This window comes from Miscanthus floridulus, chromosome 8, assembly GCF_019320115.1.
Source record: "Miscanthus floridulus cultivar M001 chromosome 8, ASM1932011v1, whole genome shotgun sequence".
Lineage (NCBI taxonomy): Eukaryota > Viridiplantae > Streptophyta > Magnoliopsida > Poales > Poaceae > Miscanthus > Miscanthus floridulus.
The window spans coordinates 65731272-65803360 of NC_089587.1; the positions used below are offsets into that span (position 1 = coordinate 65731272).

General features: G+C 43.7%; 1 protein-coding gene and 2 pseudogenes across 2 annotated transcripts; 1 reads left to right on the forward strand and 2 right to left on the reverse strand.

Annotated features, from left to right (window-relative positions):
* Nucleotides 1-29193: 29193 nt before the first annotated feature.
* Nucleotides 29194-33601, forward strand: LOC136469254 (wall-associated receptor kinase 3-like; annotated as a pseudogene).
* Nucleotides 33602-39693: 6092 nt separating this feature from the next.
* Nucleotides 39694-44283, reverse strand: LOC136472371 (PI-PLC X domain-containing protein At5g67130-like). 2 transcript variants are annotated; one of them, XM_066470081.1, is made up of 6 exons: nt 43771-44283; nt 41290-41388; nt 40880-41180; nt 40560-40783; nt 40364-40450; nt 39772-40266 (listed from the first exon to the last, which is right to left on the reverse strand). In XM_066470081.1, exons 1-6 carry the CDS (start codon nt 44125-44127, stop codon nt 40072-40074), a joined length of 1263 nt encoding a protein of 420 aa, XP_066326178.1. In that variant the 5' UTR covers nt 44128-44283; the 3' UTR covers nt 39772-40071. The 2 variants fall into 2 exon arrangements, with proteins under 2 accessions (XP_066326177.1, XP_066326178.1); XM_066470080.1 differs by having other exon boundaries at nt 39694-40266; nt 40560-41180.
* Nucleotides 44284-45570: 1287 nt separating this feature from the next.
* Nucleotides 45571-51825, reverse strand: LOC136469255 (BTB/POZ domain-containing protein At1g21780-like; annotated as a pseudogene).
* Nucleotides 51826-72089: the final 20264 nt, after the last annotated feature.

Genomic DNA, 72089 nt, shown 5'->3' on the forward strand with positions numbered 1-72089 from the left:
GCTATGGAAAAGGCTGTAGAAGAATACAGGCAGCTTTGTCTAAAATCGTTTAGCCTAAACAAGAGTGGACAAGTCATCCAGAAGCAAGATTTGCCGTTGCCTCGACAGGTTACCTTTGACTCCAATCCTAGTAAACTTCAAGAGATGGTTAATTCTGCAGTAAATCATGCTTTGATTAATCATTCCAATGTGCTGTCCAATACTGTTCATAATGTTGTGGTTCAAACTCTCAAAGAAGGACAAGCGTCATCGCATTACGTTGGGCCTACCTATCACCAACCAGAGCCGGCATCTATCAAAACTCCATCGGCTCCCTCGGCCGTTGTGGGTACAGAAGTTACTTCTCCTCTAGTATCGGTAGGCTTACCTAATATTCAATCTACACCGATACGATCAGATTCGGTACTACCAGGAGGACGAGTTTAGCTTAATATAGATCTATCGGCATCAGCTATGTTAGGCCCTGTGTCTCAGAATAGCCAGATTCCTGCTAATTGGTGGGGATATGGTATGCCTCCGGAGTCATCTGCTTTCAATCTTGGGTTACCTCAAGTGTTTGATGCAGTAGGAAAAGCTCCTATACCATCAGCTGTTTCGCCGATGGCTCAAGTGCCTCAATATGCCATAGCAACTACTGTGCAACCAACTCTAGGAGGTTTCCAGATGCCTTTGGTTCAAACACCCAATTCAAGTCCATCGGCAAGCTTACTGTCGATGCAGCAGAAAGCCCCTGCTATGAGTCAAACTAGGGTTCAGTTCATGCCTCAAGCTGGTTATAATTATCCAACAATGTTAGCAAATTACCAGCCATCAGTAAGTTTTGTACCGATAAGTTCTAATAATGGTTGGTCAGGACAGTTACCAGTTCAATATACAGTTCAGCAAAATCAGCAGGTTGTAGGGATTCAACAAGGTCATATGCAAGCTGGTTTCCAGAATCAAGCATCGGCAGCCCAGCCGATGAATCCTTTCCAACAGGTTAATGGACCACAAGTAACGACAAATATGCCGATTGCTGGAGATCATGGGCCACAAAGATATGTTGAGGGATATCAGCAGGCACCTCCCGTAGAAATTTAGCCAGTTCGTCAACAGGAGGCTGATGCTTTTTGGGCCGATAAGATAGCAGAAATTATGAAGGATCAGTTTGGGATAAAACCCAAGGTCAATACTTATTCTTATCGGACTCCATACCCTCCTGCATATGATTTAATTCCTCTTCCAAATCGGTACAAGGTACCAGATTTCACTAAATTCTCTGGGCAAGATGATACATCAACAATGGAACACGTCAATCGCTTCATTATTCAATGTGGAGAGGCAGCTAGCAGAGATGAATTAAGAGTTCGATTATTTTCATCATCTTTGTCTAGATCGGCATTTACATGGTTCATTTCATTACCACCAAATTCTATTATTACTTGGGTTGATCTAGAAAAACAATTTCATAAGTATTTCTTTGCTGGAATCCATGAAAAGAAGCTTACCGATTTAGTAAAATTGAGATAGCGTAATGATGAATCGGTAGAAAGCTTTGTGCAAAGGCTACGAGATGTAAAAAATAAGTGCTACAGTCTGGTGCGGGATGATCGACAGCTTGCCGATCTAGCTTTCCAAGGGTTATTGCCACATCTTAAAGACAGATATGCTTCTTAGGAGTTTGAAAGCCTTAGTCATCTTGTGCAAAGGATCTCTGATCAAGATACTAGGGTTTTTGAACCTAAAAAGAATTGGAGTAAAAAAGTATCATTTGTTGAAGAAGTAGGAGATTCTGATTCTGATGAAGAACCAGTTATCGGCTTAGCTGAGTGGGTTAAGAATAAAAAGCCAATATCTTGTCCCTTTGGTCAGAAAGAACCAGAAAAGCTTACCTTTGATATCACCAAGGCTGACAAGATATTCGATCTTCTGCTTCAAGAGGGCCAAATTAAGCTGTCACCTAATCATGTGATCCCATCGGCAGAAGAGTTGAAGAAGATCTTGTACTGCAAATGGCACAATGCAACTTCACATAGTACAAATGAGTGCAAGGTGTTCAGGCAACAGTTACAATCGGCTATTGAATCTGGGAGAATTAAGTTTGGTACTTCCAAGGCCCAGAAGCCAATGAAAATTGATCAACACCCTTTTCCAGCAAATATGTTGGAGGCCAAAGGGAAGACCAAGGTATTGACATCAGAGGCTGCTGAGAAAAACGCATTAGTGGATCCCCAACATCGGATAACTACCGATGATGCAAAAAGTAAGGGTTTGCTGGGAGAAAGCAGTAGTTCCAAAAACCCTCCTCGACCTAGCATTGTGATTACCCATCGAAGGCAGCAGGAGGGTTGGCATCAGCGTAAGGACCGATATCGACAACAGCAAGAAGAGAGACGTCGGGAAGAATGGTATCAGCATAAAAATCATTGGAGGTGCCCGTTTTTCATTCATTGCTGGGAAGAAGGTATTAAATTGCCAACTGTTGAAAATTGCCCTGAGTGCAATGGTTATTATGGGGTCAATAGGTCAGAAAGGAGGTTTCAACCTGGCAATCAGGGTTTGTTTATCAATGAGCCGATCAGAGGCAGAGCATCAGTGCATGATCGACTGGGGGGCAGACTTAGTGTACATGAAAGGCTTGGTAAACGCGATGGATATTTTCCAAGGAATCAAGAGGAGCTTGAGGAGATGGCAAACGCAAGAGTTCCCAATGAAGAAATATTCTACAGGGACCCTAATATATGCCGTGTAGAATCAACTGGGACCTGTTATCAGCCGGTTTGGAAGACCAAGTTTCCTCGATGGTGCCCGGAGGGTCTGACAAAGACATAGAAAAGAAGGATGCAACGTGAGCATCAGGAGGATTTATACCGAGAGAAAAATTCCTCCAATGAGAGGTCCGGTCAACAGCAGTGACAGGTAAAACACAAAAATAAGGGTCCATCGGCAGATGTTAATATGGTATTCATGTTGCCGATGGAGTTTTTGGCACTATCTGATAATGAGGAAGAAGTTGTTCTCTCTGATCAAGTAGCTCAGTTGACACTAGATCCAATGATGGCTGTTTTTGAGAAACCTACTGATGACGAGAGACAGCATCTTAAGGCTTTGTTTGTGAAAGGCAGAGTTGATGGGCAGCCTGTATCTAAGATACTTATCGATGGAGGGGCTGCGATTAATATTATGCCTTATGTGATGTATCGAAAACTTGGTAAGGGAGATCAAGACTTGGCCAAAACCGATATGATGCTGAAGGATTTTGAAGGCAATGTGTCACCGGCTAAAGGGGCAGTATGCGTTGAATTGACTATCGGCAGCAAAACCTTGCCGATGACCTTCTTTGTTATTAATGGCAAGGGTGCATATAATCTACTTCTAGGGAGGGATTGGATTCATGCTAATTGTTGTGTTCCTTCTACAATGCATCAATGCCTCATACAGTGGATTGGGGATAAGATTGAGTTTGTCCCTGGTGATTCTTCTTATATCATCACATCGGCAGAATCAGATACTTATGAGCGAACTAAATGCATATCAGGAGAAGTTTGGGGAAAAGAATTCCTTAGAGTGGCTGATTATGAAATTCAACCGATCCAAGCAGTTGGTTCTAAAGAAGAGTTTTAATGGATAGGTTTGCCGATGATGGAAAATTAGGTCAAGGGTTCACATCGGCAGATAATTTAGTAGAAGTAGATATTGGTGATGGCGATAGGCCAAGACCTACTTTTATTAGTGCTAAGTTAGATTCCAAGTGTAAGCAGCAAATAACTGATTTGTTAAAAGAGTATAAAGATTGTTTTGCTTGGGATTATACTGAGATGCCTGGATTAGACCTGATCGATAGTTGAACATCGGTTACCTATCAAATCTGGATTTTGGCCACATCAGCAGCCAGCGCACCGATGCAACCCTAATATACTTCCCGACATTAAGGCCGAAATAACTAAATTAATTGAGGCGAAGTTTATTCGGCAGTGTCGATATGCAGAGTAGATCTCTAATGTGGTTCCTATTTATAAGAAAAATGGAAAACTTCGTGTTTGTATTGATTTCAGGAATCTTAACAAAGCCACACCGATGGATGGCTATCCAATGTCGATTGCTAATTTGTTGATTGATGCTGCAGCCAGACATAAAATTATTAGCTTCATGGATGGTAATGTAGGTTACAATCAATATTCATGGCTGAAGAAGATATTCCCAAGACTGCTTTCAGATGTCTAGGTCATGTAGGGTTATTTGAGTGGATAGTCATGACGTTTGGTTTGAAAAATGCCGGTGCTACTTATCAAAGAGCTATGAACTTTATTTTTCATGAATACATCAGCACATTAGTGGAGATCTACATTGATGATGTAGTGATTAAGTCTGGAGATATCACAAAACATCTAGCCGATCTACGAAAGATATTGGAGTGCACAAGGAAGCATGGATTGAAGATGAATCCTAATAAATGTCCATTTGGTGTATGAGCAGGTCAATTCTTGGGTTTTATGGTGCATCAGCGGGGCATCGAAATCAGTAGGAAGTCTATTGATGCAATTAACAAGGTGGTTGCTCCTGCCAATAAAACCGAATTGCAATCTTTGATCGGTAAGATTAATTTCATTAGAAGATTCATATCTAATCTGTCGGGTAAGATCAAGGCTTTTAGTCCATTACTTAAATTGAAAGCCAATCAGGAATTTGTATGGGGAGCTGAGCAGCAGTTAGCCCTAGATGAAATTAAGAAATATTTAACAAATCCTCCAGTGCTAGTTCCACCTCAACACGGGAAACCTTTCAGGTTGTATTTGTCAACTGATGATACTATTATCGGTTCAGCTCTTATTCAAGAATTTGAAGGGAAAGAACGTGTTATTTATTATTTGAGCAGAAGATTAGTGGATGCTGAGACAAGGTATTCGGCCATCAAAAATTATGTCTGTGTTTATACTTTTCTTGTATCAAATTAAGACATTATTTGTTATTTGCCGAATGTACGGTCATATGCAAAGACGACGTAGTCAAGTATATGCTGTCGATGCCGATATTAAGTGGTAGAATCGGCAAGTGGATTTTATCATTATCAGAATTTGAACTATGTTACGAATCGACTAAGGCAGTTAAGGGGTAGGTTATGGCTGATTTTGTCACTCAGCATTGTAATACAGTGGACTCTCTGGAGGTTGCTCCTTGGACACTTTTCTTCGATGGGTCCACATGTGGTGAAGGAGCAGGTATCGGCATTGTGTTGATTTCACCTCAAGGAAGGAAGTATGAGTTTTCATTGCCGATTGTTGCTACATTGACAAACAATCAGGCTGAATACCAAGCCTTGATAAAAGAGTTAGAATTGCTGAAGGAGATACGTGCTAATGCTGTTGAAATCTTTGGTGATTCTATGCTAGTTATAAATCAATTAGCTGGGATTTATGAATGCCGAAGTGAAGTTTTAATTTCATATTATGAAAGATGTTTGCAATTGTTGAAAGGGTTTAGAGATTTTCATCTTGAACATATTTCTTGACTGCATAATGAAGAGGCTAATCGACTAGCTCAGCATGCTTCAGGGTATCAGCCTATTCAGGAAGTGCTAACATCGGCGGTCGATACCGATGACTGGAGAAAGGAGATTGTCGATTATTTAAAGGATCCATATAAAAAGGTTGAAAGACGTATAAGGTTCCAAGCTACCAAGTATGTGCTCCTCGATGATGAATTATATTATCGAACTATAGATGGAGTTTTACTCAGATGTGTTAGCAGTGATGAATCAAAAAGCTTGATGGGTGAAATTCATGAAGGAGTGTGTGGAGCGCATCAATCGGCTTTCAAGATGAAGTGGATGATCAGAAGGAATGGATACTATTGGCCGACCATTCTTGAAGATTGTTTTAAGTATTTTAAAGTATGTCAGGGGTGTCAAAAGTTTGGTAATGTTCAAAGAGCACCTGCATCGGCTATGAACCCTATAATTAAACCTTGGCCATTCCGGGGATGGGCTATCGATCTCATCAGTCAGATCTATTCGCCATCGAGTAAAGGACATAAATTTATTCTGGTTGCTACCGATTATTTCACAAAATGGGTTGAGGCAATTCCTTTAAAAAAGGTGACATCGGCTAATATGATCGATTTTGTGAAAGAGCATATTGTTTACCGATTTGGTATTCCTCAAACTATCACTACCGATCAGGGTACTATGTTTACATTGGGAGAATTTGATGAGTTTGCTGTAGGTATGGGAATTAAAGTTTTAAATTCTTCTCCATATTATGCTCAAGCTAATGGTCAGGCTGAGGCTTCTAACAAAGGGATCATCAAACTCATTAAGCACAAAATTAAAGAAAATCCTAAGAGGTGGCATACAGTATTAAATGAAGCCTTGTGGTCATATCGGATGTCATGTCATGGTGCAACCAAAGTAACGCCTTATCAGTTAGTATATGGACATGACGCAGTATTACCTTGGGAAATTAAAATTGGCTCTAGGCGAATACGTTCTCAAAATCAGCTGACAGCCGATGATTATGATACTCTTATGAAGGATGAGTTGGAAGATGTGGCGGGTCATCGGTTAAGGGCTTTAGTTAGCATCAAAGAAAATAAGAAAAGAGTAGCCAGATGGTATGACAAGAAGGTGAAGGTAAAGGAGTTTGCCGATGGAGATCTGGTCTGGAAATTGATTTTACCGATTGGAACTAAAAGTTCAAAGTTTGGAAAGTGGTCTCCTAATTAGGAAGGTCCATATCGGATAAATCAATCTGTTCCTAGTAACGCATATATTCTAGAAACCCTCAAAGGGGTTGTGTTTCCCAGAGCATTAAATGGAAAATATTTAAAGAAATATTACCCTAGTATCTGGATGGATGTATAAAAGTATAAGTGCCGATAACAGTCCTATCGGCTAGAATTATACAAGGATGTCGATGTCTCATAAAGTGCCGATGCAATAGACAAGATTTGCAAGTTTAACAAGGATTGGATAGCCAATATCACACGTAGGCGAATCTGGTCAGCTTCATTCATTTCTTTGATGTCTTCATCGGCAGCGCCCTCCACAGGCTTGAGTTTTTTCTTCATGGCTAAGGCTTTACGAGCCTGAATGTCTCTTTCTTGCTGAAGGGCCTTGATGGCATTAGGTAGCCGGCTTTCTTCTTGTTGGGCATGAGTTAAGGCTGCCTCGACTTCTTTCAATTCAGCCAATAGAGCCATCTTCTTTGCTGATAAGTCTAAGATTTTCTGCTTAAGTTCAGCGCCCGAAGTTTGCAAGTTGCCGATGCCCTTGTGCTTCTCATCGGCAATCTATTTCAATTGTAGCATCTCTTCTTTGAGTTGAGCCTGAGCTGCTCTATCAGCAATGCATTGAGCAGCCCGTTGATATTGCAGTTGACGGCTTTCTAAATGGGCTGCTGGGAAGAGTACTTCTTCAACATCGGCAGGGACCTGGCCACAGATTGTTTTGAAAATTGCCTTTGGGGGTCCGAGTCATCTACCAGCTGGGTGGTATCCTGCTGTAACAAGTTTAGGAGAGCTTCCAACTTGGACTTAATTTCTGCCGATATTGTTCCCAGTGCAAGGGAAGAACTTGTTTCCTCTCCATCATCGTCAGAAACATCAATGGCAAAGGAAAATAGGCTGTTTGGGGAGTCTTGTTCCTGAGAAAAAGAAAAAAAGAGGTCAGTTAAGGATAAGTATGAATATTATAAATCGACTAGGTCAATCGGCTTACCTGTTTCAAGGCAATTTCCTTTACTTGGCTGGAGGAAGCAGCCTGGAGTATGCCGTGTGGAGGATCGGCTGAGCTTGCCGATGGGATATCCTCTGTGGCCTCATCGGTGGTTGGCTCTTGGGGTATGATGACCGATGACATTGGGGCAGATGTGGGGATCGGCATGGACTTCTGTCGTTTTGGCTGTGCCTCGGCATCTATTAAGGCTTTGTGCTTTGCTCAGGCCTCAGCAATGGTTGGCTGGGGGGCATCGGCACTTGTTGGTTGTGGAGCTTAGACATCTAGTACGCTTGCTGATGTACCCATTTGTTGCTGCAAAACAAGTGTAAGGTATGATATTTAACAGATAAAATGTAAAATCAAAGGAATACCTCTGAAGGTTTGTCAGAAGTAGTGGTGCTTGATGTCGGAGGAATTGCCGATGACGATCCAGCTACGGCTCTTACACCCTGATGATTAATGTTAATACAGTTTGTGATCGGCATGAGTAGAAATAAACAGGGTTGTTACCTTGAATGCCTTGATCAGGGTTGTAGCAGTAGCCAATGGAGTGGCCCTAGCTGTAGCCAATTTGGACTTGGAGGTGATGGTCTTGGCACGGGTCTTCTGGTGAGTCAAAGTAGCTAAGGTGGGGGCATTGTAGCCGATCGGTGATATCGGGGAAACAGGCTGAAGATCGAAGGGTTTTCCACTTTTGCTCATAGATGGTGCTGGGTTGTTAACCTATCACGAGAAAGTTAGTTACCGATATATGAAAGGAAAAAGCAGAAGGGAGTTAAAAAGAAACTTACTGCGTCATCGGGAATGGCGTATTTAGGGTCGATCATGTGCCGATATGTGTGAGCAGATATTGCAAACAGTTGTTCCCTCCACTCTCGCCACCATTGCTTATATGACTCGGTGATGAAAGATACTGGCGTCTAGACGGATATATCGACATCTATAGTATTGGCATCGGGGGAGAGTCGCACTACCCTGCTCCAATCTGTTCCACAGGTGATTGTTTCTCTGGGTTTGATCACATCGGCAAAACAAAGTTTGATTGGCAGCTGCCCAAAAGCCAATTGATGGGATACTGCTAATGGGTTGTAAAATTCATATGTGATATTGGTGTTTTTCCCGCTACCGAATGTGTTTACTGGGATTGCCCTGGGAGTAATGATGGCCATCATGAGTTCATTATCCTGATTCAGAGTGTCATCGGCAAAGTTGAAAAGAAGGGGGAATCTGTTTTCTTCGTCAATATAAGGTACACAGGCCCTATGATAATGAGAAAGACCATTGTAGAAGCTTTGGAAGAATCTGCGGATCTGGTCTTCATTGGCCTCTGTTCCAGGGAGGACAATTATGTCTTCACCAAAATTGAGGGGTGAGCGTGTTGCCAATTCCTCGTCCCCAAGCACGTGGTCTTCAGCAATTTCTCATAGGAATTGTTGGGCAAAGAAGTCCCATTGCAAACGTTTGTGCATATGGGCATTCAACCACATGTTGATAAACCACCACGGGCCTCCTAAGTTGCCGATGGGTTCGCCAAGCAAAAGTTTCTGAGACACTTGATGAAGAAGATGATAAGTGGAGCTCAGAAGGTATCGGCCAAGAGGGAACCTTACACCACTAGCCAAGAGTTCAGCCACGGGGAGGAAGGCATTGGTTGGTCCTACTGATCGACCACAAAAGATAAATTTTTCTAGCCACATATTCAAGAATGTGGCATGTTCCCTCTAGTTAACTGTCCCGGTTCTCTAGCATTCTTGAATGTATCCCGTCCAACCGCCGATGTTGTGGGTATTCACTCTATATTCAGATTTTCTGCCATAGATGGAGCCTTCATCGGTAGTTGAAATATCCAAGCCAGTGAGCATGTAGACATCAGCAAGTGTGGGAGTAGCTAGGCCATGTCCAAACATAAAAGTGTTTGTTGTGTCTGACCAGAAGTAAGCAGCTGCAATCATCATTGACTCATTCTTTTGCATATCGGCAATGGATAGCCTAATGCATTGGTCTAGCTTCCGTTCTGCCCAGTGTACTTGCATCGACCTATTGACCCTCAAGTACCAATCTTTCCACCCTTTGGTGGTTTTGGGCCAAGATCGAAATGTATCTTTCCATAAAATCAGAGAGAAATTTTGGGCTCTAAAAGGGATTCTGTTAACCTCTGCATTAATTAGATTAGTTGGATCTGGGTTGCCCATTGGTCCTAGGCATTGGACATGCGGCTGATCGGTTGGAATAACTAATTTGTTGCGCAGTTCCTAAGTTTAGAGGATCCGAAGAACAAAAGAAAAGAGAAAAAATTACCAACTGTATGAACTCGCAAAGACCAGAGGAATCGAGGTAAAAGGTAACGGAAGTGGAACAAACCGCAGGGACGTCGAAGTTGATTGCCATTATCTTGAGGTAGACGGGGGCACGAGCCAGAGACTCGAGGTTGACGCTAGAGAAAAGTTCTTGTTGGTTGAGGTCACGCAGTTGTTTGTCGGAGTCGTCGCCAAAAAGAGAGAATGTTAAAGATTGGAGTCTGAGGGTAGAAGACGAGCGTTCCAGAGAAATCTATTTATAAGCCGCTTAGAGTAGGGGTATTCTGGACTTATCTCTATGCCGCGCGCATGTAGGTCGAGGTGGTTTGGATGAATATGGTAACTGTTCGCACGATAATCAAGGGATTGTACAGATGATTTGATGGCAAGTAATCATGACTTGGAAGAGATCTCGGTATAGGATATTTTAATTCTGAAAATGGCGGCATTATTATGTTAGGATCTCGCCGATGGATTATTGTTTTGGTATCTTAACCATAATCAGGGCAAGAGTGGTTGGCAATTGCGCGATATTTACTGAGGTGCGTGAATCAGGATTAGATTTGATTAGATTTGATAACAGATCAAATTTGGGCTTGAAGGATGAGTTACGGTAATTGGGCGAAGGCAAACGTTATCTGGAGTAAATTTCGGAGCATTAATGGTTTTATACTCTGAAATTGGGGGCATGTGTTGACACCGTTTTTTGCACGTGTCAAAATGATTAGAGTGGGCTAATCGGCAGGAGGAAAGTTACTGTATACGCTGACAGCCGATGAAAATCAGCTTGTAAAGATGGTTGCCGATGAATGGTGGTGATCGATGGAAAGGTTGATTTAAACTCGGGCATTGCCGATAAGGTTGGAGATGTTATTGTTGATGCCGATGAAGGAAGACTTGAAGACTACTGCCGATGAAACAGGAAGTATGCCGATGGAAAGGAGGTCGGTGAGATTTTCATCATAATTGAGGCGGACAGGGAAATAGATAGGAGTTGATTTCCTTTTCTATATTTGTTAGAGTATGATTCATGTAGGAGTCACGTGTTTCCTTAGATATGGACTTGGTGTCCTAGTTGTATTTGGTTATGTCTCTTTAGATCAGGGTATAAATATAGATTGAGGGGCAATGTAATAAAGAAGCAATCAATATCAAAACCAATTTTTACTCCTATTTGCATCTACTTACTTTTCGGCGACTTCGTCAATTTGCATATTTTTCCTTTTTACGAGTTCTCATTGATTCGGCGAGTTGCATAGCTTCAGTGCGACCTTCGGCGATTCTCGAGTTCCATGTGAGTACCTCTTGGCCGTGACTTCTGGGCGTATCGCTGTTGTTAGGACCAAAGTGCTCGTATCTTCATCCTTGTCGATTAACAGGTCAAATCGACTGGCACGCTTTGGATATCGATTCGGGTATTAGCCCTTTGTGTTTGTAGATCCACTTTTGCATCAACAGACACAACCTCTTACACCCACCAATACCCAAACCATATCCCTGCCCAGTCTCTATTTTCCTTTCTACCATTTTATATATTCCAAGTGATAATAATACAGTAATATATTTCCTATTTCTCGCGAGTGACGGACAATCACTCGACATCTACCGGAGCCCTGTAGCATAGCAATCTACATGACACTATCATACTAGTAAGACTCATAGGATAAAGATATATATACAAGTGGGTTTCATTCAACTCCTTAAAACTTAATGCACAAATAGAATTTAAAGTGCAGAAAAGTAGGGGTTATGCATCGGGGCTTGCCTGGGTAAGATTTATACCAAAAAGTTAGTATCTGCTTCTTCAGATCATCCACCATCAACTGAATAGAAAGCCCATTACATTATCTCCGAGAGAGAATACCATTACACCATCTTCAGATTCCCAATCATCCTTCAATTGATCCGTTCATCCATCATCATACCTATATGATATGCATTGATGTAAATGATGCAACAAATAATTAATAAGGCAACAACAACTTTTAAAATAGAGTACATACTACGAACTAACAAGCTAGCCCTAATGACTAACATAGTAATCTACGTATCAACATCATCGAGAAAGGTGTCATTTCCAAACAAGCATTTAGTTATACAATTTCAAGGTGTTTCTTTATTCCACTATCGATTTAATCTTTATTCAGAATAGGGAAGCATTATCTAACTAGCAAACTATTTATTCTAGAGCTACAAAAATTACAGTGAATAACTAATAATATTAGTAATTTACTATAAAATTTTTAGAGTCAACACTATCATCGATTTATCATGAAAATTCCTACAAGTTCATATTTTAACAATACTAAACATTTTAAAATAATTAGAGCAACCCTGGAACATTTTAAAACTAGATGAACCAATTATGCTAATAGATAGATCATGATTTTAGAAGTCTAACAAAATTGGTTTGGCATTTTTATGATTTTTCTACTATTTACTATGAATTTCCAAGCATTCAGCCGATTACTAACATTAACAAAATACCAAAAAAGAAGAAAAGATCCTTGGGCCCAAAGCAGCCCAACTCGCCTAGACCAGGGGCCAAGACAACCCAGACGGGGTGGGCGTGCGTGCGGCACAAGCGGCCCAGGCGTGGTGGCCACAGGCCGGCCCAGTGCGCGGGCACGAGCGGCCCAGCAAGCTAGCCCACACGCGGCCTGCGCAAACCAGCCTAGCAGTTTGGCAAAAATGCCCCCAAGCTTCTATCTATTTGATATGCTTTTATTCATATGAGTCATAGTTTTCACACCTAGCCCCTCGGACAATCTTGTATTTATATTTCTACGTCCTCACCTTCTCCTCTAGAGTAGAGTACGCGGTGGGGAAGCCTTCCACCAGCCAAGGGGCGGCTCGCTAGCGGCGGTGCTGTCGCGAGTGGCGTGGGGAGGTGCGCGGACACGACAGGACCTAGGCCTAGCCAAGGCAAGACCTGAGCCAGCCCTCAACAGCTTGTCCACGTGAGCCGTGGTGGCAGGCATGCCAGCTGCAGCGACGCCGGCCATGCGGGCGACGGTGCGGTGCATCCGGGCACGGGTGGCAGCACGACGACAGAGCTGGAAATGGAGCGCAAAAAGGTGGCACTATGTCACACCCAATTTTAAGGATAAAATTGAATGCATAAAACTCGTGTGTGCCCAGAGATCAATCACACACACAAGCTGACAAATTACATGAAGTATCATCACGGTGTCTCTTACATCAAATTCAAAATATAACATAGTCTTACTTCACACAGTAGAATATAAAAAGATAACTCTCTTGTGGGGCTTCATCACAGGGAAGGTCAACTGGTTGACCACAAGCCTAAAAATCCTCAGGGAATTCCTCATACCCGTTGTCATCTGTTACCTATCTGGGATTTTTATCCAAATAAAGAAAATAAACAAGCGTAAGTATATCCCGTACTTAACAAGTTAACATGGGGTTATGAAGCTCAAAAAGGTTGACTCTGGTTTACTGCAGTTAGCATTTTTAGTAAGTCAAGCTTTTATTCTCAGGTAGTATCAAATTATGCTTAAGCTCCCATTTAATCCCATATGAACAGATATCAGGGTCAAGTGTATCATATATCATCATAGAACAACTTAAATGATCAACAACAAGTAACCAGTTATTCTATGAGTTTTCCGGACCGCTCGTGACCATGAGCACGCTGTTATAATAGTTTTTTACCCTCTGCAGAAGTGGTGCACATTCATCGCGAGTCATGATTCCCATATGCCTGGGTTAATTACTCCCATGTCACTGCCAAGGTGAGCGGGTAGGGTACACTATGAAGCCATTTCATAGGTTTCTCTAATAAGTTAGGGCCGCTAGGTTTCCTTGGTAGGCAGATGTAGGAACCCCCCTTTTCTATGGCACAAATCCATCATGGCTATACACATAGGAACAGAGGCAGCCCTATACCCAACGTGGCAAGCCCCATTTGTGCCAAAAAGGTAACCTCTAACTAGCTAGAAAAGGTCCTATTACTGAGCTAAAGTCAGAGCCATATGACTCTTCCAGTTGCACTGTCAGTCCCAGCTTTTGCCAACAGATAAGTCCTTATGGAGGGCCAGGAGCAACATGATCAATAGTCATTTGCACCTTCGCCCTATGGAACAGTTGTTATAAATCATGTTATACTTTTAGTTTCATAGAATCATTCATCATCATATAGATCATGTTCAGTTAGAGCACTAGCAATCTACCCATATGCAATTACCCCATAGGAGTCAAGGGAACAAGTCATCAAATGTCTAGAATGTCCTTAGGGTTATCAAAATTAGACATATGCACATGAGTAATTAATTAAAGTGAAATAGGACATCAAGGTAGGCCCATGCTATACTTGCCTTGGTTCACAAACTCTTGCTGGTCCTGCTGGTCGTCGAAGAATTCTTGGTCTCTAACGTTTTCCTCACCGTCTGAACACGACCAACACGGCAACATACAACATTCCAAAAGCATTCATGCAAAGCAAACATTCCTATAATTAGAATAATACACCAATAGTATAGAAAACAAGATAAAATGTTTGCGAAAATAATCTACGTCTCACTATGATCACGTCAACGCGAAGTTCACAAAAAACAGAGCTAAAATGCAAAAGTTATGATTTAAACATGATTTCCTATAGCAATATATTTAATTAAATCTAACCATGAAATTTAAAAGTTCCAAACTTGACTAACAGTGGTTCTAAAATGTAGATTATGATATTACAAAGCTAACGCGATTTGAACGGATCAATTCGGAGCTAAAACGATGATTTTATAAGCAAAATAGTTCAAATGGCATTTCTGTAAATACTAAAAATGTATTTTAGACTAAAGCAGTGAACTTTACGCTTTCAAAATGAGAATGTGTACTTGGGGAAATGCACTTTGGACTGTGGGTTAGGACTTAGAAAAGCTCAGGGTCTCTTTAGCAAATTTACCCACGAAGGGGTATTGGCCACTCAGAGCCGTTGATCAAGAAACGGACGGCTTGGATTAGATCTGGGGGAGAGAGAAAAGGAAGTGGTGGCCAGAATAGTGGCTCCGGCGGCGAGGCACCATGGCCGACGGCAAGAACCTCGCCGGCGCACGGGAAACAAGGCCATAGAGGCCTCGGTTTGCGCAACCGAGGACACCGGGAGAGCGAGGGGGTGAAGGGGACCTCGGACAGGCCGATACGACGGCCGGAGGACGCAGCCGAGGTGGCGGTCGCCATGGCTAGCGGCGTGGAGCTCACGGGCGCATGCGGCCACGGCTCTAGAAGCCATGAAAATCGAAAATAACGGCACAGGGAGGTAGAGGGAAGCAAGGGGGTTCTCACCGCGGGGGGGGGGATGAGGCGGAGGCGGCTCGGGGGCAGCTGTCTGTGCGAAGGGGTGGATGGCGAGGTTCTGCAGAGCAACAGCGATGGCGTGTGAGCAGTAGAGGGCGAGAAATGATGAGATAAAAGCCTTGGGAGGTTCCTTATGACTCAGCGGAGCTCGGCGAAGACCAAACGACGATGGCGAGACGGCAAAACGGAATCACCACGATGGAGCTCGAGCTCGGCATATCCGGCGAGCGCAACGACGGTTTTTGTGGCTCGAGTGGGGCAGTTACAGACACAAGGAGAGGAAAGGGAGCGGCGGCGGGGTCTTGACTTCCTTTTAAAGAGGCCGGGGGGCGGGGCGATGCGCCCACGACGCCAGAAGCGGGGCGGCGTTTGTGCAGCAGCGGTTCCGCCTCGACTGTGCATGACTCGGAAGGTGGGGGGAGCTGACAGGCGGGCTTGGCTAGGCAGGGGCTGAGGCGCGGGGAAGGGGCGCGGCAGCGGTTGCGCCCGAGCTAGGCCGACGCGCTTGCTGGGCCACGCGAGGTTGGTTGGCGCGGTGAGCAAGGGAGAAGGCTGGGCTGGGCTAGCATGGAGGAGTTGGGCCAGCAGCCGGTTGGGCCAGCGGGAGGGAAAATGGCCAATCGGGCCGAAAGTGAGGAAGGGAGTGAGAAAAGAAAGAAATTCCTTTTCTTTTTCCAAACTCATTTTCAAGTTGAATTTGAATTCAATTAAAATTGTAGTCAAAGCTAATCATTCCAAAAACAAATGTGCAGCAGCATGAATGCATCAACATGTATACTTTTAATTTCATAAAAAATATTATTTCCTAAATTTGAAATGCACATAAAATTGCATAAATAAATCAAATTTAACTATTTTGAAAGAATGCAAATTTTTGGGTGTTACACACTGGCAGGGTGGCTCCTCGGCATCGGGCGGGCATGGTCGATGCATGGAGGTGGAGCGGCGCTGTCGGGAGGAAGAGGAGGGGGCACCGATGCTTCATGTGGGCGTCAGCAGTAGGGCGACCTAGAGGGGATGATGGTGGGGTCGGCGATGGCGTGGACATGGCAGGGATGAGGCATGGGGCAATGTGGGCCTCAGGAGGGGTAGCACCTTGGGCTATGGTCCAGCAAGGCCATGGGGACCCGCGCACGCTCTCATGGACACGCGACGGGCCGAGCGACGGTGGGCGCGACCTTGATTCGATCCCCACCGTGGTCGTCCGCAGGAGGCGCGTCGAGGAGAGACAATGTCATGGTGGATGAGCAACACCAACAAGGGGTGGCGTAGCAGAGGGGCACAGCAGCATGTGTGGCACAACACCAGCACCGACGTGCGCGTGGCAGTAGCGAGGGACCATGGGGGTAGCAGCATGCTACGGCGGCTTGGTGCTCTGCAGGGCGTAGCGGGGCCAGGGAAAGAAGGCAAGGCAAGGCCATCTTTCTTTAAGGCAAAAGACAATGGCCAGTGGCATGGGCTATGGCAGGGGTAGGTGAAACGAGCGACAGCGACACGGCTCTGGTCGGTGATGTCTAGCAAGCCCGCATACTCGACGACGGGGCCCGATAACATGGAGCGACGCTAATAAATCATATGATCGATTGATTCAAAGCAGGGGGAACACACCACCGTATTCAAGTGGCCAAGACAATAGTGAGGCAAGGACAGCAACGACAGCAGCAAGGACACGAGAGATCATGCAGTAGCTAAACACATGGGCATCATGTGGCTCTGCTCGCGGTGTGACTGTGCGTGAGACGACACGACACAGATGTGAACATCGACACCTGTTACGACAATTTTAAAAGATCTGAATTCTATCAACTACAACCAATAAACATTTCACGCGATAGCTCATACTCCATACCAAGCCATGGAACAAAATATTAGGGGTTATGTAATTATTTTGCACAAAACAAATCGCCATAACAACGCTTTAAAATGTAATTTCTGATTTTTACCGTTGACGCGAGAAGCTGGTTTTTTATTTTTAAATTCGATTTTGAGCTGGCAAAAACCCTAGTTAGCAATATTCGTTCTCCAAAACCAAAGTTGAATTTTTATCTACTAAACTTGCACTTCAAACTTTTATCTAAGTATGAATTACAAGCTGTATTTTATTTGGTTTATAAAAATTGTTTTTCACGCTTAATCCCAAAGAACAAACCATCTGCTACTTATTTGCTAGAATTGTTGTCAGACATTCTTAAATATCTTTATGCACTGAATAATTTAACTTGGATATTTATTTGAGTCCAAAAAAGTGAGTCACGCAGGATTCACTTATCACTTCAAGTTTGTTTTAAATCAAAATCCGAGAAACTCATTTTCAGAAATTTTTCTTAGGCCTAAATCTCGGTGCTAAACAAGATCGTAACACCAGGGGTGTTACAACCAACCCCCCTGAAAAGAATCTCGTCCCAAGATTCAAAGCAAGAAACAGAAGAGGGGAAACATGATTACATTATGTAGATCAAAGATCACACGAAAGATTACACGACTTTGAATGCTAAACCACACCGGGATTTAGGGATACATGGTTAAGAGCAATCTAATACAACCAAGGCTTAATCTAGAAGTTGAGATAGACGAGGGCAATGAAGAAACAACAAGATAATGATTATTCAAAATATGGCATATGACTAACAGATTCAAAAATAGGAGACTGAGAAGTCAAACATTGTGAACCCTAAGACCAACTAACCAAAGGGAACTTGAACTTCTTCGACGAACCATATCCTTTCTTCTTCTCAGATTACACAATCACCTTAGACTAATGAGCCGAGTTCCATAATGATGACTAGATCTCATAGCTCTGCTTCATATTCGAGGGGATGGGGATGAAGAAGAAGAGCAAGGACCAAGGGCATCTTATAGTGGCGAACAGAGGTGGGGTGCAACACACTAGAAGTGGAGGCAGCATGAAATGGATACACAGGCGGTTCATGTTATGGGGATAAAGTCAGCCATGGTGCGCTTCTTGCACGAGCGGTAGAGGGGGAAATAAAGGAGAGGAGAGAGGGTTCGCTCGACGAGGGAAGGCATACGACGATCGTGTCCCCAAAAGAAGAAAGAAGGGAGGGGGAAGGGGGTCTGATACGAGGACAAGGGCGTGGGAGTCGAGAGCCAATCGAATGCCAGGGAAAAGAGAAACACATAGTGCACGAGGATGGTGAGTGCGGCACAATGCTGTGGCCATGCGAGAATGGGGTGCTAAAGGGCCTAACACAGACGGCATCCACAGGGCACGCAGCGTAATAACCCGTCATGCATAGTGTGGTCAACTAAACATAGGGCTTGGTACATGACATTCACTCAAGCTTTTACAATCACCCCCGACCACCCACGGCTAACTTTCCTTACTACTCTTATTTTGCTTTCCCTTCCTTGAACCCATCCGTCTTTCATATAAACTAAGACCATATCATATGTTCTTCCTCCAAAACCACCTCCTTTGGTTTACCTTGTGAGACATTATTTCATCAACCCATTGTGGATTTCTCGTTCGAACACCCGAATATTTTCAAGGAGAATATTTTGTAGCAAAAGTGGTATGGCAATGTAACTTGGTAAAGGTACTTGGTCAACAACCTCGATACCAGCACGTGCCAAGCAGCGTCACCATGTGGCAGTTGTTCCACAGAGAGCCCTTGGTTTCATCGTGGCACCATAAGCTATTAACCAGGCAACTACTACCAACTTACACGCAATGAAGGCGGTGGGGTCATAGACCACAGAGTAAGAGGGGTATTGCAAGGGAAGATTCAAACAACAAGGGTTCCTTTCGCAACAAGGAACAAGGAATTCAAATCCAACAACGGATTAGATTTAAAGAGATTCAAGTGTTCTGCTGGGACATCCACAATTAGTCGATACAGTGTCCTATGTTCTCCAATCACGGCTGGTCTACTAGCATCCGAATGGTAACTTCTCTTGTAACCCTCTTAACATCACCCTTGAAAACTCTAAGCACGTCTCACAAACTTAAGGGTAGATGGATGTAATAACACAGCGCAATAAATAAAATGCATATTCCAATGGTCTTATACAGGTACAACATACAAGGACTCAGTCTCCTGACTCTTAGTGGCTACCGCACTAGCATGCGCTTCTGTGAGCTGCACCTGGATCATCCTGGAGAAGATCTCGGCTTCCTCGACTCGATGGAGGCACATCCTTAGCTCCGAGGCTTGCCGATCATACTGCTCATCCAGAGCAAGCATGTACGTGGTCAAGTGCACCATGGTAGGACTGTCTTCTTATGCATCTTACCCTTGTAAAGCCTCCATGCGAGCACTCCATGCCCGTCGATTCTTTTCCAAAGGTGGAAAGAACCTCATATGGGTATGGGCAATGGACTCTTCATAGATCTGGTAAAGGTACCATAAGGCTTTGCGGGCCACAACCTAGTAGGTGTCAATGAAGCGAAACCCGGTTGCGGTCACATTCCAGGCTTCAGTGATGTCGGGGAACTCTTCACTCTTCCCAATGTAGACGGTAACCTCACACCGCTCGGCGCCATGCTTCTCATACTCATGGCCCTAATACTCAGGATGATCTTTGACACTAAGTTTTTGTAGGGTGGCATGTAGGATTCTGGGAAAACCCTCAACATTTAGGCAGTAACTACTAACCTAGGCTCCTCCATTCCTAGCGGTGGTTGCAAAGAAGGACTGAGCAAAAAGCTTGCTCAAAAGAAAGCTAGACTAGCTAAAGTGCGTCGAGTGGTGGTACCAATGGCTATGCCGAGCCCTGCTTATAAATGCAGAGAAGTCAGTGGTCGTAGCATGGTCCACCAGGGTTCCTACGTAGGGTCACTATGAATGAATCGACCAAATCTTTCATGTGTTCGAGGTGAGAGATGTCTGAGGCCATTATTGACTAGTATGACTATAGGGCAAGGGTCCGACAAGAGTGCAGAAAAGAGTACGAGGACACGTGGGTCACGACAAGCATGAACCATGGGCAAACGCGAAGCACGAAGCCACAGTGTAGAAATAACTCTAGAACAGGAATGAGTCAGTCGTGCACAATACGACACACGTGACACCTATGTATAGTGTATCTACAAGCAATACGACACTATAATGCACAAATAGGATATGCATAAATGCACGTCCTATATGTCATTCCATTGTTGCCAGCATATAGGGCAACCGTTCTTAGATTTTTAGCACATCATTCTCTTCCTGTAGCTAGTCGGTACTATCGGACTATGCTCGGGGTCAGTGTACCTGTAGAAAAATTGATTAAGTCTACCTAAGTTAGCAGAGTACCATCTATCCAGGATACATAACCATAGTATAGGCCTACTTATATAACTTCACATAAAAACATCATATTCTTTTAAAAAGAATTTGTTGTCAAATTTTATTTTAGAAAAGGTTTTCGAAGCTGTATTTCCTCATTTGCGCTCTGATACCACCTGTGGCAGAACCACCTAATCTAATGCCTCCCAGGAGTACTCGTCTTTCATTAGACACTAAGTACTCAAGGGAGGATACCAAATTGCATGGTTCCATCGAGCACACCCCAAGGGAGAATCCAAAAATCCACATTTTTTCATCAGGATCACAAATGAGAGAATAAAGCTTACATCATTATTAACCATTTCTTACATCGCTTTTTATGCAACATTAGAGTATAATATTCATTGTTATAACAGCGGAATGTAATCATGTTATCAGAGTTATACACAATTTAATTGAACAACGGAATATAAACATATGATTAGAGTTATAGCAAACATAAATATCTATTCATGACATGATGAAGCATTGATATATAAACTATGGCAACAAATTATAAAACTTCTATTTAGAAAAACATTTAGTGAGAGTTATAAATAAAAATTATGGTCGTAGTGTAAAGGAATCCCCTCTGAGCCCACCAAGAGGAATCCACATACAAGAGTCACCTGCAATAGGGGGAAATAAAACCCTGAGTACTCAATTGTACTCAGCAAGACTTACCCGATAGGAGGAAAGAAAAGACTCTAAGGATATGCAAGGCTATCTGGCTTGTGAGTTTATTTCATCTACAGGAAGCATTACTAAGCATGCGTCCTTATATTCAATTTTATTAGCAGTCTTCGTTAGTTGATTAACTAACCATTCTATATAAGCACATGTGCTACTTTCAAGCAGGTGATAATCAATCGGATTCATTTTATCATCTTTTATCTTCCAGTTCTTACTACGATGCTAAAGTTTAGATAAGTCATATTAACACGACGGTGATTTACGAATCAATGTGCCCAGCTAGGTACCCTAAAACACAAATCCTCCTGTCATGGGGTCCAAGTCCCTATCCAAACTTAGACTCCAAGCCCCCACCCCTGAGTCCTAGACTCAGTACGGTGCAAGGACCTCCACCCAAAAACCACCATAAAAGTCGGTCCAAAAAGAGTTAGAACCCATGACAAGAGTGTAACAAGTCTTCCTAGTGCCCATACACAAGTATGTGCTCGGGATAATAAGTCTATGACTTGCCTAGCGTCCATTGCAATGGCCGGTCCTTAACCGACATAAATAGGGAAAAGTATAACCAAGTTATGCCTCGTTGGCCGCAGGACACAACCTCTTACAATCACCAATACCCAAACCATATCCCTGCCCGGTCTCCATTTTCCTTTCCACTATTTTATATATTCTAAGTGATAATAATACAGTAATATATTTTCTATCTCTCGCGAGTGACAGGCAATCACTCGACTTCTACCGGAGCCCTATAGCATAGCAATCTACATGACTCTATCATACTAGTAAGACTCATAGGATAAAGATATATATATGCAAGTGGGTTTCATTAAACTCCTTAAAACTTAATGCACAAATATAATTTAAAGTGCAAAAAAGTAGGGGTTTGCACCGAGGCTTGCCTGGGTAAGATATATACTAAAAACTTAGTATCTGCATCTTCAGATCATCCACCATCAACTAAATAGAAAGCCCATTGCATCATCTTCTAGAGAGAATACCATTACACCATCTTTAGATTCCCAATCATCCTTTAATTGATCTGTCGATCCATCATCGTACCTATATGATATGCATTGATGCAAATGATGCAACAGATAATTAACAAGGCAACAACAACTCTTAAAACAGAGTACATACTACGAACAAAGAAGCTAGCTCTAATCTACGTATCAACATTGTCGAGAAAGGTGTCATTTCCAAACAAGCGTTTAGTTATACAATTTCAAGGTGTTTCTTTATTCCATTCTATCGATTTAATCTTTATTCGGAATAGGGCAGCATTATCTAACTAGCAAACTATTTATTCTAGAGCTACAAAAATTATAGTGAGCAGCTAATAATATTAGTAATTTACTATAAAATTTTTAGAGTCAACACTATCACCGATTTATCATAGAAATTCCTACAAGTTCACATTTTAAGAATACTAAAAATTTTAAAATAATTAGAGCAACCCTAGAATATTTTAAAACTAGATAAACCAATTATGCTAATAGATAGATCATGATTTTAGGAGTCTAACAAAATTGGTTTGGCATTTTTATGATTTTTCTACTATTTACTATGAATTTCCAAGCATTCAGTCGATTACTAACATTAACAAAATACCGAAAAAGAAGAAAAGATCCTTGGGCCTAAAGCAGCCCGACTCGCCTGGACTAGGGGCCAAGATGGCCCAGATGGGGTGGGCATGCGCGGCGCGAGAGGCCATAAGCCGGCCCAGCGCACGGGCGTGAGCGGCCTAGGTGCGGTGGCCATAGGTCGGCCCAGCGCGCGGGCACAAGCGACCCAGCAAGCCAGCCCACGCGTGGCCTGCCCAAACTGGCCTGGCGGTTTGGCAAAAATGCCCCCAAGCTTCTACCTATTTGGTACGCTACTGTTTATATGAGCCACAGTTTTCACACCTAGCCCCTTGGACAATCTCGTATTTACATTTCTACATCCTCACCTTCTCCTCTAGAGCAGAGTATGTGGTGGGGAAGCCATCCGCCGGCCAAGGGGTGGCTAGCTGGTGGTGGTGCTATCGTGGGGCGGCGTGGGGAGGTACGCAGATACGACAGCACCTGGGCCTAGCCGTGGCAAGACCTGAGCCAGCCCTCGGAAGCTTGTCCATGTGAGCCATGGTGGTGGGCATGCCAGCTGCGATGGCGTCGGCCAAGCGAGTGGCGGCATAGCGCATCCGAGCACGAGTGGTTGCGCAATGGCGGAGCTAGAAAAGGAGCATGGAAAGGTGGCACTGGTAGGGTGGCTCCTCGGCACCGGGCGGGCATAGCGCGCTCGCACGCGTGGTGGTGGCAGTGGAAGCGGTCGAGGCATGGAGGTGGAGCGGTGCTGTGGGGAGGAAGAGGAGGGGGCACCGGTGCTTCATGCGGGCGTCAGCAGCAGGGTGACCCGGCGCGGATGACAGCGGGGTCGGCGGTGGCGCGGCCACGGCCGAGACGAGGTGCGAGTCAACGAGGGGCTCATGAGGGGCAGCGCCATGGGCTACAGTCTAGCGTGGCCGTGGGGACCTGCGCACTCGCACGCACACACAACGGGCCGAGCGATGGTGGGCGTGACCTTGAGTCGATCCCCGACGTGGTCGTCCACGGGAGGCACGGCGAGGCAAGATGGTGTCATGGTGGACGAGCGACACCGACAAGGGGTGGCGCAGCAGTGGGGCGCGATAGCACGGGTGACACAACACCGACATCGGTGCGCGCATGGCAGTAGCGTGGGACTGTGGGGGCAGCACCCTGCTACGGTGCCCTAGTGCTCTGTGGGGTGCAGCGGGGCTAAGGAAAGAAGGCAAGGCAAGGCCATCTTTCTTTAAAGCAAAAGACAACGGCCACGTGACATGGGCTACGGCAGGGGTAGGTGAAACGAGCGGCAGCAGCCCAGCTCCGGTCGGTGATGTCTGGCAAGCCCACGTACACAGTGACGGGCCCGACAATGCGGCGCGACGCTAATAAATTGGATGATCGATTGATTCAGAGCATGGGGAACACACCACCGTATTCAAACGGCCAGGACGACAGTGAGGCAAGGACAGCAATGTCTGCAACAAGGACGCAAGAGATCATGCAGCAGCTAAAGACATGGCATCGTGTGGCTCTGCTGATGGTGTGACTGTGCGTGAGACGACGCGACGCGGATGTGAACAACGACACCTGTTACGACAATTTTAAAAGATATAAATTCTATCAACTACAACCAATAAACATTTCACGCGATAGCTCATACTCCGTACCAAGTCATGGAACAAAATATTAGGGTGTTATGTAATTATTTTGCGCAAAACAAATTGCCATAATAACGGTTTAAAATATAATTTCTGATTTTTACCGTTGACGCGAGAAACTAGTTTTTAATTTTTAAATTTGATTTTGAGCTGGCAAAAACCCTAGTTAGCAATATTCGTTCTCCAAAACCAAAGTTGCATTTTTATCTACTAAACTTGCACTTTAAACTTTTATCTAAGTATGAATTACAAGCTGTATTTTATTTGGTTTATAAAAATTATTTTTCACGCTTAATCCCATAGAACAAACCATCCGCTACTTATTTGCTAGAATTGTTGTCAAATATTCCTAAATATCTTTACATACTGAATAATTTAACTTGGACGTTTATTTGAGTCCATAAAAGTGAGTCACATAGGATTCACTTATCACTTCAAGTTTGTTTTAAATCAAAATCCGAGAAACTCGTTTTTGGAAATTTTTCTTAGGCCTAAATCTCAGTGCTAAATAAGATCGTAACACCAGGGGTGTTACATAAACTATTTTTAATAAAAATAAATTTTGAATATAAAATAAAAAGCACTAGAGTTTCTACTTAACATGTGGAAAAAAGTATACAACTTGGTTAAAAGTCAAAAGCTAAACTATAATTCGTGAAGTCACAGAAAAGGATGCAATAAGAGTTTATATATCTTATGATTAGGTTTAAACAAAATACATGTCATGCTAAAAAAAGAGAGATACTAGAAATGCTAACTAGAGGTCCTTAATGGAGCATCTACGTTAATCCTCACGAGACACAATAGGAAAATAAAAGATAGATCCTAGAAATTTCTCACAAAAATCTAAAACATTTGACCACCAATTTGGTATAACATAATCACTATTGATAATATTAGCTATTGGATCTATTCAATTTTCTAAATAATTACCCACCTCTGCTATTACATAAAATAACTGATGACTCTATATTTAAACTCCCCACATATGCCATTAAGAAACATGATCTAAAGTAGACCTAAATTTGCATCTAATTACCCACATACTCCTATTACAATAAATAATTTATGTACCCCAATTTTCATTGCATTACTAAGAAAATTACATCTAAAAGATAATCAATATATTATATTAAAAATTGTTTAAATAACCATAGAGCATGTAGATGTTTGTAGATTACCCACTTCTATCAATACTAATATATTAAGATTTCATTAATGTAAGCATACACATTGTGTTAGCATGCATGATTGATAAATATATATGTTATGTTTCATCAACAAAATATTTCCTTAACAACTCATATACTAATGATGCTAGCAAATTTTTAAAACCATATTAGTAACGATGACATAATTTATATAGATTGTAACTTTATCTATATTTATATATTTTAACTAAATGTTTGACGAGTCTATATTGATAGTATAACCATAATTGCTCATATAGTTCCTTCATAGGGAAATTCAATCATGTTAAGAATTATAAGATACTACTGATGGCTATTTTTTCGGCTCTTTAACATTACTCTAGAGTAATTTAATCATTATAAGGCTTAATCAGATTAAAAATTCTCTTGAGGTTAGCACTGCTACCCTCATCCGAGATCTCATTTTAGGCTCTATCACTTATCTTAGGTGGCATGGTGCAAGTCTCAAATGATTGCATATGCTATTGTAATATTTAGGAATGTACTATAAGACCTAACATCCTTATCTTAAAACAATCTAAAATGAGAGATAGTAAAAGATACAATAAGCACAGGAGTTTTAACTTGAGGAAAAAAATTATAGCAGTCAATAAAAATAAAGTTAAAAATCAAAATTCAGATTCATGACTTAATATATATGATGCAACAAGGGTCACATAGTTAATGGCAAGGTTTCAAACTAATTGTATATTAAAATATACAAGGTGCCACGCAAAGTAAAAATATGAATATGCATAAAAAATATATAAATCAATCCCTTGCAAAAAAAAGTAATTATTAAGTTTATGATCATTAGGTATATACTACAAAGTATCTATTATGTCTATTTTGTAGAAAAATAAACAAAGAAAAACAAAAAAGTTTAATATATGTAATTTTTTATTAATCAAATATATTAATAGTACATTTTTTAAAATTCTAGCCCGTGCGAGAGCACGGGTTGATGGACTAGTTTGTTTACAATCGAGATCGTTGTTATTCTTTCGAGAGGATTTTAGACGTTTTGCTATCTAATTTTCCCTAATATATAAGTTGTTTACATCTTTGTTCAGATTTTGGTAAATTGGCGCCTCTTGCATTTTGTTTCTAGCTCCGCCACTGGAGAAGAGAACAAGGAAAGATTGTAGCACGAGAGGACGAGAGAACGACATAGAGGTGCCCAGTTGAGGGCCTCGGCCTACTTCTAGTGCCGACGTGGCAGATCGAGGTGGACCTCCTCGATGAGCAGAGGAGGCGCGACACACAAGATAGCAGCTTGGTCGTGTGCTACTGCAGATCGAATGCCACAGGTTTCATGAGGCGGCAGCAGATCTCAGGAGAAGGTGGCGGCAATGTTGAGGGTTCGAACCCAACATCTACAGCACAAATAATGAAATAACTCATCTCTACCACTAGACTATACATTTATTTGTGGGTTTATATAGACTAGAAAAATACCTCGTGTGTTGTTGTGGGATTTTCTTAGGAATAAAATTATTGTATCATTGTATTCGTGAAATATGTATGCTGTTAAACTGGATAAACTAATAGAACAATCAAATAATAAATGCTTATAGAATACAAAATGATTGTAGGAGGATGTGATGGCCAAATAAACAAACAGTATGGTGTAGATTCTTATTTGTATGTTGATAGACTGAAAATAGTAATTGTACTTAGTGGAAAGATGATATGATATTTATTATCAGATGATGATATGTCACTATTGGGGTATGGCGCATAGATAGTTTGCATGTACAGATTGAAAATTAGTGCGTTACTTCTATAATATATATATATATATATATATATATATATATATATATATATATATATATATATATATAACTATCGTTATGTATCAATATTTCGTATTGTATTAAATATTTGTACCACTAAATGATTTGAAATGGAAAATTTTCAACTATAAAATTTTAGGTATTGTTGAGCTCTATAATTTTTATTAAGAGTGTGCCTCCATCCGAGATTGTTTGAAAAATTCAAAATATTAAATCTCAAAACATGTTAATTTAAAATAAACATTTGAGACTCTAAACACCTTCAAATCAAAAAGTTATCAACGACGAACTTCTATATTAGCTCAACCACTTCAACTTTGGCATTAAACATATAAACATTCGAAGTGGTTTGGAAATTCTAAATTTTGAATTTCAAAATCTAAGAACATAAAAACACATGTTTGAGACTCTAAATAACTTCAAATAAAAAAATCTCAACTAAAAAGTTGTAGATTGTTTGGAAATTTTAAATTTCAAAATCTAAGAAATTAAACCAACAATTTGGGACTCTAAACCATTTCTAAATAAAAAACTTCACAACTACAAAGTTATAGATCATGTGGATGCCTACAATTATGATACAATTTATCTTCATCAGAGTTTATATAGCAAAGTTATGAAATATATTTTGAAGTAACTAATTTTAGAGATAGACATCTTAAGATGCCTGCCTATGTTAATCGATTTTTAGAAACAAAAGCTTAAATGGTCGTCTCTGTTAATGCAAAATTTCAGAGATGGGCATTTTAAGATGCCCGCCTCTAAAAATTGGTTTTCATAGGCAGAGGCAACTGCCCCTATTAAATTGATGATTTACAGAGACGGACACCTTATGATGCATGTCTCTGTAAATCTATTTTCAGGGACAGGCATATTTTTTAAATCTCTTCCAAAATCTTTTGACTCCTAAAATTATTTACAAAGGCTGTCGGATAAATATGCCGCCTCCTAAAATCAAAACATATCTGTATCTCCTAAAATCAAAACACCTATCTCCTAAAAGCATTTTTGTATAGTAGTAGTATATAAACATAGGTTGTTTTAGCCTTCTCAACATTTTTCTTAAATTTAAGTGATTCCAAAACTTGTACCCATTCACGAGAACCTCCACTTGACCTTCCCAATCACCAGCAACCCACCAAGTCATAAGTAAGAACAAAATTTAACCAAAAGGACTTCACCTCGCATGGCGATCACTCATCACCATGATGACAAATATATAACATCTCGAACTTGTCATCTCGTTACCAACTTTACCACCGGTTGTGATCATTTCTCTAGTAGTGTATGTGTGTACATATGCATGCAATCTCATCAAAAGGTTTAGAAATGAAAGAAGTACCATGACTCTACCGTAGTTGGGTGATTCTCCAGTCGTAACCACGACAGTTATAAGTGAAAGGTTAGTAGGTTACCAAGCAACTTTAAATTGCTTTTCGGCTGGCTGTTGGTGACTGGAACAACTTTTACCATTATCTTAGTATGCTCCGAACAATCGTAAACGTAGTGGACACTTGGGAATGGGGACCCACCTCCGGCCGGGAGATTCGCGGTTCAGTACTGTCAAGCGTGTCATTGCCTGCCTAGCTCTCTTTGGATATCATTCTATCTATAAATATGCTGCCTGTCTGCCTGAGGTACACAGGATCATAGCAACACAACATCAATCCAAAGCAAACTAGCTTAATTAGGAGCAAACTAGCTAGCTAGCTGTTAAGATGTGCCGCCCCTCCATTATGAAAACTGTAATGGTTAGCGTGCTACGACTTTTGCTGATGATGTTCATCTCCACCGCCTCTTCCCTGCCTCATCAGCACTGCCCATCCAGCTGTGGGGATGCGAGTATCTCCTACCCCTTTGGGATAGGGCCGGGCTGCTTCCGGCAAGGTTTTGAGCTCACCTGCGACCACACGGCTCATCCACCCAAGCTCTTTTTGGGAAACGACACTACCACTCGTATCACTTCTCCACTTATTGCTGGTGATATTAGTAGAACCTACACAATTACTCCTCTTGGTTTCAATGTCACCATGAGGTTGAGGCACCCCCCGCATTGGCTATGCGTGAGGGCGCCCCCCCCCCCCCCCCCCCCGCATTGGTCATCTCTTTCGACCTGATGCTGGAGGAGCTCACCGCCTCGCTCATCGTGAGCCGGCCAATGAGAGCAGCAACACCTGTGTGTCTGTCTGCTACGGCAGCCCCGTAGGAGGTTGAGGCACTGGTGGCGGACACCTATTCCCCGACGACGGCTGCTCAGTGGATGACAGACCTGTCACTGACGTCGCCAGGGCAGGGGCCGCCACAACTCACGCCACCACGAGCGGGAGCACCCGGCGTCGCAGAGGGTTGCACCACCCCCAGCGACGCGACGCACACATCACGCGAGGCTGCACGATGGCTCGCACGGTTCACTAAGGAGGTGCAGCTCGAGCGAATGCCGCCTCTATTCGCCAGCCCACCCATGCAGAAGGTGGCAACCAGAGGGCAACCCATGCCAAAGCGGAGCAAACGGATTGCCGCTCAGCCGCTGGCGCACATTCCGATCTCCAAGCGGGGTGAGGTGCTCCTCATGCGGAAAATGGGCTTTGCACCGCCGGTAAGTCCAATCTCATCCGCGTCCAAGAGAGCTTACGACGACTTTTTCGCAAGGAACTGGACGTCGAGCGAAGTGGAAGCACTGGACGAGCTGTTCCCGGCGGCCACTGCTACGATTGGTACAAGGCTCTTCTCGGATGACGGAGCAGAGTCGCGCGGCCATTAGCGGAGACGCACAGCTCCATTGGTTACTGTACGGCTCGTAGTTCGGTTGTTTACTTTTATGTAATATCCAAGTTTGAAACAGTCTACTAGGAAGGTCCAGTTAAACTGTAAGACCTCCTAGGGCGCTTATTAGAAGCGTGTCGTGTGTATGGTTAAACCCCTTTTCTTCTTAATTAGAATGATACGTAAATCTTTTGCGTATTCGAGAAAAAAAATGTCACCATGAGCCGAGGTGTGGATACCTACAACGTGTCCTGGCAGACCCCTGATGAGGGTATTTTTATCAGTGCTGTTAACAATTTGTATGTTGTTGGCTGCAATGTCAAGGCCTACATGTTCGGTGACAATATGACAGATCTAATTGGTTTTTGCATGAGTGTCTGCACAGATGACAGAGAGACCATTGAGAAGGTGAATTTTGACGGCTCCTGTACTGGGCTCGCCTGCTGCTCCATAGACTTGCCAAGGGACCTGCCAGCCTTTACTTTGAAGCTTGTCCACCGCAACATTACCACAGGAGTAAAATTACACAAGGGGCTCTCCAACATCAAGGTTTTACTATCAGAATATTATAATTTTGCTGTGGACGATTTTTACACGAGTTGGGTGAATATAAGCAATGTCGTCGAAGATGCATTCATTGATATTGCAATCAGGGACCAACCAAACTGTGAACGTGACCGAATGAAGAAGGATACTTATGCTTGTAATGATGAAAGCTACTGCGTAAACCTGCCATCTGGACGAGGCTACAATTGCTGGTGTCCCAATTACTCGCAAGGCAACCCCTACGTTGTAGATGGCTGCATCCAAGGTCTATACTTCGTTGCTTTCTTCTTCTTCTTCTTCTTTTGGTTTCGATTCAACATATATTTCTAGATTTTAATGCAGATGTACTTTCTTTGTCTCTCCCTCCGCGTGTTCACTTTATATATGATAATCAAAAGCACCCGCTCAATTAAATGTGTGATCATTTTGTTCCACAACTTTAAAAAAACGATCCCGTCACTGCACAAGAAAATATTTATATCATCACACTGTGAAGAACTGTGTTCAAATGTATATTTGTTACAGCTAGGTAGACTTCTTATTTTCTTTGAATTTACTCATTATTCCTCACCATGTGTATTTTCCATGAAGCAGCTTATGATTCAAGGCCCACAGAGAACTGTATGAGATCATGTGGAAACATGACAATTCCGTTCTCTTTTGGGATTGAAGAAGGTTGTTTTGCAAACGATGATTTTCGACTCAACTGCACACCAAGTAATGTCACTGTTCTTGACCGTGGGTACGCACAATATCATGTGACTAATATATCACTTGATCATAGGTTTCTGGCTGTTAGCAACATGCTGAATGACACAACTTCCAACAACATAGAAAGGATAATCTACTCTAACTACCTAGGTCCTAACAATTTTATGGCAACTGCTGGAGAGTCTCTGTTACGGATGGTATTTTTTATTTCTCACAGGAAGAGGAAATAATAAAATGGGTAGTTGCAAACTTGACTTGTGAACAAGTTATGCAAAGAAATGCTAAATATGCATGTGTTAGTCGCAACAGTTACTGCCAAAATGTGTCACACCAGGGAAAACACACTATGGGTATCATTGCAAGTGTTCCAATGGCTTCCAAGGGAATCCGTACCTGCAAAATGGTTGTACAGGTCATACTTCTCTCTTAAACCATATTTCCATATTTTATCATTTCTCATACATTCGTTTGTAAATAATAAAATACACACTGTGCATTGTGCTATCCGAAGTAATTTAAAATCCTCATGCATTTACTTGCAGCACCATAGGTCTACACTATCACATATCATGTTAACTAGAGATAAATGCGTGCTTTTACCTGTAACACCATCAGATGACACAACTATTCGTATCGGTGTAGACATTGATGAGTGCTCAATTCCAAACAAATGCAATGGCAGAATGTGCCATAATTTTGAAGGAGGCTTCAATTGTACAAATTGTTCACGCGGGAAGGTCTATGATCCAGCAAAACAGAAATGTGTCATGTCAGCTAAGCCACATAACATAATTCTAGGTAAGCTATTTTTATTGTTCATTGGACGACTTTGAATTAACAAAATATTCACGTCCACATTTAATGGATGTAGGTGTTGCCATTGGGGTTGCTTGTGGCGTTGGCTCCATAAGTATTGCACTAGGCGGGATCCTACTGGCTAGCAAGTGGAAGAAAGGCATCCAAAGGAGAATCCGAAGAGCATACTTCAAGAAAAATCATGGTCTACTCTTGGAGCAACTAATATCAAATGAAAGCACTACAAGCAAAACCAAGATATTCTGCTTGGAGGAGCTAGAGGAGGCAACCAACAACTTTGATGCTACTCTTGTTCTTGGTTGTGGAGGACATGACATGGTTTATAAAGGGATTCTATCAGACCAGTGTGTAGTGGCTATAAAGAAATCTAAAATAGTGGAGAAAGCAGAGATAGACTAATTTATCAATGACGTAGTTATTTTGTCACAAATCATACACCGCAATGTGGTGAAACTTTTTGGTTGTTGCCTAGAAGATGAGGTGCCTTTGCTAGTCTATGAGTTCATATCAAATGGCACTCTATATGACCTTCTTCACACAGATGTTACAACAAAGTGCTTACTATCATGGGATGGTCATGTAATGATAGCAATGGAAGCAGCAGGAGCACTTGCTTATCTACATTCAGCTGCCGCAATACCAATTTTTCATAGAGATGTGAAGTCTTCCAATATACTCTTGGATGAAAACTTCACCACAAAGGTTTCAGACTTTGGTGCTCCAAGATCTCTTTCACTTGATGAGACACATGTGGTGATAATTGTTCAAGGAACATTCGGCTACTTGGATCCTAAATATTATCATACCGGTCAACTAACTGAAAAGAGTGATGTATATAGTTTTGGAGTCATCCTTGTGGAACTTTTGACAAGAAAGAAGCCAATTTTCATCGATAATTTAGGCAAAAAACAAAGCTTGTCCCATTACTTTGTTCAAGGACTTCATGAAAGGCCTCTTATGGAAATCATGGATCCGCAGGTTGTTGAAGAGGCAGACCAGGAAGATATGAATGAAATCGCCTCCCTCGCAGAAGCATGCTTAAGGGTCAAAGGTGTAGAGTGGCCAACTATGAAAGAAGTAGACATGAGGTTACAATTGCTAAGAACAAATAGGCTGAGAAAAAAAAAACATCGTTTACCTGAACAAGATGGAGATATTGAGGCTTTGTTATGCCTAGAAGCTAAGAACTTACACGAGCATGTTGATCTTATCAATGATGCTCACGTAACACCTCAAATTAGGTTCTACAGCTTGGAGCAAGAAATTGAGTCTTCGTTTAGGTCACACTAACTAAACTAACAGAGGGCTTGCTTAGATATTGGCTATAGAAATATACAATGTAATAATATTCGGTAATCTAATGTGTATCTGTCGACAGAATATCGTCGGCAGTCCACCGAGGGGTATCCCGCGATGGTAGATTTGTCGGTGGGGGTGCGCGTAGTCAGGAACCGGATGGTGACACAAGGCGCAGAGACAACGATTTAGACATGTTCGGGCCGTCTGATCGACGTAATACCCTACGTCCTGTGTCTTTGGTGTATTGCATTGAGATGTAGTAGATAGATCTAGATGGATCATCTATGTATCTTGTCCGCTAGGGGACCCCTACCCCTCCTTATATACTCTGGAGGAGGTAGGGTTACAAGGAAAGTATCCTATTTGGTATTATACAATGTCTTGCGGTGCACACCGAGCAGCGCCGTACACATCTTAATCTTGTGGGCTGGGCCACCTCTGATGGTGCGGCCCATGTCTTGTCTTGAGGATATCAGGGGCCATGCCCCCACAGCTAGTCCTCGAGCCTAATAGTAGGTAACGTAGTCGCGTGGTGCCAAGGTAAGAAAGTAGAAGACCAGCCGAGCAGGCAGCTAGTCCCCGGGCGTAGCCTCGAGATGAGAACAAGCACATTCACCGTAAGGTGAAGTGTGCCCACTTAGTCCCCGAGCCTGCTGGAAGATGAAGAATGAATCTTATAGCAGGGTCAAAGGAAAAGAAGTCTGAAAGCTTATTGACGTTGTCTGACATGCGCGTATTAAGACCCCAGACGTGCTACCCAAGATCAGCACCCTGATCCGAACAGCATGGAGCAGCTTGATAGCACACCGACAAGACGTAGCAAGATCCGACCACCAAGGGAGCACCGAGGAGTCCCCGGTGTCGCTGGCGATGACCGAGCACCGAGGAGTGAGGAGTCCCCGGCGTCGCTGGCGATGTCTGAGCACCAAGGAGCGAGGAGTCCCCGGCGTCGCTGGCGAGGAGCATCGAGGAGCGAGAAGTCCCCGACGTCGCTGGCGAGGTCCAAGCACCGAGGAGCGAGGAGTCCCCGGTGTCGCTGGCGATGACCGAGCATCGAGGAGCGAGGAGTCCCCGACGTTACTGGCGAGGTCCGAGCACCGAGGAGCGAGGAGTCCCTAGTGTCGCTGGCGATGACCGAGCACCGAGGAGCGAGGAGTCCCCGGCGTCGCTGGCGATGACCGAGCACCGAGGAGCGAAGAGTCCCCGACGTCGCTGGCGATTACCGAGCACCGAGGAGCGAGGAGTCCCCGGCGTCGCTGGCGATGACCGAGCACCGAGGAGCCAGGAGTCCCCGGCGTCGCTAGCGATGACCGAGCACCGAAGAGCGAGGAGTCGGAGGTGGCGCTGGCGATTACCGAGCACCGAGGAGCGAGGAGTCCCCGACATCGCTAGTGATATCCCAGCACCGAGGAGCAAGGAGTCCCCGGCATCGTTGGCGATGACCGAGCACCGAGGAGCGAGGAGTCCCGGCGTCACTGGCGATGACCGAGCACCGAGGAGTCCCCGGCGTAGGCGGCGATGTCCGAGCACCGAGGAGTCCCCGGCGAAGCTAGCGATGTCCGAGCGCTGAGGAGTCCCCGTCGAGCTGCGAGGTCCGAGCAGCCGAGGAGCAAGGAGTCCTCGGCGTCGCTGGCGATGACCGAGCACCGAGAGTCCCCGGTGTAGGCGGCGATGTTCGGCACCGAGGAGTCCTAGGCGAAGCTGGCGAGTCTGAGCACCGAGGAGTCCCCGGCGGCTGGCGACGTCCGTGCGGATGAAGTGTGCCCACTTACTTCCTCGAGCCAAAGAAACCGAGCGCCGAGGAGTCCCCGGTGTAGCTGGCGACGAAGCACGAGCGACGAACAGTCTGGTCTACTGGTCGGCGGCGAAGTGAGCATTAAGTAGAAGCTGACTGGTGAACAGGTCCGAATCAACTGATCGGGCATGGAGTCCATGAACCGAGCGGTCCGACCAGTTGATCCGGTGGGGAAGCCCGAGCACCAGGTATTCGATCACCTGGACGATGATCCTGCAATACAAACATTTAGAACGGGTAGTACATGATGTAAAATAAATGAACTCAGGAGAAAAATCAGCAATGGTGATGAAACGACGTATGCAGTTCGACGATCAGTTGGCGTGAAATATATTTATGTTTAATATAAATCGCCCGAACAAATAGTATGTAGCTGAGTCTCCAGCCCTAGCTAGCCCGTTAACCATAATGCGGAGCGCGGAGCTCGTGCACGTGTAGGAGAAACAGGTGTGACCAAGGAGCCCGCTGCCGACCACCCATAACGTAGAGCATGGAGCCCGTAGCACGTGTAGGGAGGAGCCGGAGACAGGGCCGTCTCTGGAGGCGTCCGAACATCAATAGGACTGTTCGGGGGTTTAGAAAATCGTTTGGAGAGCAAATATGGAGAAAACGGTTCAGAGAAACATTATGGCGATATACGAAGATCGGAGAATATTTAGAAGAATATTAAAGCATGACTTAGCTTTGGATGGAGCGTCTGGTCGGCAGCGTATGGCGTTGTCTGATCGGCGTTGATAGCGAGCACCTGGCGGGCGGTGAGTTGTTGGTGAAGTCGACCTCGGAGGTGGTCCGAGATCAGATCTGACATCGCAGGTGCGGGGGGTGGTCGGCGTAGAACCGATCTGCCTCGGCTTGAGGAGCTCTCCGACTCCGTCAGCGTTGATAACCCACGAGATGGATCCGACCGTGAAGATCTGGGCGGGCTGCGGAAGGGACGAAGAGCCTGCGGAAAAGCCATCTTGTTCGATAAGGAAACAGCACGCACACCCCTACCTGGAGCGCCAACTGTTGACAGAATATCATCGGCAGTCCACCGAGGGGTATCCCGCGATGGTAGATTTGTCGGTGGGGGTGCGCGTAATCAGGAACCGGATGGTGACACAAGGCGCAGAGACAACGATTTAGACAGGTTCGGGCCATCTGATCGACGTAATACCCTACGTCCTGTGTCTTTGGTGTATTGTATTGAGATGTAGTAGATAGATCTAGATGGATCGTCTATGTATCTTGTCCGCTAGGGGACCCCTACCCCTCCTTATATACTCTGGAGGAGGTAGGGTTACAAGGAAATATCTTATTTGGTAATATACAATGTCTTGTGGGTGCACGCCGAGCAGCACCGTGCATGTCTTGATCTTATGGGCTAGGCCACCTCTGATGATGCAGCCCATGTCTTGTCTTAAGGATACTGGAGGCCATACCCCCCCCCCCCCCCACAGTATCCAATTAGGACTTGGAGTCCTAGGAATGTGTAACTCAGTCATGAATTGAGAGTACCAAGCCTAATTGGCTATGTACCCATTCTCTATATAACGAAAGCCTCCAACACCCTCAATGGGTAGCCATCACAATAGCCTTTAGACTGTCTCCAACAAGCCACGCATACCGCTACCCAAATCCATTTTTGGTTCGGCACAGTGAAAAAACGGCCTCCAACAGAATAGCCAAAGGGAGCACCTATTTTGTGTAGAAGGAGAGAGGGAACCCACATATGCGTCCTCTTTCCGTCGTCTCTCTCCTCGACGGCGCCGCAAGTGTGGCAGAACCACGACACGGCAGTCCATGGCCGTGGCCACAGGCGCGGGAGGACGGATCCGGCCATGGAGGCATTGGATCCGGCCATGGCGACCCCGGATCCGGTCGTGGAGGCCTCGGATCGACCCCATCAAGGCCGAGAAGCACAGATCGACGCTAGACCTGGGCACCGGCGAGGGAAAGAGAGGAGAAAGGGAGAGATGCCACCTTCACCTGCTTGCGCCGAAGAACCCGTGCGCTGGTGGTGCCCCTGGGGCCCACCAACCCACGCCGTCATACCGCGTCGCCGTGAGGCGCGCTCGCCCGCACCGCTGGCCGGGTGGGGCGCGCCGCGCCGCCGCACGGCCGCGCCTGGGCGTGCTCGTCCCGCGCCGTCGTGTCGGGCCTGGAGGGGCGTCCTCGTGCCGCCGCACCTGGGCGCGAGATTGGGAGCGGCGAGATGGCCGTGATGGAGCGACACGTCGCCACAGACGAGTCCGCGTGGCGTGGGCGGGCGAGGAGCAGCAGATTTTTTGGGTTCGCTGTTGTTGGAGAAAGGAAATTTTGGGTCGGTGATGCAGCGACTGTGCGTGATCCAATCCTTATAATGGGTATTGTGTTTGGGTTTGGTCTGTTGGAGATAGTCTTACATGGTATCCAGAAGGTCAATTTTGACGGGTGCTGTACTGGTTTGGCTGCTGCTCCATCAACTTGCTAAGGGACCTGCCAACTTTTATGGTGAGATTTCTCCGCTGCAATGTTAGAGGAGCACACAATTAGTTATCTACTGTACCTAAATAGGAGACCCCCAGTAGCAGATTAGGGCCATGACTGTGTGAGGACCATGCTTATCTCGCTTAGTGTGGCTGTTTTTTTTTTTCTTTCTAATCTCCTGTCACCGTTTACTTTGGAAGAAGAGCAGACACAGGGGCCTGTTGCGGCGTGGGAAGAAGAACAGACGCTATGCAAGGGGCTGTTGTGCGCCAGGAATTAAAACAGACGCTTACGACAGATGACCTATCGCCTACCTTGACAAAAGACGGAGAGAAGCGGGCCCTAGGTGACGCGGCTTCACGAATCGCAAAGAAATCTGCTAGTGGGGTCTCTAATTATGAGGTGTTTGGTTCCATGGACTAAATTTTAGTGTATGTCACATCGGACGTTCGGATGCTATTTAGAAGAACTAAATATGAGTTAATTATAAAACTAATTACATAGATGGAGACTAATTTACGAGACGAATTTATTAAGCCTAATTAATCCGCCATTAACACATATTTACTGAGCACCATATTGTCAAATCATAGGCTAATTAGGCTTAAAAAATTCGTCTCGCAAATTAGCCACAATCTGTGCAATTAGTTATTTTTTTTGTCTATATTTAATACTTCATGCATGTGTCCAAACATTCGATAGGACAGAGACTAAAATTTTCCTGTAGAAACCAAACACCCCCTTAGGTATAGTAGACAGTAGATAAGCATATGGTCCTCACACAGTCATGGCCCTATTTATCACCCTCCACCAAGAAATATTGCCCCATTGTCTCCTATAATTGCAGATCGGTCTATTTATCATCGCAAGGCGGACAGAGCCCACTGGTGGCGTCTGAGCTTTGTCCATGCTCTTATGAATAGAGGTTATAAATAGAGGTCGCCACATATTTATGGTCCCTTAGGATACAGAGTTCGACAATCAACTCTATAATACACTTCAAGTCATAGATTAACCAAACTGTATACATATTTGACATATATTTAACGGCTGCAGTGACGGTGGTTACAGTGATTCACAGTGCCACCGCCATCGGCCTAGTGTGTGTGCAACTGGTCGGTAAGTCAGTCGGCATCGGGAGTGTTAGGGAACCGACCTTCGCACACTATTCCCTACCCTAGCATTTCTTTGTGTCTATGTTTTATGTGTGTCGCGTCCAAACCAGGCAGGGGGGGGGGGGGGGGGGGGGGGGGGGGGGGGGGGGGGGGGGGGGGGGGGTGCTTGCAATGGGTAGGACATCGAAGGTCCTACGCTAACGATGGTTTTCGAGTGGTGATGTCAAGGAGCGAGAGGTGTCGCGACACCTTGAAGCTCGCCGAAAGCGGGCTGGCGCATATTCCATAGTGGATGGAATACTCCTTTGAATATACCAAATTGCCCTCTTGCCGGTGCTAGCTGGCGGTCGACACCAGCAGGGGATATTCATATTCATGTAAAATCGGGTTCGAGACTATCCAACTCCTATAAATAGAACTCAAAGAACACTCTACGATGATGATGATGAAAGCTTGATACAAGAGCCCATTGCTTTATATCCCATATTGTTGAGAAATCGAAGGCCACACCCTTGGCCAAGCCCGGAGGTGTGACCTTGAACCCAAACACCAACAGGGAGGAAGAAGATGACCTTCTTTCTCCTTAAATTTGAGAAAATTAAGAAAATAGTCATTGCGGTGTGCTATAGCAAGTAATCTTGATTTCATAATGGTATCTAGCAAACTTGTGCTCGTGGTATAGACTGGCCAATTACCTTTTTTCGGTGTCCGAAATCAAAATTTGTCTTTTATAAATTGCCCTCCTGCACGTCACTGAGGGTATGGGATGCCTCCCAGTTTCTGCGAACAGCGACCCTACGTTTCTGCAATGTTTTTCTTTCATCCAAGGTCAAGGACCACCACCCTTATTTTTTTGAAGGAACTTAAAACATCAAGATAGTTTCCTCAAAAAAAAACTTAAAACATCAAGATAACAACACAATCAAAGAAATGAATGATGAATTTAACTGATTTCTATATCTGACTACGTTGCTCAGTAAACACAAATATACAGCTCAGCTCAGGAGATCACAAGCATGATCGATGTTACGGACCAAATGGAACTGCCTCCGATCCATCAGAACAGCATGTCACAAAAGCAGAAAAACCAATCTCCAGTTCTCTCACGAGAGCAACAAAAGAAGCAGAGAAGGCAGTCCCAGGAAGAAGCTCCATTGCGAGGGCAGATGATGAGACCGGGCCATTCCCGCGCTAGCATCGCCCCCTGCTGTTGAGCCTCTGCTGCCGGGGGTGGGTGCCTTGGGTGGCGACGGCGGTGGCGGTGGTGGTATCACACAGGTGCCAAAGGTCGAATTCGCCTGCACATCATAGATAGGTCAGGGAGTTAGCATATGCATGGCATGCATCATGTTGCTGTTCAAAGAAAGAAATGCCACTAATTTAAACAGTGCTTACCTTGCAATATGCGATGTTGTCACATCCGCATACCATATGACCATTTGCAATATCTGTAGCTAAGGGAGCTCCTCCACCGTCACTCCTCTGCACGATTAAGATTCAAGAGAGTCAGAGACTTCATAACAAAGCAACTACAAGATCCTTGAAATGGCGAAATGGCTCAGGTAAAGGGATTCAATAGATATTCACATACCATGTAGAAATCAACAGCAATGTAGTTGGGCCACCGATTGCCTGAAGCATCATGGCACGTTTTGAGCATGCTAACGAGTGGCGCTGAATTATTTCCGCATACACCAGTCTGACTCGGGCTAGTCGTGAAGAAATTCATCAGAACAAGCGACTGGCTTTTCGAATCCATGGCTGGAGACTCTGCGCGGTTGGGGCATTTGCCTGCTACCATACCATCATTTCCATCTGTGTGTATAAAGCAAATCTGGTCAACAAAAGAGTCAAGGAAAAAAAAAGGAAAACTCTGCAGGCCATTGAAACAGGGCATGTACTGAAACCTACATTGGTTTTCCACAACGTAGTTCCATTCATATGCGATCCCCTCGCTTGCTTCCTTGGATTTCTTTGATGTGAAGACTAGCAGGCGCTGGTTCTGGCTGATCATGTCCTTGAGCAGAGGCCAGTTGCCACCGCTCTTTGGCATTTTCGACACCGGAAACCAATACTTCATAAGGCCAGAAGCATTGAATACTTTCGGCAAGGACCCTGTTGCGGTGTAGTCTTCAAGAAAAATTGTGACTACTTCTGATGGGTTTGCATCAAGGAACGTCTGGATCTCTTTGAAGACATTGATGGCAGGTTGCTGAGAGAAAAGAAAGAAAAACAACTCAAGATTATACTTACAACACGAGTGTACTTATTTTCTTTTTCAGGACAGAAGAGAGAGAAGAATGTTTAGCTGACAATCTTACAAAGGCAGTGAAGTTGTAGCATTTTCCTCCAAATGAGTGGCACAGCCAGACATCGTTGTCAAAGTCATAAGTATCAAGCATCAAGCCCCTAACACCATTCTGCACATAATCAAGTACAAGTCCCACGGTTAGCATTTTATAAATAACAAATGGTTAGGCAAAACTCTGGCAGATCAGCACTAAATGATAAGGGTTAGCAGTGGTGAGAAACAAAACTCATCTGTTGACCACTAACTGAACATTTTTTTAGCAATTCCACCATTGGAATCTAGTTTGAGGTAAACTGTGTTCCTCAGTACAAACTAGAAAGGTACGAAATATAATCTTCAAAACAGGGGACATAAGTAACAGCCTACTAAGCTGAACAGCTTTGACTTAAGATTGCCTTCTTTGTTCCTTCCAGTTGAGGAACATAGGAAGTTGTATATGAGATATAATAGGGTCAGAAAGAATATTTTATTGTATCTTAATGACAGACTAGTTCTGAAACATGAATGGCAGAACTAGCTAGAAAAGATCAGAGCCGTTCCAACTCCCAAGTCTTCAAGACCTAATCAAGTTGAGCCACGCAAGAACTCAAGTTCCAGATGACCATTTGAAACTAGAAGGAGCAGTATGACATGACATACGAGATAAGTGTGGTCCCTTCATTTTCTTAAGAAGAAAGCAAACGACGCCTACACAGCATAATGCCTGAACTGGACAAGATCTTTGTGAGGTCTGCTTAACAACTTGAAGCAATAATCAAACCAGCAACTTATAAGTAGTCTAACTTTCTCTAAATACAACTAGTGCCACCCTGGTTTCATGGGTTAGGTACAGGCAACAGACAAACCATGTCCTAAGTTACATAAAGTTATCCTGAAGATGTTAAGGTTAAGAAGCGGTGCCATTGGTAGCTTAGGGCATTTAGGCACATCTATTCTATATTGGTTGGGGCTTGAGCATGACTAAAATTTGTAAAGACATTAAGCATGTATTAAATTTTGTAATTTACGGACCAAATAAAGCTGGATCCAGAGGCATGCATACCAACAAGAAGTCAAGAATCTCTGTGAGGTAGCAAGAAAAGACAAGCAGCTTCTTTAGCTTGCGTAGTGACCGGTGAGATTAACTATTGACTGTTGAGACTTATTATTGCCGGTGTCCGCGCATCAATGGCCAATTAGCCATAGAGATTGTTAAAAAGGAATAAGTACCAGCCCACATGGGCAAATGATTCATTCCTAAAATAATTCGTAGTGCCATGGGCAGAGGTACAAACATATGAATGCAGATAAATAAAATATGCTAATCAGTTTGAATAAAGTAACTGGTAGAAAAGTTGGGCACATGCACATTATTGTACATTAACTGTTAATCTGCGCTAGATGGTCATTTTTTTTTTCAGAGTGAAACTTTAGGTCTGGGTTGGTGGCACAAGTCCGTGGGCAAATAAAGGGCGAAGACAGCTGACATGATTCTTGCAGTGGAAAAGGGGGCTTGAGCATGTACTGTTCCACTTCCACTGTACTGAATTGAACCAAAGCATGGAATTACTTTGCGTATGTGGACTTTTGATGGTAATATTCCTCCGAAAGACAAATTAAAGGAAAAAGGCGCGGTGAAACCAATGTGCGTGCGTGTAAGTATTCTTTGCAGCTTTTGATTTTGGGATGGAGTGGGAATGTCCATGTCGTGTTCCAGGAGCAGGTGCAGCTCACACACAGTCCAACTACTCATACTAGACATAGGAGCAGCCGGAAGCAGAGCAGAAAGGTCCAATGTTTCCTTGACTGTTAGGAAAAGGAGAGCCTGAATTCTGGAAGAGAAAGGTGCAGGCTTTCTTTATTTAATTATTTTGCTGGGTAAAATTTCACTAGATTTTGCACGAGATGTGTTGTAATAATGACAATAAAAGGCGATGATATCTATGTAGTGTGGCAATATTGACATCACATAATTAGTTACTGTACCAAGGAGTCCAAGGTGCTGTGGTGATGAGATTTGGGATCATCATGTGGTTGAGTAAGCAGATAGACAGACAGGCAGACATGAACAGCACAAACTAAACTCAACTAGAGGGGATCAAAGGATGATGCTGAGATTGGATTGGAATAAATTAGTCCTGATGAATTCGGTGATGATGAGATAATGGCAGGCACGGTGTGTTCGTGTGTGTCTCTGCAACATATTGACAGTGCATTATTGTTCTTATATATATGGCATTATTGTTCTTATATATATGCTCGACAGTAGTAGTAGTGAGTAAAGCAGACGCTAAGGTGGGCCCACCGGCCGACAGCGGCGGAAGGTGGACACGTGGGCATGGGAAGGTGGTGGCCAGCAAAGCAGCAACCACCCCCACTTCCATTGGTAGCGGCAGCGGCGCCGGCGTCGGAGGGGAAGGCGGATGCGGTTACCTGACCTCAGCACGGGAGGAGAGGGGAGAGGCAGGGCGGCGAAGGAAGAGGGAAATGGGAATGAGGAGGTGGTTGTTACCTTGAGCTGCGCGGTGACGGTGTCCTCCTGGTTGGTCTCGGTGATGAGTGGGTTGCCGGTGGCGGAGGCGGCGCCGGCGAGCGCGTAGGAGTTGTGGGTGGTGAGCCACGAGTAGTTGTTGAAGGGGAGGCCCGTGCCGTGGGTGGCCGGGTCCACGGGGCTGGCGCGCGTGCAGATGCTGTCCCCGCCGGCACCGCAGGCGCTGCAGTGCATGCCGGAGCCGCAGCCGCCGCCGGAGGAGGAGCACGCGTCGCCCACCTGCGCCGCCGCAGCCGGGTGCGCCGCAAACAGCAAGAAGAAGAGCAGGGCCGCTGAGAAGAAGAGCAGCAGCCGGGGACGGGGACGGGCGGGCGCCATTGATGGGATGGGCGCCGCGCGCGGCGAGCCGGCGACGAGTTGAGTTGGCAGTCAGTGGACGGCAACGGCAGCGAGGAGGTGGAGGACGCGCTCGTGGTGGTTGCCTGGACCTGGTTGGTTTGGTGAGGACACAGGACTCTCTCAGGGGCTCTGCGTCTCTGCCTGCAACTTTTTATTTGCAACAGCCAGCGGCAGAGCAGAGTCGGAATACGATCTCGTATCCGTGTGGTGTTGACCGACCAAGCCAACTTTTGGCCAGTTCGGTTTGGTTGAATCTTGGTTACCGGAAAAAATACCGTGGGATTGAATTGTTGTGAGAGAAAAACATCGTTTCGGTTGAAAAAATAAGCTGAGGCGAACAGCGGAATACGCCCCAATGCACTGCGATGCAAACAAGAGTATAGTGAATCCAAATTCGAGCAGATTAGAGGCGCTCCTCTAATTCGGAATCGGAATCGTAATCGGAATCGTAATCGTGCGCAAATGAAATCAAACAAAAAGTCACTCTCACCGTGTTTACTTTTCAAATATAAACTCTGCTGGGACTACGCGTGGCTCGTACGCGGCAACACGTTAGGAGAGGAGCTGTACTTTTCAAAAAAAAAAAGGCTGACCAAGCAAGGCGTTGGTTGCCAAAATTTTTGGTGAAATGCTACCGTAGCATTTTCGTTGTTATTTGATAATTAGTGTTCAATCATAGTCTAATTAGGTTTAAAAGATTCGTCTCGTGGATTTCGTCTAAACTGTGTAGTTAGTTTTATTTTTTATTTATATTTAATGCTTCATGCATGCGTCCAAAGATTTGATGTGACGAGAAATCTTGAAAATTTTTGCAAAGTGAAGTGCAACTAAACGGTACCCAAATGTGTGCAAACAACGCGGAGCCGGAGGGCCGCACAGCACCTGTCAGCTGTCAGCGCTCACGATCCACCAATGCCAATCTATTGTCTTCTCTCTCGTTCAGATAATCAGATGTCATACGTAGTCTACTACCAGATGGTTGACTTTTGCAAACCTGCCTCATTGTTTACAGAGACAGACACGGCACAAACCCGGTCCGGGCGGGCATTATCTACCGGACTCTTCCATCTGCTTACCATTGCCAATTCAAATCACAACTCCAGTTTCTCCGTCTCCTCTTCTCTTCTCTGGCTGTCTCATCAGCAAACGCCCACTGTCCGCGACCCCCGACAAATTCAATATACATACAGTATAGGCTACCAATTCAACATCTAGCTACCACATTTCACAGGTAACCGTCATCTAGAACAAACAATTCTAGACTAGGATCATCACGCCCAAATTGGCTGCTTCCATACATACACACACAGTATCTATTTAGACTTCAATCAAAGCATATGTACCAGGGAAGCCACAGTCAAATATTACATACTGCAAGCATCCTGATGTGTTGCTCACATCAGGACTCCCTGATTGGCTGCCTGGCTCATGATGCATAATTTAGCTTGCCTTCAAATGAGCATCCTTTTTTTCGTTTCAAATATGTACACCATGTTCTTACATAACCAGCACCCTCTCTCTACACATTGCAACTGAACCAAGCATTAACATCATGCATGATACACAACTCAAAAGCGGAGGAATGCTTCAATCCAATTGGCAGGCAGCACAACCAACCCTGCAATACTGACAGTTTTTATCCACCCATACCCAGAGAGCCAGAGACACCCCATCATCATCATAATTCAACTCATTCACATTGGCTTCCACACGCTGAGGACCTCCTGGAACATCTCGAGCATGAGCTCGCGGTCCGCGTGGTGGAAGAAGCTATGCATCTCATCCCTCACATCATAAATCTTGCCAAACAGAAACAGGTAGGTGAGGCACCCTTTCTTGAGCCGCTCCAGCTGGTAGAGCCACGCCACATGGAGCCTCTCCAGTAGGGATGAAATGGTATGGATATATTTTCCGACCGTATTCGAAACCGAATCCATTTAGATGAGTTGAGATCTGTCCGTATCCGAGTCTGTATATCCAACATCTGATACCGTATCCGTATCCGAATACTCAAATCGCATATTTATGATGTCGATATCTAATCGTATCCTATCCGACATGGTTGACACTATCCGTATTCAAATCCGAATCCGAATAGAAATATGAAAACAAATGTAATATCGGTGATATCCGTCCGTATCCAGTGGCGGATCCAGGGGGCTGGGGGGCTGCAGCCTCCTGTGAGAGTGATTTTGCTTTGTATTTACTATAGAAAAAACATGATTTCACCATTAATCTTTGATATTTGTTCTAAATCTCTATTGATTAGCCCCCCGAGGTGCTCATCTTGGCTCCGCCACTGTCCGTATCCGATCCGTTTTCATCACTACTCTCGAGGACGTTCGCCGAGCTGATGTCCTCCAGCAGGCTCTCCTCGCAGCAGTCCTTGATGTCGCCGATCCTGTACTTGTTGGCCGCAGCCGGTTCTTCCAGAACTGCCCCTGCTCGATCGTCCTGTAGATGAAGCCCAACAGCGCCGAGCATGACTCCAGGCACATGTCGCTGATGTTGGGCTAGTTTGGATGGAACCCTGGTGTTGTTGCCCGGGAAAAATGACTGCCTGGATGTTGTCTGTTAAATCATCGTGTTTTGCCTGCTCAGGCTATATCACAGATATATTGTTTGGTTTGAAATATCTGCCAGGCAATTTGATCTTCATTAATTGTGAAGGAATCTAAGCAGGCAACGTTGCCTGTGGCCAGGCGATCGTTTTTGTGTGCCTGGGATGCCTGGACCAGGCAAGGATACAGGGCTGTAAGCAAACGTCGTGCATGCAGCATCCAGGAAGCATCCAGGCTAGGCAATCTGTGTCCAGGGTAGTATCCAAACAGCCCCGTTGATCGTGAACGACTCCTTCTCCCTCAGGTCAGTGCACGAACATGCTTTCGAACACGGGGGAGCACGCCGCCAGCACTGCCTTGTGGGCCTTCAGGACCCCGTCCGTTGTGTTGATGGTCACGTCGGCGTGGATGGAATCCATCAGCATGCGGGAGAGACATCTAGGGATCAAAACGCTATGGATATTTTCTGACCGTATTTGAAACCGAATCCGTTTAGAGGGGTTGAGATCTGTCCGTATCCGAGTCCGGATATCCAACATCCGATACCGTATCCGTATCCGAATACTCAAATCGCATATTTATGACGTCGATATCCAATCGTATCCTATCCGACATAGTTGACACTATCCGTATTCGAATCCGAATCCGGACAGAAATATGAAAACAAATGTAATATCGGTGATATCCGTCCGTATCCGATCCGTTTTCATCCCTAGAGACATCTGAGGGTGCTCTTACTTGCAATCTTCTGCACCATGCCTTCATTTGGCCACACTGATGATGATTCAGTAGCCTATAATAATTAGCATAATATTGGACAGCGTTAGCATATCATTAGCACTAACAATATAAGGATTCATGATGATGAATCTCCTAAGTGATTCAAGTTTCTGCATACGGGAAGGAGTCTACAAAATGTTGCAGGAATCTGTTAGATAATATACTGTTTCCTTTCACACAAGGAAAGACGACGCCGAAAAGGCTCCCTGCTGTGGTACTGTAGCCGCTATAGAGGTAGACGTCGAACGGCTCACCTGCCAGACTGTAGCCACATTCAGGGACAGGCGCAGAAGTCAGTCCTGCTGTGTTATCTAGTCACTGTTGCAGCAGGGCAGTTATACTAGGACTAGATAGATAGAGTTGTATATATAGTTTATCACTGCAACTCAACAAAGAGAGTTCAGATTTGCCATCTCCTATACAGGGCTCCGGTCAACGCTGGTGCTTGTACTGTATGTATGCTCTGTTCTCCCTCTTCTTCTACCTCTAGCCATAGTGTTTGTGGTCGGATAACGCTTGTTCGTGGTCAGCTTAGCTAGTGGGTGCTCGGCAACACTAGCGGATGCTTGGCAAGACTGGTGAGTGGTCGACTCACTTGAGCCGGTGATCCTGTGGGACAACAAGTGGTATCAGAGCCGTACAAGCGTCGTCGCCGGACTAACCGCTGGCGATGACGAACGGTTCAGAAACGGGTGATAGCAGTGGCACTGCTGTGGCTGCCCAGCCACGACCAGAGGTCGTTGTTCGCACGGCGCGGGAAGTCAGCGGCACCAGTTGGCCGATGCTGACTCGCACCAACTATGGAGAATGGTCGGTGACCATGAAGGTCAAGCTTAGAACCCGACGGCTCTGGAATGCTGTTGACAAGGGCACCGACAATGAGGAAGATGACATGTCAGCGTTGGAGGCTATCCTCGCTGCTGTACCGGCGGAGTATATGGAGCCATTGGGGGTGAAGAGCTCTGCTAAGGAGGCGTGGGAGGCTATTGCGGCGATGCGCGTCGGTTCTGACCGCGCAAAGAAGGCGACGGTCCAGCTTCTGAAGCAGGAGTACGCCAACCTCAAGTTCAAGGATGGTGAAATGGTGGACTTTTCCCTCCGCCTGCAGACGCTCATCAGCAAGGTGAAGGGCCATGGTGTCACCATTGACAAAGAGGAGGTGGTCTCTAAGTACCTCCACTCTGTGCCGACAAAGTACATCCAGATCGCTCTCTCTATAGAGACAATGCTAGACTTATCCACCCTCACTATTGCGGATGTGACAGGCCGTCTGTGGGAGGTGGACGAGCGCCTAGAGCAGGCGATAGCAACGAAGGACAGTGGCAAACTACTGTTGACAGAAGAGGAGTGGGCTGCTCGGAGGAACTCCAGGAAGGTAGCCTCCTCCAGCCGTGGTGGCGATGGCAAGCGCTGCGGCAAGGCTTCTTCAGAGAAGAAGAAGCAGGTCGACCCCAACGCCTGTCGGCGCTGTGGGAAGACGGGCCATTGGGCACGAAAGTGCCCAAATCACAAGCAGGAGAAGAAGGTTGAGGCTCATCTGGTGCAAGCTGATGATGATGATGATGAGGCCACTATCCTGATGGCGACGTTCTGTGCACTGCACAATGTCGAGGCCAAGGAGAAGGTAGAGGTGACGATGGTGGAAGGACCTAGGAAAGCCCTGAAGGCTGTCAACCTCGACGAACCACGTGCCCAAGTCCACCTCGGACGTGTGGGCGCTGACCAGGAGTAGCAGTGGTACCTGGACTCTGGTGCCAGCAACCACATGACGGGCTCCAAGGCATCCATCTCCGAGCTCGACGATGATGTTATCGGTACGATGAAGTTTGGTGATGGCTCAAGGGTGGCAATCTAAAGGTGTAGCACCATCATCTTCAGGTGCCAGAATAGGGAGCACCGTGCACTAACAGATATATATATTACATCCCGCAACTGCATTCCAGCATTATCAGCATTAGTCAGTTGGATGAGCGCGGTAGCGAGGTACTGATCAAGGACGGAGTCCTTAGAATCAGGGACCGAGAGCAGCGACTTCTCACCAAGGTAAAGAGGTCCTAGAACTGGTTGTACCTACTTGACCTAAAGGTAGAGCAGCCCGTGTGCTTGGCAGCAAGGCACACTAAGGAGTCGTGGCTGTGGCATGCCCAGTTCGGACATCTTAGCTTTGACGTGCTTGGTCGGCTAGAGAAGATGGTCCAAGGGCTACCCCACATCGAGCACGGAGGCGAGTTGTGTGACAGCTACCTGGCTAGGAAGTAGAGGAGGCTACCATTCCCAAAGGCAGCCAAGTATCACGCGAAGGACGCTCTTGAGCTCATCCACAATGGCCTCTGCGGGCCGATCACACCAGCCACAAACGGTGGTCGGCGGTACTTCCTCTTGCTCATAGATGATTGCAGTCACTATATGTGGCTACAACTCCTGACGAGCAAGGATGAAGCGGCGGCGGCGATCAAAAAGTTCAAGATGCGTGCGGAGGCCGAGAGCGGCAAGAAGCTCCACGTGCTGAGGACTGATCGTGGTGGTGAATTCACTTCGGTGGAGTTCGCTACGTACTACACGGAGCAGGGTGTGGTGCGACACCACACCGCACCGTACTCGCCACAATAGAATGGCGTGGTGGAGAGGCAGAACCAGACGGTGGTCGGCATGGCTCGATCCATGATGAAGGCCAAAGGCATGACGGCAAGGTTCTAGGGTGAAGTGGTGACCACTGCGGTGTTCATCCTCAACCGCGCTCCAACCAAGGCCCTAATAGGTAAGACGCCATTCGAAGCTTGATGGGCGCAAGCCGAGCGTGTCCTTCCTCTAGACATTCGTCTACATCAGCCACGTCAGGAAGACAAAGCCGATCCTCACCAAGCTGGAGGACAGGAGCACTCTGATGGTGTTCCTAGGCTACGCAGAGGGTACCAAGGCATACCGGCTCTATGACCCACGTGGAGACAAGGTGCTTGTCTCACGCGACGCCGTGTTCGACGAGAAGGTGGCTTGGGACTAGAGCAGTCCGAGCACGGGGGAAGCTGGCGACTTCACCAGCACCTTCGTCGTTGAGCACCTGGTCATCCATGGTGGTGGAGACGCTGGGGAACAGGTGCTGAGCACTCCAGAAGGGGTGCCGAGCACTCCAGCGGTAGAGCCGAGCACTTTAGGAGAGATGCTGAGCACTCTAGGAGGAGTGCCGAGCACTCCTGGAGGGATGCCAAGCACGCCAGGAGTGGTGTCAGAAGGTTCTGTAGTGGTGGTGACCACTCCAGGACAGGTGTTGAGCACTCCCGTAGCAGAGCCAAGAGGTCTTGCAGTGGTGCCGACCACTCCTAGAGTGAGGCTGAGCACTCCTACAGTGGTGCCGAGCACTGTAGGAGTAGTGGCGAGCTATCTAGAAGAAGTGCTGAGCACTGCAACCAGAGTGCCGAGCACTCCGGCGGAACAGGGAACTGTATCAACACTAATTGAGTTCGCCTCACCTCCAAGTGACATCACTGAGTTCGTGGATGCCTTCCATGAAGGTGAGGAGGTGCAGTTCCACAGGCTGGACGATATCGTCGGTGGCACAAGGCCCTCAGGCCTGACTGGTCGGCAACTCGCAGACGTCCTCACCAAGCCACTCGGTCACCTTCGACTCACAGAGCTGAAGGAGATGATCGGCATGGAGGGGGTACAAGGGATAGTAGAAGGATTAGGGGAAGAATTATTAGATAATCTATTGCTTCCTTGTGTGAACACATAGCAAGGGAAGGCGGCACTGAAAAGGCTTCCTGCTGTGGTACTATAGCCACTGTAGAGGTAGGCGCTGAACGGCTCACCTGCTGGACTGTAGCCACATACAGGGACAGGCGCAGAAGTCAGTCCTACTGTGTTATCTAGTCACTATTGCAGTAGGACAGCTGTATTAGGACTAGATAGATAGAGTTGTATATATAGTTTGCCACTAGAACTCAACAAAGAGAGTTTAGATTTGTCATCTCCTATATAGGGCTCTAGCCAATGCTGGTGCTTGTACTATGTGTGCTCTGTTCTCCCTCTTCTTCTACCTCTAGCCATAGTGTGTGTGGTCGAACAATGCTTGTTCGTGGTCAGCTTAGCTTGTGGGTGCTCGGCAACACTAGCGGGTGCTCAACAAGACTGGTGAGTGGTCGACTCACCTAAGCTGGTGATCCTATGGGCCAACAGAATCTCCTAGGTCATGGAAGCGTTTAGCAAGTGATGCGAATATTTTTTTTTAAAAGACGAGGCTGCAAACTTGCATTGTTATTGGCTATCCTTAGGTCCAGAAACTCAACATCAATCGTAAAACGCCCATGGGACATCGCATCAACTTGTCAGACAAAGTCATCGCTGGTACGCAGAAGATGCTCATGTTAGGTGACTCAAGTTGTTCCGCTGATTTTTATTATGAGGTCATGCACGCTTGTGTAGTTTATTCTAAGGTTAGGTGGAGGAAGGGAAGAAAACTCTGAGGCTAGGGAACAAAATTCTTGTGGTATGAATGCTGTGTCTGCTATCGATGTGCTTTTTTTTCCTACGGTGCATATTTGTTGATCCATTTGCCTATTTTTTCTTCAATTTGATAATTGTGGATGGAACAAGGGTACAATATGAATTTTGGAAGAAAGAAATATGCCTCTTTGGTTTGTTAGATAGGAGATGATACTTGTGCATGGCTACTAAATAGTAAAGAAAACCTGCTAGGAAGGCCTAGACTGCTTGTTTTTGAAGATATTTAAGTCAACGTAACTAAAAAGGATTACCCAAAATAATCAATTTGCATTGCGATGTGTTGAGATGTAATGGCCAAGTCTTGCGCAGTGAAACCATCTTTTGGTTGTTTTAATTTGCATATATTTCAGTTCTAATTTGCATCCACTAAAATGTTGCCATAGCGTTAGCACGGGTAATATACTAGTCTGTCTAAAATATTTTTCCTAGCAGTGAAACCAATTGAAAATTAAAGAGCATCAATTAGTCAATTTACTGCCAGCCCAACAGGGCCCATGAAACCAAGCCTTGGATTGGTAATGTAGCAGCTCTCCCAAAGGCCCATAGTCTTGGGCCTAGCAGGCTTTGGAACTTCAAAAGACTATGTACAACTTCTGTGGATCCCCCGTACTGATCGGTTTTAATGAAGATCAACGTTAGTGCTGCTTTGGCTAAAAATTCGGGAGTCATCGCTGCAGCAGCGATAGCAAGAGATGTTGTATGAAAGTTCCTGGGTGCCTCAGCCGTGGTGATGGAGGGCCGCTTAGAACCTGACATGGTGGAAGCAATTGCATGCAAAGAAGGCCTAGCGCTTGCTAGCGATTTGGTTCTTCATGATTTTAGACTACCGTGTGACAATGTAGAAGTTATCAGGAGCATTCGGGAAGGGAGCATGGGCTCTTATGGACATATGGTTCAGGAAATTAGAGCTAGACCACATGAGTTCAATTTTGTTGATTTTGTTCATGAAGGGAGGCAATCAAATTTTGAGGCCCATGTCTTAGCTAGAAGTAGTGTCTGTGATGAACTCAGTAGACATGTTTGGTTTGTATCTCTATGTAGCACCCGGTTTTAAGAACAAAACTAGATACGCACCATATGTGAGCCTAGGAAGTCAAATCTCACATATAGCTATAAATAAGGATATATCAAAAGACAATGCTTAATATATAACGTACTTAGTATAAATGATATAACCATAGACAGCAAACAGCAGAAAGATAACTTCGATCTTTGGGTGAAGACTCAAATTCTATAGGGATAACTGACTGGTTGATCATAAGCCTAATTCCTCCAAACTCTAGCAATCTGGTATCCATCCAGGATTTTTTCCAAAGATTTAAAAAGTAAAGCAAGCGTAAGTACATGTCGTACTCAACAAATATAACATGGGGTTCATGAGGCTCAAATGGCTGACACTAGTTTAACTATGATTAGCTTTTAATGAGTCATCTTTTAGCAATTGGGTGGCAACAAGTTTATTCACAAAGCCCATATAAACACATGATCAGGTAAACATGAATAATGAATAGCATAAACAGTAATCATTATTGAGCATCTTCATCATCCGTATCATCAGTGTTTATCATCTATTCCATAAGGGTTCCAAGGCCGCTCGTGACCGTGACCATGGCTGATATACCAGTTTTACACTCTGTAGAGGTTGTACACTTTCACTATGAGTCGTGATTTACCCTTTTGCCTGAGGTAGCTAATCTTTTGACCCACTTCCAAGGAAGGTTGGTAGGGTTCACTATGAAGCCTTTTAAAGGTTCGTCTAACAAGTTAGGGCCACTAGGTTTCTATGGCCTGTGAATGTAGGGCTCCCCTTTCGATAGGACAATAATGCGCAGCCCATACCCTGACGGACAGAGGATGCACTATATCCAACCCAGAACACATCCCTCTTGTGCCATAAAGGTAACCTTTAACAAGCTAGAAAAGGTCCTCATACTGAGCTAAAGTTAGAGCCATATAGCCCTCACAGCTGTACTGTAAGTCCCAGATGATCACTTACAGATAAGTCCTTAGGGAGAGGAATCTACAACACCATAAAATAGCCCAATGCTCTAGCCCTCTTGTTTCATGTTACTAAAAAGCATCTTTTAATGTTTATTGCATATACCATTAGTCAAGTTACTAGATCATTGTTGTAGTTGAGCACTAGTATCATACTACCTAATGCAATGCCCCATAGGTATCAAGGTACAAGGTAACAAAGTACTAGAAAATCCTTAGTGGTAGTCAAGGTAGACACATGCAGTATGTATTAAATGATTAAAGGTGTATATGACAACAAGAAAGATCCAATGCTATACTTGCCTTAAACTCAAATCCTTCTTCTATTGAATTGTAACCTCCAAAGGACTTCTTCTGGATCACCAACTTCTTTTATATCACCAACGCAAAGCTCACCGACTGGACATGATCATAAAGCACCACACAAGCATCCATGCAATCATACACGAAGCAAACAATAGATCTAAATTAGAATAGTACACCAAATATAAAATCAAGATGAAAAGTTTGTAAAATGAATCTACATCTCACTACGAACACACAGACGCGAAAAAGCACGCTAATCGGTGCTTCGGTGAAAAAGATACATCTACCGATAGATTTGCTTTATACGCAAAAAAGAAACCCATAGGCTTCATTTATTTTAACTATATAAATTCATATATAAGATATTTTATAAATAATATAAAATGAATCAAGTCAAATTTAGATTTGAATTATAAAACAAAAATAAAACAAGTCATATTTTATTTATAAAATCCAGTTGCATAATTATTATCCAAATTAGAAGTTAAACCATCAAATTCTAGAAATAGTGTCGTGATGAACATTGTTACTAACAAGTAGATCTCGTTGCAATGAATCTAGCACAACTTGAACGGGTCAATTCGGAGCTAAAACGTAGAAGATATGAATTAAACAAGATTTCTTTTAATAAGATAATAGATTAAAACCACAAATTTTTAAAGTTAAAAAGATATCTAATAGTAGTATGAACATGTAGACAACGTAAATACAAACCTAACGCAATTTGAACGGGTCAAATCTGAGTTAAAACGGAGAAGTTATGGCTAAAACAAAATCTGTGGCAAATCTATAAATAAGTGAAAACGTATTTTGGATCTAAACCGAAGAAACTACGCTTTCCAAAGAAGAAAACATAATCTGTGATTGCGCTTTGGCCCACGGGTTGAGACTTAAATACTTATAAGGATTCTTTTGCAAAACTACATGACGAAGGGGTACGGGCTAACTCGGGCCGTTGGATCTTCACTAGTCAGCTTGGATTAGATCAGAGGGGAAGGGAGTGAGGAGAGCCAGCCGGAACAGTGCCAGACGTGGCGGAAGACTTGGCCAGCGGCGAGGAACTTGGCGGCGCGCATGATTCAAGGCCTACGGCCATGGTTTTCAACAGAAAAGGCACGAGGTGAAAGAGGAGGTTGAGGCGAGCTCATCTAGCTACTTCACGCGAACGAGAGCGGATCTGTGGTGGTGTGGAGAGGATGAGCAACGTGCGGCTTGGTAGGGCGATGGCAGACGGTGGCGCAGGGCTAGCTCTAGGCGATACGGTGCAAGATAGGGTGCGGGGTAGGCGGCACGGCACGGTGCGGGCTCGGCTTATATGGGGCCGGGCAACGTAGGGCGCAAGGCAAAGGAGGAGTCGAAAACAGCGTGAACACGGCCTCCATTGACAGCGGCGGAGTCCAGGTTAACGACGAGCCGTGGTAGGAGGCAGAGCTGACGAGCGGGCCCGAGTAGTCGGCGACAAAGGAAGAAGAGAAGGAAAACAGCGGCGGCCGAGCTAGGCTTGCAGCGTACAGCTGGGCCAGAATGCGAGATGGGCCGGTGCGGCAGGGGAGAAAAGAGAGAGCACGTTGGGACGGCTCAAGAAGGAGCAAGCTGGGCCACACGGAAGAACAGGCCAAGCCGGAGCGGAAGAGCGGGAAACGACGTGGAAAAGAATGGGTCACCTTGAATAGAATTGGGTCGTGACCAAAACTGAGGAAGGAGAGGAAGAATACATAATTTTTTCTATTTTCTTTTCCTATTTCAAAACCACATTCAAATATGAACCAAATCAAATTTGAACACGGTTTAAAATACATTTTTCAATTCAAATAAAAAAATGAGCAAATTTTATTATGTTTTCCAAAAATAAATTTTACAACTTTTAAAAGGCATTTATTTCCTAATTTTCTTTTACTTCAAAGCCTTCTTTAATTTCAATTGCAAAAGCAATTTAAACCATTTTAAATTTTTAATCAAAACCACTCAACCAAATAAATCAAATGCAATGGCATGTATGCTCAGACATGTTGCTTCATTATGATAAATTTTAACTTAATGAAAAATTTTGTTTTTCTATATTTCATGAGCATAAAATTCAGAAATAAATCATTTTAAACCTGTTCTCAAAAGAGGCAAATTTTAGGATGTTACAATTCTACCCCCCTTAAGATGAATCTCGCCCCCGAGATTTGGAAGACGTCAGCGAGGAGATAGGGAAACTTCATCTTTAGATTTTTCTTTAGTCCCTCATGTATTTCCATTGTCTTGATAAGGATCCCACTTTACTTTGCATACCTATTAATCTTACTCCAAGTAACTTATCAAACTAATTCCAAGATTATGATAGATACTCCAAATAATACTCAGGTAACTCCAATCACTAGGCCACATTTCCTTTAATACCAATTCTCTTTCCTAAAATATCCATCTTCCAACGAAGCCTGACGAATCTCTTGGTTAGAAGGAAATTCTTCTACCAATCTTCAAAACATTAATATTTCCGGCTAAGTTGATCGAACTGGGAATACAACTCTTAATCCTTGGTTTCACCCAAACCTTCATAGCACAATTCTCTATTGCTAAGGGCATCGGACATGACTGTACTCCTCGAAGTGATAACACTTTTCAAGTCATAATCAATCTCATTCCAACGAGGATATCACGAGCTCAAGACCAACTTAGTGAAGATGTCCTATAGATTCTTGTGATCCGCCTAGATGTCACTTTTTCTTCTAAGAAGATATTACTTCCATGCTCCATAATGGATAACTCCACATAATATGTTGGGTAGTTCAACTCACACTTCCTTAGTTGACTTAATGGACAAGGTATTATATTTTTCTTCTTGCATAAGGACACATCCCACACCTTGACAAGGTACATCATTATAGATATAAAGCTCTTGTCCGGATCTAGCAAAGCTAATACTTAGGTTTTACTTCAACCTCTTCTTGGACTGCTTCAGGCACTTAGCTGAGGTCTCTTGATCCAAACTAACTTAAAACCTCTTCTAGTAGCATTATCAATATCTTGATGATCTTGGTTAAACCTCTCTTGAACCTTTAATCAAACCTCATTGAGACTCTGAGTTTCTCTCACATCTTTGGGTACCACCACGCTTCCGTTGCGCAATCTAGAACGTAGGACACTTCATCTTACAAATTCTTCAACTTGGCTACCCCCTTAAGAAAATATCAACTAGGGGACACAAAAAGAGTAGCTTGCACCTTCTTCTAGATGAGCTAACTAGTATCACGACGTCCTGACATCCTAATGAGACTCTCGTGTAGGGGCAAGAACAAGAAATCTGAAGTTCCTCATGAGTAGAAAAACAGCAGCGTCGTAAAATGGCTGTAACTCTCATTCTGTTAATCCAATGAAGTTGTAGCTTATACCGTTGGAAAGCTTATAAAATTCTCCATAACTTACTTATAGAACACTTTTCCAAATTCTGCAGTTAACTTGATTGAAAATAGTGCACAACAGAAACTACTCCAAATTTTAGACAGCACAGTTGCATCGTCTTGTGATTTTCATAACTCCACAACAAAACTAGATATCAAGGTGATTCTTGCGCTCAGAGAAAGATATGAAAGTCTACTATTGTCTAGAATTTTTTAGGATTTATGATTGTCCAAAATCAGAGATATAAGCCAAAGAGTGCAGACTGCTCCGAAAAGACAGGATAGAGAGAACAGAAGAAAACCAAAACCCAACTATTTATTTCATTAATCCTTATACCTTAGGCCTATAAGCTATATGAAATTGTGGGAACACCCAACAAGATCATTGCAATCATTACAAATATTGAAAACAATCATATGCATAATGACAATTCAACAAGCAATAAAGGTGCACAACTCAATCATAGACTCAACTTGCGATACTATCATTTTTATTACATAAAGGGCACCAACTCCTATTCCTTAACTAAATACCTTGGGTAGTCTAGCATGACTTCTTCATTCGTCACTCTCACCGAATGCTTCTTTCGGATTGGGTATCACTGACACTTTTTGGTAGCAACTTTGTAGTGATTTGACTCTGACTACTTCCATGGTACAATAGTTGATTCTTCCGTGGGCAAAACTTTGCATAATGTCCTTCTTGTTGGCAACGATAACACATAATCTTAGATGTATCTTTTGTGGTGTCATACTCCATAGAATTGTTGCTAGGTGTGTTGTCAGCTTGCTGACTCTGAAGGTCCATCTTTACTTGACTGGACCGCTTTCTAGGTTGCTTGATCCTTTGGGATTGAAACTCCTTATAAGTGATTGTCCACCCATCTATGCATACTTCATGCAAAAAGAGTGGAGTAATCTTAGATTGAGAAACTTCTAACTCTTTAGAGTCTGAGTTTGTCTAATCAGGGATTGGAGCTGGATGTGACCCTGTAGTAGAACTCAAATGTTGATTGCTTCCCAATTCTAGCTCTGGTGAGACTGCCTTCCTCTTCTTATCCACATTAGCTTCACAACTCGGGTTCACCTTGACTTCCTTCTTATTAGACTTGTTCTAAAGACAGGGAAAACCATAATGCTTGTAGCATTGACATTGACACTGACTTCCGAGTATATTACTATGAACACCTTCATTGGACTTCATCTTCTTCCAAGCTTCTGCCACTTGTCTCTTCACTGGTCTCTTTGGTATGTTGGTTTGACCCTATGGCAAGCACTGTTGAGTCATTCCTCCAAATACTTGTTGTTGCATAGCTACAAGCTTCTCCATATCGAATGCAGTCAAGGACAACGTAGCTTGGTCCTCCTAACCTTTGATGCCAGTGGTCTCCTCATCATGACCCATCTACTTGGATGAAGAGAAACGATTTAGAATAGAGACAAGGTTTTCATAACAGAACAGAGGTCGAAGTGAGCATAACTTTTAGAAAATAACATGGTTATAGAGGGAAGCAAGAAGTAAGCATAGATGAAAGCATACTAGAACGTCCAGTTCTAACTAGGCTTGCGTCCTACAGTTAGCATTACTCTGATACCACTTTGTAGCACCTGGTTTTAAGAACAAAACCAGATACGCACCATATGTGAGCCAATGAAGTCAAATCTCCCATATAGCTACAAATAAGGGTAATATCAAAAGACAATGCTCAATATATAATGTACTTAGTATAAAAAATATAACCTTAGACAGAAAACGGTGAAAGATAACTTCGGTCTTCGGGTGAAGACTCCAATTCCACAGTGACAACTGACTAGTTGATCACAAGCCTAATTCCTCCAAACTCTAGCAATCTGTTACCCACCCAGGATTTTTTCCAAAGATTTAAAAAGTAAAGCAAGCGTAAGTACATGTCATACTCAACAAATATAACATGGGGTTCATGAGGCTCAAAAGGCTAACACTAGTTTAACTACGATTAGCTTTTAATGAGTCATCTTTTAGCAATTGGGTGGCAACAAGTTTATTCACAAGCCCATATAAACACATGATCAGGTAAACATGAATAATGAATAGCATAAACCATAATCATTAGTGAGTATCTTCATCATCAGTATCATTAGTGTTCATCATCTATTCCGTAAGAGTTCCAAGGCCGCTCATGACTGTGAGCACGGCAGATATACTAGTTTTACACTCTATAGAGGTTGTACACTTTCACTATGAGTCATGATTTACCCTTTTGCCCAAGATAACTAATCTTTTGATCCACTTCCAAGGAAGGTCGACATGGTTCACTATGAAGCCTTTCAAAGGTTCGTCTAACAAGTTAGGGCCGCTAGGTTTCTATGGCCTGCGATTGTAGGGCTCCCCTTCCGACAGGCACAATAACACATAGCCTATATACTGACGAACAGAGGCCGCACTATATCTAACCCAGAACACGCCCCTCTTGCACCATAAAGGTAACATCTAATAAGCTACAAAAGGTCCTCATACTGAGCTAAAGCTAGAGCCATATAGCCCTCACAACTGTACTGTAAGTCCCAGATAATCACTTATAGATAAGTCCTTAGGGAGAGAAATCTAGAGCACCATAAAACAGCCCAATGCTCTAGCCCCCTTGTTCCATGTTGCTAAAAAGCATCTTATAATGTTTATTGCATATACCATTAGTCAAGTTACAAGATCATGGTTGTAGTTGAGCACTGGCATCATACTACCCAATGCAATACCCCATAGGTATCAAGGCACAAGGTAATAAAGTACTAGGAAATCCTTAGTGGTAGTTAAGGTAGACACATGCAGCATGTGTTAAATGATTAAAGGTGTATAGGACAACAAGGAAGATCCCATGCTATACTTACCTTAAACTCAAATCCTTCTTCTATTGAATTGTAACCTCCAAAGGTCTTCTTCTGGATCACCAACTTCTTTTATATCACCAACGCAAAGCTCGCCGACTAGACATGATCATAAAAGCACCACACAAGCATCCATGCAATCATACATGAAGTAAACAATAGATCTAAATTAGAATAGTACACCAAATATAAAATCAAGATGAAAAGTTTGTAAAATGGATCTACGTCTCACTACGAACACACAGACACGAAAAGCACGCCAATCGGACCTTCGGTGAAAAAATACATCTACCGATAGATTTGCTTTATACGCGAAAAAGAAAGCTATAGGCTTCATTTATTTTAACTATATAAATTCATATATAAGATATTTTATAAATAATATAAATTGAATCAAGTCAAATTTAGATTTGAATTATAAAACTAAAATAAAACAAGTCATATTTTATTTATAAAATCCAGTTGCATAATGATTATCCAAATTTGAAGTTAAACCGTGAAATTCTAGAAATAGTGTCATGATGAACATTGTTACTAACGTGTAGATCTCGTTGCAATGAATCTAGCACAACTTGAATGGGTCAATTCGGAGCTAAAACATAGAAGATATGAATTAAACAAGATTTCTTTTGATAAGATAATAGATTAAATCTAACCTCAAAATTTTAAAGTTAAAATATATCTAACAGTAGTATGAACATGTAGACAACGTAAATACGAACCTATCACAATTTGAACAGGTCAAATCGGAGTTAAAACAGAGAAGTTATGGCTAAAACAAAATCAGTGGCAAAATCTGTAAATAAGTGAAAACGTATTTTGAATCTAAACCGAAGAAACTACGCTTTCCAAAGAAGAAAACATAATCTATGATTGCACTTTGGACCACGGGTTGAGACTTAAATACTTATAAGGGCTCTTTTGCAAAACTACAAGACGAAGGGGTACGGGCTAACTCGGGCCGTTGGATCTTCACTGGTCGGCTTGGATTAGATCAGAGGAGAAGGGAGTGAGGAGAGCCAGCCGAAACAGTGCCAAACGCGGCAGAAGACATGGCCGACGGTGAGGAACTTGGCGGCGCGCGTGATTCAAGGCCTACGGCCATGGTTTTCAACGAAAAAGGCACGAGGTGAAAGAGGAGGTTGAGGCGAGCTCACCTAGCTGCTTCACGCGGACGAGAGCGGATCTATGCCGGCGTGGAGAGGACGAGCAGCATGCGGCTTGGCGGGGTGACGACGGACAGCGGTGTAGGGCTAGCTCTAGGTGAGGCGGTGCGAGATAGGGCGTGGGGTATGGTGGCACGACGCGGTGTAGGCTCGGCTTATATGGGGCCGGGCAGCGTAGGGCGCAAGGCGAAGGAGGAGTAAAAAACAACGCAGGCACGGCCTCCATTGGCAGCGGCGAAGTCTGGGTTGACAACGAGCCGAGGGTAGGAGGCAGAGCTGACGGGCAGGCCTAGGTAGTCGGCGACAGATGAGAAGAGAAGGAAAATGGTGGCGGCCGCGCTAGGCTTGCGGTGTACAGCTAGACCAGAACGCGAGATGGGCCGGTGCGCTAGGGGAGAAAAGGGAGAGCACGCTGGCCGGCTTAGGATGGAACAAGCTGGGTCGCGCGGAAAAGCAGGCCAAGCCAGAGCGGAAGAGCGGGAAACGGCGCGGAAAAGAATGGGCCGCCTGGAGTAGAACTAGGTCGCGGCCAAAACCGAGGAAGGAGAGGAAGAATATATAATTTTTTTCTATTTTCTTTCCTATTCAAAACAACATTCAAATTTGAACCAAATTAAATTTGAACATGGTTTAAAATATATTTTTCAATCAAATAAAAATGAGCAAATTTTATTAAGTTTTCAAAAAATAAATTTTACAACTTTTAAAAGGCATTTATTTCCTAATTTTCTTTACTTCAAGACATCTTTAATTTTATTTGCAAAAGCAATTTAAACCATTTAGATTTTCAATCAAAACCACTCAACCAAATAAATCAAATGCAATGGCATGTATGCTCAGACTTGTTGCTTCCTTATGATAAATTTTAACTTAATAAAAAATTTTATTTTCCTATATTTTAGGGTGTTACACTCTGCTGAATGGCGTTTGTACTTCTTATGAAGCTCAATAAAGGTTTTGCTTCTCCTCAAAAAAACGTACAACTGTAAATTAATCATTTAGATGTAATTTGGTGTATTTTTACCGTTCTGGCGTTAACATATATAACATACAAAATTAAACTCATAGTGATATAATATTTGTACAATGCTACAAGTTGTAACTCAATACATACTACAAATAGTTGCTAACCTTACAAGTGTTCTACAAAGTTCATAGCATTGGTGTTGTTACTTTTCTTTTTCTTTCCTTTTCTTTTGGCCTGTCAACTTTGATTCATGGGCAATACTAATTATTGCCATGTAAAAATAATTAGAGTACGTTAAATAAAGCTTCAACTATTGCCCTGTCCGTTTGTCTTATAATCCGTACTTTTCAGCTTGTTTTTTCAGCCGGAATAGTATTTTTCTCTCACAACAAATCAGCCGGAACAGTGTTTCGGCTTGTTTTTTCAGCGAAGCGAACGGGGCCTATATATCTCAGAAAATAACTACAACTATTCACAATTATTTGTCCTATGGTTCTATTTTCCCAGCATCAATAATGGCATTTTAATAAACCCACGTGTAGTGTACACGTACTATTCCTTATTTCAATAAATCTATAAAAATATGAGCATTCCTACTAAGGTTATGACTTAAAAGGTAGCTTGATGGTTTCATGGGGAATCTAACCAACTAAGCTACATCGCATGATCAACCACACGCATTTGATTAAGAAAATACGCAAAAGAATAGAGATTCCATCAAAATTTATTAGTGCACCGCCAGCCCTTTTCGGATTGAGACATCACTAAACAATATTATGCAAAAATTTTTGCATAAATTGAGTTACTCAATCAAGCAAGTATATTCGTGGATCATAGAAGATCGAAATCAATCATTACATGAACAACCGTGTTATCATTGCAGTGCAAGGTGGAAGTTGCTATCGGCTTCAATTTGTTGATTAATAGTGAAGACTTGGATCGACTAGATTTAACTTGTAGCTGTGAAGCAAACTTGTGTGTCATGGATCGTCGGGCAATTTGTAGCAACCGTATCCTATACCAAATTTCCACAGATATGTTCTTTTGAATAACTAGGTTCGTGCCCGTGCGTTGCTATGGGATAGCTAAATTTTTGTACTAAAAACACACGGATCGTACGATAAGATAACAATACTGCAAAAGTATATGACCGATGTTAAAGTGACATTTAATCTAAAAAGCTAAGTTCGTGAAATTTACACAGTCATAGAGAGCGTGGCGTCGCGGCTCACAAACTCTACTGTGTAGATCTTTCGTGACGTGGCTAAGATCATGTTTTATACTGGCAGGAACAGATTTTTGATATTCATTTCTTTCGTGCGCCAATAAATCCATGAATAAGTTCCATAACATCTCCTACCATCCTGTACACGGCGCTGGCAAGCGAATTAGCCACAACTTATGTAATTAATTTTATAATTAGCTCATGTTAGTCCTCCTAATTGATATCTAAAAATTCAATGTGACAGGGACTAAGTTAGTCCTGGGATCCAAACACCCCATAACTCTCGACTTCTGCTGGCTGCTCACTTGCACCACCATGCCTATGTGTCTGCACGTATATACTCTAATGCCAAAACGTCTCGATGGTCTTTATTATCCACCTTTTGAAAATATCATAACTTTAAGGTTGTTATTTGTTGTATGCTATAGGATTGGGATGCTTTGCACTGATCCATGAGGGTGTCCATGAGAGTCGAAATTTTGATGCCATTATGATGTCTAAGCTTACCAATCAGACACAGACGAACTTGATTGTTAAAATTATTTTCAACACTGCTTTCATATATTCTCGCTGTCCCAAAATAGAATTCATTCTCGCTTCCCGAGAAGTCAATTTTTTTTAACTTCGATCAATTATATATAAAAAGAATATTAATATTTATAATACATAATTAGTATTATTACATAGACCATTGAATATATTTTCATAATAAACTTATTTAGAGATATAAATGTTGCACGTATTTTTTACAAACCTAGTCAAGTTGAGAAAATTTGACCTGCACGTATCCCATAACGCCTTATATTTTGGGGCAGAGAAAGTATATGCTAATGGGAGTAGTTAACTAGAAGTCATGATGAAAACAATACTTTCATATTATATGCTAATGGGAGCATGAAAAAATGTAGGGGGAATGGACCTATATACTAATGGTGGGAATATTCGTTTAGGAAATTACAGAAGGTTCACCAGTCTCACCATGTATAACCTGCACATCTGTTATGTGGCACCACTTTATGTTCTCAAGGAGCAGCCACTTTTTAATTTCCAGGTCTACATGCTGAAAACACTAAAATTAAGGGTCAACCTCATTGAGTCGTCTTTGCTTGATTCTTTACCAATTGTCTTGCTTGAGCTTTGCCAAACAAATATACCATTGGCAAAGACTAACACATAAAGAGGTAGAAGTTGCAAGAATAAAGCTAGGTGGCCTACTATACACCCAGCCTAAATTTAATACCCTCTAAATTATGGACAATACCATATAAATTGTTGTAACCGACATGTTAACTCCATCATATAGTACACCTAAGTATTGAACATGCACATGCATAGTTTTTTTATTATAGAATATATTTTTGTCCTATGAGACGATATTTTTTTTTCTAAGTGACAGCAGAGAGCCCCAAAATATTAGATAGAAACTCTCATTTTACTATCTCTGCATCTGCTAAAAAATTAACTGAAGTTTAGTTAATCCATGGAATAATTTGGATTGTGCCTTTGTACTGCCCCAACAATTCTTTTTACCAAGCATATACAAAATCTAGTTAACAAACATCGATCCACAATCAAAATTATTACCTTGGCATCCCGAGGATCATTAATACAGAAGGTTGCCGAGTGCCTGAGATTTGACACTCGGCAAACGTACCATGACCGTTTCCACTTTGTCACGTTACTTTTTTTCGCCGAGTGTCGGTTTCAGCTCTTGACAAAGTCTTTGCTGAGTGCCCAATAGAAAACACTCGGCAAAGAGCCATTTGTCGGCATTGTAGATGTCGTGTGCTGTTTGTCGAGTGTTACATTCGGCAAATCCTTTGCCGAGTGTTTTTTGGGCCTGCCGAGTGCCTGTGGCACACGGCAAAGCGACTGTTTCCGGTAGTGGTAGTGACCTGTAGCACAACTGGTAACCTGGCACGTCGATGATAGTTGTGCAGGAAAAGTAAATTTGGCATTCTACATGCTATTGAGACATATCTTTAGCTTAACTGCAGTTGCTTCAGCTCTCTCCCACACAAATTCTTCAACAAGCTAAGGTGCACCAGAAGCCACTGCATCATAATTTGAAAGGAGCTGCAACATTTACACACAAAAAAAATAATTATCCTATTAAAACTAACAAATTGCAAAATCTTGTGTTGAATTCTGTTGAATTACTCCATAAAAATCTCACACTGTGCTCTTGGATTGGTGCATATCAATGAAGATCTCTTCCCATGTCGCTTGGAAAGACAATCTATAGACTACACCAATAGGCAAAAAAAACCACAACTTAGAGATTCTTTTTTTTGTTCTCCAACAAGCATATTTAGTCCAATCATCTATGACTATTAGGACCTGTGATGTTCCAAACTTTTCAACTACCACTACTGTTCTAGCTCCAGCCCTTCTTATTAGCTGTGAAAAGTTCTGAAGGTCTACCCTTCAAGAAATTGCAAATATGATAGAAAATGCAGATTGCAACTGATATCTAGATGTGTCCACTCTTAGTGCCACAAATGTTGCTTAAGTTTCATCAACATGCTCTAATTTTCTTGTGTGAAGCCGACGATTCAGATTTGCTATACTTCACTTTGCATAGCACTATGTTCCCTTCTCCCTCCCTCTCTCTCCCGTGTTAGAAACTTAAACTGCAGTATGCGTAACTAAAGGTTTAGGTGCCTCTGCTGGATCAATTATTGTTGGTTGAAAGGCTTTCATTTGTAACACCCTAAAATTTGCCTCTTTTGAAAATATGATTAAAATAATTTAATTCTGTATTTTTGTGCTCATGAAATATAGGAAAACAATTTTTTTCATTAAATTAAAATTCATCATAAGGTTTAGCAACATGTTTGAGCATACATGTCCTTGCATTTGATTTATTTGGTTGAGTGGTTTTGATTGAAAATTCAAAATGGTTTAAATTCCTTTTGCAAAAGAAATTAAAAATGGTTTTGAAGTAAAAGAAAAGAAAATTTGAAAATAAAATAATTTAAAAAGTTGTAAAAAAATATTTTTGAAAACTTACTAAAATTTGCTCACTTTTATTTAGAATTGAAAAGTATATTCAAAACTTTATTTGAAGTTGCACTTGGTTTACATTTGAATTTGGTTTTTAAAACAAACTAGAAAAGGATTTGGAAAAAAAAGAAAACCCTCTCTCCTCCCCTCTCTCCCTTTCGCCTGCATGGCCCAGTTTGTTTTTTTTCTCTCGTGGGCCTATTCTCCTCCCACCAGCCCACCTTCTCCCCTCTCTTTTTTCCTTTCTCCATCCGCGTGGCCTTTCTTCTTTTTCCTCCACGCGCATCCCAGCTCCTCTTTTGCATTCAGCCCAGTTCCTTCTCTCCCCCACTATGGCGCCGGCCCGTTTCCACCGGCCTAGCAGAGCCACATAGGCGCGCTCCTCCATCTCTCTCAGGCTGACAGCCCGACCCCGCCTCTTCTCTCACTGCTAGGTGGGACCTACCTGTCAGTTTCATCCCCCAGCTCGAGCTTGTAACCGGCACCCTGCCCCTCAAACAGAGAGCCTCCGTGCCCGTGTTGTTCCCACCAAGGCCAAGAACCACCAGCCGCGCCGCCAGGAATCCTAGCGTTGTCGTCCAGGTTTCGCCAAGAAGAAGCCATCACCGCCGGGTCATCTCGTCGTCCCTCCATCGCGGTAAGCACGTCCTAGAGCTTCTAGCCAAGCTATATAACCCGTACAACCCCTTTTCTTCTTCTTTTTCCCTCTGTGCTGCCCTATGCCACGAAGTCGTCGCTCTACCACCGCCATAGCCCGTCGCCCACCTTCTCTACTCTGCAATAGCCGCTGCAAGTCACATAATCGAGTTCGCCATGTTCCTATCCATCTCCCTGTGCCAAATCCGAGTCGAATTAGAGCCCTGGGCGCTTTGTCCAATAGCTCCAGCGAGCAATTGACGACGCCGGCGAAATCACTGCCGGCGGCCACTGTTCTAGCTATTTTTTCCCCAATTCCCCTCTCGGTTCTAATCCAGACCGTTCGATCCAGATCCAACGGCCTCAATCGGAGGATACCCCTTCACGTGGCCATCTTACTAAAGAGTCCTTCTGGTTTTCCGTTTTTAAACCCATGGTCCATTGCGCAATCCATAGATTATGCCTTGCTCTTTTAAAAAGCGTATTTTTCTCGGTTGACTTAAAAAATACGTTTTCACTTATTTACAGATTTGCCATTAGGTTTGTTTTAGCCATAACTTCTCCGTTTTAACTCCAATTTGACCCGTTCAACTTGCGTTAGGTTCGTAATTTCATAATCTACATGTTTATACTACTGTTAGATGTGTTTTCAACTTTTAAAATTCATGATTAGATTTAATCTATTATTTTTTAAAAGAAATCTTGTTTAAATCATATCTTTTACGTTTTAACTCCGTTTTAGTCCATTCAAGTTGCGTTGGATTCATAACAACATAAACTACGCTTTAGTAACAATGTTTATCATGTCACTAATTCTAGAATTTCATGGTTTAAACTCCAATTTGAATAATAATTATGCAACTGGATTTTATAAATAAAATATGATTTGCTTTAATTTAGTTTTATAATTCAAATTTAAATTTGACTTAATTCAATATACTTTTATCAAGTTAAAACACATGAAACTTATAGTTTTATATTTTTATGAGTAGATCTATCGGTAGTTGTATCTTTTTGACCGTAGCTCCGATTAGCGTGCTCTTCGCGTCTGTGTGTTCGTAGCGATACGTAGAATCATATTTCAAACTCTTTAACTTATTTTTCTATGATTGGTGTACTATTCTAATTTAAATCTATTATTTGCTTCATGTATGATTGTATGGATGCTTGTGTGGTGCTTTATGATTTCGTCCAGTCAGTGAGATATACGTGGTGATCAAGAAGAAGAAGAAGAAGATTAAAGCTTACCGAAGGATCGATGTTTAAGGCAAGTATAGCATGGGATCTTCCTTGTTGCCTATTCACCTTTAATTATTTAATTCATACTGCATGTGTCTGCCTTGACTACCACTAAGGATTTTCTAGTACTTTGTACCTTGTGCCTTGATACCTATGAGGTATTGCATTGGGTAGTATGATGCTAGTGCTAAACTACAACCATGATCTTGTAACTTGACTAATGGTATATGCAATAAACACTAAAAGATACTTTTTAGCAACATGGAACAAGGGGCTAGAGCATTGGGCTGTTTTATGGTGCTCTAGATTCCTCTCTCTAAGGACTTATCTATAAGTGATCATCCAGAACTTATAGTACAACTGTGAGAGCTATATGGCTCTGGCTTTAGCTCAGTATGAGGACCTTTTCTAGCTTGTTAGTGGTTACCTTTGTTGGCATAAGAATGGCTTGATGAATCAAGTATAGGACAGCCTCTACTCTTATGTCTATAGCTGTGATGGAATTATGCCATTCGATAGGGGGGTTCCTATATCTATTTGCCGAGTGAATTTAATAGCCCTAACTTGTTAGACGAACCTTTGAAAGGCTTCATAGTGAACCCTACTGACCTTCCTTGGTAGTGGGTCAAGAGGCTGATCACCTTGAGCGAAAGGGTAAATCACGACTCACAGTGAAAGTGTATAACCTCTGTAGAGTGTAAAACTGGTATATCAGCCGTGCTCACGGTCATGAGCGGCCTTGGAACCCTTATGGAATAGATGATGAACACTGATGATACTGATGATAAAGATGCTCACTAATGATTACTGTTTATGCTATTCATTATTCATGTTTACCTGATCATGTGTTTACACGGGCTTATGATAAATTTGTTGCTACTCAATTGCTAAAATTGTAAAAATTAAAAGCTAATCGCAGTTAAACCAGTGTCAACCTTTTGAGCCTCATGAACCCCATGTTATATTTGTTGAGTATAGCATGTACTTATGCCTGCTTTACTTTTTAAATATTTGGATGAAAATCCTGGATGGGTACCAGATTGCTAGAGTTTAGAGGAATTAGGCTTGTGATCAACCAGTCAGTTGTCCCTTTGGATTTGGAGTCTTCGCCTGAAGATCAGAGTTGTCTTTCCGCTGTCCATACTCTGAGGTTATATTCTTTATACTAATACGCTATGTATTTAAGCATTGTCCTTTGATATTACCACCGTCCAATAGCTCCGGCGAGCAATTGACGACGTCGGCGAAATCACCACCGTCGGCCACTGTTCTGGCTGTTTTCCCCAATTCCCCTCTCGGTTCTAATCTAGACCGTTCGATCCAGATCCAACGGCCTCAATCGGAGGATACCTCTTCGCGTGGCCATCTTACTAAAGAGTCCTTCTAGTTTTCCATTTTAAAACCTGTGGCCCATTGCGCAATCCGTAGATTACGCATCGCTCTTTTCAAAAGTGTATTTTTCTCGGTTGACAATCTGTAAATACGTTTTCACATATTTATAGATTTGCCACTAGGTTTGTTTTAGCCATAACTTCTCTGTTTTAACTCTGATTTGACCTGTTCAACTTGCGTTAGGTTCATAATTTCATAATCTACATGTTTATACTATTGTTAGATGTGTTTTTAGCTTTTAAAATTCATGATTAGATTTAATCTATTATTTTATTAAAGGAAATTTTGTTTAAATCATATAATCTATATTTTATGTAACACCCTGGTGCTACGATCTTATTTAGCGCCGCATTTTAGGCCTAAGAAAATTTCTGAAACGATTTTCTCGGATCTTATAATTTGACTTATATTTAAAAGTATCACTCGTGGCGAGTTATATTGAACTAACTAGTTGAGTAGTTCTGGAATGTAGTTCAAAACTAGAAGTTATAATTTTCTAAGTCGGAAGCGATAGACAATGACGTGTTAGCATTTAGATTCTAGCTAAATTTCTTAAACACTAACTTGATATTCTTGTTCGCTAGTGGCATCCTGATGAGTACTCTAGCGTGGAGTGGTTTGTAGAATGGTTTGACATAGCGGGGTTATCCCTAGATTGCTCGAAACTCTTTAGAACGCACGAAGAACTACGTTCGGTGCTCTGTTCGTGAACCAACGTGCTGTGCGATGAACCCATCTTGGCCTTCTCGTATCTTTTCGCTAGTCACTCTTTGGTCGCGCCGAGTGCTTCCCTAGCTAGCTGGTGGCATGGACTTTGGGTTAGTGAAGTTGGCCAAACTTTAACCGTGCTGGTTGGCGGCCTTGGCATCGCTTTAAAAAGCATGCACGACACAGGTTTCAGCCGTTCGGTCTTTGGCCACGGTCACCACGCATTTCTGCACGATCTACCATTTTTGGACGCGTCGTTGCCTGGCTACCGGCTGGTCACCTGGCTAAGCTAGCCGTCGTCGCCACGCGGCCCGTCACCGAGCGTCTACTCGCGCTCCTGCCACGTCTTGCCCCACTGCCCCTCGTGCCAGCATTGTGGCCGTTGGCTGCACTCCAGGCCAGACATGGCCATAGCCGCTCCCTGCTATGCGCAAGCTATCGCCGACCGAGCACTGCTCTCACGCCTCGGCATAGGTCTGCGTCCCGGCTGACCGGAGCTGCCTGCCTTGATGTGAGCCGTTGTTACCTTGCTGCTACGTGGCTGGGCGCGCATGGGTAGTCACGCTGGGCTGTTGTGCCCGCGCCTTGTCGCGTCCCATCGTGCCGTGCTCGGCCAGCGCCATGCAAACCTACCACATTTACATACGTCGTGACATCGCGCGTTATGGTGGCTGCTGCACACTGTGTTGCTACGCCATCGCTGTGGTCGTCTCGTCGAGCTACTTCCGTGTTGGTTTGTCATTGCCCTTCCCGCGCGTTCGCCGTTTCACTTTAGCCACCTGCTCCTGGACACGGTCAGGTGGTCCTACCGAGTAGCCGCCCATCTCCGCTGTCCGATAGCACAGTCGCCTTGTCACTCGCACACCACAGCAAGTCAAAGCACGCCCTGTGTCGTGCACTGCTGCCCACTGTGCTCCTGCCACGTCCACGTGCTGCTGTCAATAGGCGCCCTCAAATTCGCAATGCGTGGTCCACGTCGAGCCGATTCTTCGTGTCAGTAGCTAAGTCACGAAGCTGGCCAACCGCCCGACCCGCATTTAGCCATAGTCATTCGTTACCGATGACCAATTTTGGTGTTCCGTCATCGCCGGTCAGTTCGTCGCTGGAGTAGAGCGTGATTGGGGGTACGGCCCTCATTGTCGGTAATGGTTCAATTGATGGCATCAGTAGTTGTGATTTGATCCCCTCTATCAGGTTCTCACTTTCCTT

Excerpts from the sequence above, each read along its gene's own strand:
- LOC136472371 (XM_066470080.1), bottom strand. The coding sequence starts at position 44,127 with ATGGCGCCCGCCCGTCCCCGTCCCCGGCTGCTGCTCTTCTTCTCAGCG. Across the intron at positions 41,181-41,289 it reads GCTACAACTTCACTGCCTTT|CAACCTGCCATCAATGTCTT; the intron begins GTAAGATTGTCA and ends CTTTTCTCTCAG. Across the intron at positions 40,267-40,363 it reads ACAACATCGCATATTGCAAG|GCGAATTCGACCTTTGGCAC; the intron begins GTAAGCACTGTT and ends TATGATGTGCAG.